The 72,089-nt window shown below is 44.4% G+C and overlaps 1 pseudogene; it reads right to left on the reverse strand.

The window, feature by feature from the left end:
- Positions 1-15,456: 15,456 nt before the first annotated feature.
- Positions 15,457-38,604, reverse strand: LOC123405031 (annotated as a pseudogene).
- Positions 38,605-72,089: the final 33,485 nt, after the last annotated feature.

Raw genomic sequence — 72,089 nt, forward strand, 5'->3', positions numbered from 1 at the left:
GCTGCTGCTGCACCATGTTGTAGGTATCCCGAGGTTTCCAAGAATTCGTAAGGATAGTGCATTAACCTTTTTTACATGTAAAATATGAGAATTGGCATCGTCTATCTATAACCATGTACCTACTAACAGAAAAGAAGTATTTTGCTTTTTTGCAGATACCCCCTTGACTTTTTTGTTATTAAATCTGTGGTCCTATTTTGAAGTAAAAATAGGTTTGAGCCAAGAAGATGTTGATTATGTTGAGGATAAAACCCACAACCTCCACCTTTTTGTCCACAAGGGCGCAATGAGTTGCGCTAGCACTTGCTTTCATTACAATAGAGGTTCACTTTTAATAAAATTACTTCGCTTAAAAAGCCCCTGGGAAGCACATGCCCGAGAAATTATTGCATGCATATTCTAGAAAAACGTTACTTATACTTTTTAGTATTACGGATGGTTGAAACACAGTTGAACTAATCAAACTAGATTTAGTTTTTATGTTGATTCATTGGAGCACATCCGTTTTGACTAATTTTAATTAGCTTACTCGAGTGCCAGCTCATGATTTTTCTGATTGTAGTATTACTCTTGATGTATTCATTTTATCGGGGATGATGCATGCATCCGATGAAGGTGAGACGATGGTAATGCTCATATAATTAAAGATGCGAGTATGTGTATGGAGGGGCCATAGCCGACGAGGAGGATCGACAACTCTGGTGGAAATTGGACTATGGTGCATGGATGTGGGTACTATGTGTGCACAAAGTGTAGATGATAAAAGGGTGACATCTATGTGTATTACAAGTCCACACAATTACATATCGATGCAATAACGGGGTCATGAATCTGATCATCATCCATCAACTCTAACACACCACCTTGCAATTAATTAATCACATCCATCATGAATAGGTTGACAACATGATCATCATCAAGGTGGCAAAGAGAAGTGACAAGAGGATGTGTGTTATGTGTGTGTGATAATTCATTTCTCGAGTTGCAACACACGAGCATTTTTTTTCTACTTATATATTAAAAGTCAGATTTGTTAATTCTCATCAAGCTGAAAATTAGTTATCTCTTATCTAACACCAACACTATCCAGTGAAAGCTTTAAGATTCACATTTTTTGTGTGCATTGGCTCGTACGACACACTTGTTTCTACGCTGGTCGTTTCTCAATAGCCCGTTTTCCTTTGTTGTCGGGTCGTCGTCGTTTTGGGGTATCATTTTCATTTTTTGGCTGCCATTTTTTCGTGCATGTTAGCCTGCAGTGTTAAATTTTGGCAAAGCCTAATCAATGCCCATCACTTCGGAAAAAGGTATGCTCCTACATGGCGCACGCCTATCAATCGCCGGGCTAGTAATGGGCTGGCCCAATGACGTTTGGATTTGTATCAGGTTTTGGGAGAGTTCCTATAGGACATGCGTGTGCCTCAAGATGAGACCTCCTATTTGCCGCCTGTGAGCGGCAAATTGTTGAACCTTTGCCGAAGGCAGCCACAAATTGGCCGACCCATTTGGAGGTATTGAACTGCAGGCGCGCAAAAAAATGAGGAAAATAAATTGGAAAAAGAGCTAGGCGCGTGAATCAAACTCTATAGCTGCTTCTCATTTGTGAGTGGAACTAGCCAACCAAACTAGTGTTCAACTGATAGATTTACACCCCATAGCCTGAAGTGTCCGACTTAATTTGAACATATTCAAAATACACATTGAGCATTTTCTTAATATATAATGAGAATTTTAAATTATACACAATGAAAAAGGATGAAAATTTTCATAATATATGATGAACATTTTAAATTATACACGATGAACATTTTCTAATATACGATAAGAATCTTAGAAAAAAATAAAAAAATTATGCATTGAATAATTTTCCAATATGAATTGAAAATTTGTAATATAAGTTGAATTTTTTTCAAATACACATTGAACATTTATAATATATGTTGATTTTTTAATACACATTGAACACTTGTAATATACGTTGAACAATTTTTGAATACTTACTGAACATTTGTGTAGTATACCACCAAACAAATTTAAACAAACATTGGAAAATATTTTATGTTCATTGAACAATTTCTACTATACGAGGAACATTTCATAATATATGATGAACTTTTGTAAATACCGTGAACATTTCCTAAATATACATTGAACATTTTGGTAACACACAATGAAATTTGTATAATATAAAGAAAAATAAATAGTAAAAAGGAAAAACTATATCATAAAAATTAAAAGTAAAAGAATAGAAATATAATTAAAGAGAAAAGGAAAATGAAAAGGAAAAACATAACCAGAAAATTAAAACCGAAGAAAAAAGACAATAACAAACGAAAGAGTTGAAGCAGCAACCCATAGCATGCGCTTACGTGCACTGGGCGAGCCCACCCGTATAGCATGCGCTGCGGGCGTATCCCCGGTAATTTACCGCTGTGTGCGGAAAATAGGAATTGCCCCAAAAGAAGCCCTGCTTTCACACAAGGGCGACCTACTGGGCCAGCCAATTTGTAGTTCAACTTAAAAAACGAAACATAGAAACAGTGTAGCATCTGGTTTACTGTATCACTCACTTTCTTTAGTTCTGTCTTATTTTCGAATATTTTGGAAATATGAATATATATATGCTGAAAAAAATTAAATATGCATTGAACATTTTGTAGTGTATGTTGAACAATTTTCGAATATGCATTGAAACTTTGTAATGTACATCAAACTATTTTTGAATATGCATTAAGCATTTGTGTAATGTACGTTGAATAATTTTTGAATACACACTGAACATTTGTGTAATATACGCTGAACGAAATTCAAATACATAGTGAACATTTGTAGTATTCCTCGAACAAATACTTTATATACGATGAACATTTCTATAATGCATGATGAACTTTTGATAATATACCATGAACATTTTCTTTATATATGGTGAACATTTTTTTAATACATACCAAGCTTTCATATAATACCCAAAACGAAGAGTGGGAAAAAACAAAGAAAATAAAATATAAAAGAAAAAAGAAAATAAACGGAAACACAAATAGGTAAAAACAAATACAAAAAGGAAGGGAAAAAGAGAGAGAAAAGAGATGAAATTGTGAAACCAAACCGTGGGCTGGCCAAAACTGTGAAACCAAACTTGGGGAGGGGTGCCTTCAGCCGAGGTACATTCATCAAAAAATACTACGCCTACATAACCTTTTACGTGATGTTACATAATCATCACAGTACTTGCCGCACGCGGGTGCAAGTAGGGTTGGCCCGGTTTGGGAAGCTTGTTAAAACTTCCAATCAGTTTTGTGAAGCTTTTATTACTGAAAAGAAAGTTTTGTCAAGCTTTTAGAAGCTTACTGTAGAATATTCTTTGTTTTTTGTTTGCTTTAAAGAAATCACTATATTTTTTTTTCTTCTATCATTGTAGATTTGAATAAAAAAATCCATGAACTTTTTCAAAAATCGCAAAAAATCAAATTTATGAACCATTTTCATTTTTGTGGATTGTTTTTCATTTTTATTCTAATTCTTTAACTTTTCCGAATTTGTGGTTTTTTAACAATATAAACTATTTTTTGAGGTGGTGACATTTTTCAATTCACAAAAAATCAAATTCAGATTTGTTTTTGAATTTGTATAAAATTCATGAACTTTATAAAAATCCATGAATATTTTCTGTGTTTACAAGTTTCTAGAAATTATAACTGACCAAAACTATTTTTTTTTCTAAAACAGTAAACCATGAGTAAAGACGATCGAAAAAAATGCTACTCAATTTTTTTCTATGTGATGTGTCTTGCATCTTTTAGTGAACGCGGGTTATATGTCGGTGTTTAACACGTAATTTGTCCGGCTCAGTTGCACGCCCATTCCTGACATGTAATTTGTCCTGAATTTAGTTGCATGTCCATCCACAACATGTAACTTGCCGCACCATCAATCTAGTTGCATGTCCACCTTTAACGTGTAATTTGTCCCGCTCAATCTCCCTTAAATGGACGACCTTAATGTTTATCAATATTTGGAAAATAGAGGATATCATTAAGAATACAAAACAACCACGTTAAAACATTGACCTTTTTTGCTTTTTTATTTTAAAATCTATTGATTTTCTTGATAACTATAGAAATTTTTGTATATCTATTTTTCCTATATATATATATATATACCTAGTTTCGTGTTGTCTGTGTGCTCCACTTCGTAATGTTGTGCATATATACATGAATTTTATAACGCAACTTGAAGCAAATGACTTATGTTGTTGAATGAAGTGTGATGTCCTATCCCAGTGTGCATGCCTGACTTGCCATTTTGTATACGTGCTTATGCAATGCTATCACGAACAATTACGTTATGTGTTAGTACTTATAATATTGTTTCATATAACATGATAGAGATGCTACAAAACTGGTGTGCATGTGTCTATTACCTCATAACAAGTGGAGATCCAACATGTTATATTTCACTCGATTTGAGGAGATGACATGAAGGTGATAACATTTACTTCCATAGCTTAAAGTAAAATCTATTTGTACCTTTTCTTTTTAACATTCATCACTCTGATTTTCCCTCTCACCTCTAATACAAGATAAGTTACGCTCAACATTCAAAATCACACATACTACCACACTTTTGTAATTACGTCGATGCAGTTTACTCTAACTTGGCAGCAATTTTCCTACATAGTCTAATGTGGCAGCAATTTACCTACACACAACATTGTAAGAGCATAGAAAACAAAGAAATTTAATAAGAAACAAACAATTTTGTGTTTGTAAATAAATAAATATTTAGAAACTTTTGGAAATTAGAGTATAAAAACAACCACGTCGAAACATTGACCTTTTTTGTATTTGCTGTTAAAAATATTCTACCGATTTTCACGATTTCTATAAGATATTTTTTCCTTCGTTCTAGTTTTCTGAATTTGGACATTTTTTATTAAGTTTATTTTGCTTCTCAAACTTCTGCAAAACTAATATTGTTTCTAACTTTTCAAAAATTGTCCTTTTTGGCATGCATATATTAATTTTGCATGGATTTCATATTTTCAGCTCTACCAAAATGAGTCATTACATACTTGACATATCATTTGTTGCTCCCATTGTTAATTTTTGTAGCCAAATATAGCATGTTAACATCAAAGCTTCTATTTTTTTACTCGAATGTTAGACATTGCTAACTACCTCTATGAGAGTCTATTTAAAACAATATTATTTATCATATTTAGTATTAAGATTAACAATAAATCCTCAATATGTTTGTAAACTATACCCACAACAATGATGATAATAAATTTCCTAAATCTACACGATCTGCATCTTTGTAATATATAACCACAATAATTGATGGAAACAAAATTCTGAAATCCACTCGATCTGCATATTTGTAATACATAGCACGGTAACTAGTTGCAATGAAATTCTCGAATTTGCTCGATCTACATATTTTTACTATGTAGCACAATAACTAATAGCAATGAGATTCCAATATCTGTTCCATCTACATTTATGTAGTCCATAGCACAATAAATGACAAAAGATATCTTAACTATGCTCGGTCGATATAGTTGTAAGATATACCCACAATAATTCAAAGGCTAAATCTAGTTTCACAGTTTAGACTCGACGTCAATTGGTGTAGTTGCCTATGAGGCAAAAAATAATATTCACAGTGTAATCTGTGAGGCATCTCGATGTTGGAAGTTGTAGGTTGATTGGTTCATGGAAATCCACAAAAAATATGACAACATTACTTCCATGATTGAAAGGGAAAATAACTATTTTCAATACTTTAACTCACTTGGAGTCTAATTTGGCCTTTCGCCTCTAAAAGTATAAAATTATAACCAATGCCCAAAATCACAAAAATTAATTATAGTCTCATGCCAAAGTGGTTTTTGATGATGTTAGAGTGGTTTTATTACATATGGTAGTCTAACCGGCACATAGGAAAAACTAAACATGTAAGTAGATATTTTCAAATATAAAATATCGAAGACTATGAATTTTGAGGATATCATGCCAAATAAAACCAATAGTGTTGATTTTTATCAATTTATATAATATTTTATATATTTTAATATTTTGATTACTTTTCATCTTACTCACAAATTTATAGTGTCATTTCTAAACTTTTGGATTTTATTTTCTAAATTCCCTAGAATTTACTATTTACTTGTCGACTATGTTTTTTATTTGCGAGATACTTGTTGACTATGTTTCCCAGCCTTACACATCTATGAAAGATGCCATCATGTCACTAAAAGGATAAAACCATGAAGGGGGGTTATTTGCCAGTGTACCATTGAGACGTGTGTTCAATACTTCAACAATAATTCATGGGTGGAAACATATTTAATTCAAACGTAAGCTACTCTATGGTTCGTTTTCAAGTTTATGGATTGTTGTATCCATAACCGATGTATACTCCTCCATGGAAATATCTATGCAAGAAAGAAGAAATTGCCTGTCTAATGTTTGAAAGGCAAACACTGGTTGAAAAGGGTGAATTTTCGTTATCATACTGTGATTTGTGTTGAAGTTATAAAGTGCTTGTAAAAGAGTAGGGGCAGTTGGAGCCGGTATTTTGCGAGATGCAACTTTTCATGTTTTTTATTATTGCTTGTTAGTTCCAATCCTATCGGCGTATTACATCTACGGTTTATCCCTCATACCGTTGGGAAGAGAGGCATTTAATATGTCGCCATATGTTTCGTCCGGGATGGTGTCAAGTGGTCAAAAAAGAGGAGAAGGGCTGAGTAAGCTGTCAGTGTTTGTCACGATGCGCAATAAGAAACCCCGGGTATGTTACATTTGATGTATACATGTGCTTCATGTTTGTCGCTTGTGGTATACCTTGTAGAAACACTCATTGACCAATATCTCTTTAGATATACTATATGTTTGCTTTTCTTCTTTTCTCTTATCAGATCATATAGCACATTATCTGATTGTGGCTGCAACTATTTTCTCTTCCATAGTTTTTTTATTTATTCTATGCAGTTTTGCATATTATGCATATTATACATGTTACATACAGTCGTCCCTTATATTTTTTTTCTTTGAACCAGAAGTAGGAGAGAAGGGAAACGTGCGACATGTGAGCCAAATTAATTCCATCTCAGGTATGAGCATGACAATGAAGGCTAGTAAAACAGAACCAAAGAAGTAACAGTCTTGGCTAAACTTAGCTCAAAAGTTTTGGCTGATTGCTATTTGAGGAGTGAAAAGAAGAAGGAAATAACAAAGGAGTAGGTGAGGGGCACCCCGCCCCTTGTGTTATGTAACTACCAGTACCCACTCACAAACCTCAGTTCGGTTCCATCATAATATATTCCCCATCGCCGCAGATCCGACGGTGCCCGTCTCTGAAACAAAATAAATTTGGCATACTTCAAATTTTATTAAAACATATTTCATGCATCACAACCTATGCTTCATTAATCTCATCACTACACAAAGTGCTTCATTCGTGCGTATGCGATCATTCTGAGCGCATGTTGAAATACATGGCAGGAGAGTCAAGACCGTATGTTTGATTCATCACCTCTAAACTAGGTAAATTACACACAACATTCAAAATCACAAATATTACAACTCTTTCGTGATAATGTGGCAACAATTCTCCTACACATAGCACTCCAATACCATAGGACAAATAAACATAATAAAAAATTGAACAGTTTAGAGTTTGTAGAACATTAAAATATTTAGTTTTTATTGAAAATAGAGGATATCACTAAGAATAAAAAAACAACCACGTTGAAACGTTGAACTTGCATTTTATATTAGAAATATTCTATGGGTTTTCATGATTTATGTAGATTATATTTTCCTTCATTCTAGTTTTCTAAGTTTTTTTCTCGCAAACTTCTACAAAATTAATATGGTTTCAATATTATATTGTTTCTAACTTTACAAAAAGAAAAAAGTTCAGTTTTTTTATTTTGGCATGCACACGTTATTATTGCAATTATTTAAATTTTTTCAGCCGAACTAAAATTATTACATACTTGACATATCTTTTGTTGTCCCCACCATTAATTTATCTAGCAACATATATTCTATTGACATCAATTCTTCGATTCTTCTTACTCGATGGCGAGCTACGTATATGTGAGTCTATTTAAAACATTATCGTTTATCATATCTAGTACTTAAGATTAACAATAAATCCTAAATATGTTTCATCTACATATTTGTAATCTATATGAATGACTCGCCAAAACACGAAAGACAGTTAAAATGGATTCATATTTGAAGAGTACCTAACGAGCACAATAATGATGATATAAAATTTCCTAAATCTACTCAATCTGCATCATTGTAATCTAACCACAATAATTGGTCGCAATAAAATTATGAAATCTGCATGATCTACATATTTGTAATACACAACACAATAACTAACATCAGTAAATTTCGAAATCTGCCCGATTTACATACTTGTAATATGTAGCACAATAATTAATAACAATAATATTCCAATATTTGCTTGATCTATATTTATGTAGTTTATAGCACAATAAATCATGAAAAATTTCCTGAATCTGCTTGATCAATATAGTTGTAATTTATACCCACAATAACTGAAGAAATTAATCTATCGTCGGAGTCTAGACTCAGCATGGTCGATGGATGAAGCTTCCTATGAGGCAAAAAAGCATAGTGTAATCCCAGAGACATCTCGATGTTGAAAGTCGTAGGTTGATTGGTCCAGTAAATATATGACAACATTTACTTCCATGGGTAGAAAGAAAAATAACCATTTTCACTTCTTTAACTTCGATCGGAAACTAATTTGGCATCTCGCCTCTAAAACCAGACTAGTTAAGTACATTATCACGTCAAAGTCGATTTCGGTGATGTTGGAGTGGTTTTCGTACATATGGTAGTCTAACATGCACATACGGAACAAAGAAACATTTAATTTAGATATTTTAAAACGTCAAAATATAAGACTACGAAGTTCGAGGATGTCACGCAAAATAAAAACAATGATGTTGATTTTTATCAACTACTACAATATTTTCATTCCACTGATTATCCTGATTTGTGTAGAATATATTTTCCATTTTTCGTATGTTTACTATTTTGATTACTTTTCATCTTCCTCGCAAATTTATAAACTATCAATATTTTTTCTAAATTTATGAATTTTATTTTCCAAATTCCTTAGAATATACTATTTGTGTGTTGACTATGTTGCCCAGCCATACACGTTTACGAAAGATGTAACCATGTCACTAAAAAGAACAATACTATTTTGGATTAGTACTCTTTGAGATTTTCTAGTATGTATAATTGGGGCATGAAAGGGAGGTTATTTGCCGGTTTATACCACTGAGACATGAGTTCAATACTAAGACAATAATTCAGGGATCAAAACATATTTTTTTATTTCGCGGTTTATGTGTTGCTGTATCCATGTTGATGTATAATCCTTCATGGATATATCCATGCAATAAAGAAGAAATTTCATGTCTAATGTTAAAAAGGCAAACACGGGATGAAAAGGGTGATTTTTCATTGTCATACTATATTTTGTGTTAAATTTATAAAGTGATCGTAAAAGACTGAGAAGCTGGCAATTGGGCAATGCATTGAAGACAACTTTTTGATTTATTGTGGAAGGTACAATTGTTCATATATATTTTTATTGTTTATTAGCTCCAATCCTATTGGCACATTACATCTAAGGTTTCTTCTTCACTATTGATGTGAAGAGAGGCATTGAATGTGCCGTCAGCTGTTTCGTCCGGGATGGTGTGAAGTCGTCAAAAAAGAGAGGAGAAAGGCCGGGTAAGATGTCCATGTTTCTTGCGATGCGCCATAAAAAACCGCACGTATGCTACATTTGACGTATAAGTGGGCTTCATGTTTGTCGCTTGTGTTTGCCATGTAGAAACACTCATTGGCCAATATCTCTTTAGATATGATGTGTTTGGTTTTCCACTTTTCTCTTATTAGATCACATAGCACATTATCTGATTGGCAACCCTTTGATTTAGGATACAGTTTGTCTTTTTTTTGCTGGTTCCAATGCCATAGATGCATTACATACATGGTGTTTTCCATAGTTTTTAATTTATTTTATTACGTAGTTTTGCATATTATACAGTGTTACAAACGTCCCTTACATTTGTTTCCATTTTTTTGTTTCTTTAATGTTATTTTACATATTAGAAATGCATTAGATATACATTCATGATTTTCAATTTTCATGATTTTGCTGGTTCCAATGACATCGTTCCCTTTCTTTCAGTTTCTTTGAAACCTTCCGGATGCTTAAACCGTCATGCAGGAGCTGTTGGCCCAGACCCGACGTAGAATACTTTCCGATGACGGTGACGACTGACGACAAAGACGAACCCGCTGGCTAAACTATTAGCTACGCATGAGCACCCGATTATTTGGATAGCTAGCAGGCTCGTGTCGAGCCTGTGCACGAGCCTATGTTTTTCTTTATTGATTCTCAACTCTTGGTTCAGATTATAAGGGGTATACTCTGTATATATAGCAGCTAGAACCGCATAAGCTATCCTACTTGGATACTAATCCAATCCTAACACTACTAGGTGATGTATACAAACCAGAAGCTCCAACTGTGCGTGTATCAACCGAACTCGCACCGTTGTCGTGGTTATTCCTAACAGGAGCATGCAACAGTCTGTCATAATGATTGCTCACCCTCCAGACATCCACGGCCATCCATATCCATGTAATGTAAAACCAATAGTAGGAGAAGGGAAACGTGCCAACCTGTGTGTGAGCCAAATTAATTCCAGCTCAGGTATGAGCAAGACAATGAAGGCTAGTAAAACGGGACCAAAGCAGCTGCGGTCTCGGCCATCCTTGGCTCAAAAGTTTTGGCTGGTTGCTATTTGAGGAGTGAAATGAAGAAGGAAATAATAAAGGAGTAGGTGAGGGGCACCCAGCCGCTTGTGCTATTTAACTGCCAGCACCCCAGAACCTCAGGCACCCACTCGCAAACCTCAGTTCAGTTCCGTCACAATATGTTCCCGGTCTCTGGCGCTGGCGTCAAGCGGTCGGCGCCTAGCGATCAGCACGAGCGGCCGAGCAGGCGGAGCAAGGGTGCGTCGTCGCATCAGGCGAACAAGAGCACCGGCAAGGCAAAGGTAGTGGCCAACGCTCAAGACCACGGCAGCGACGGCGCTAACGAGCGGAGGCGGCGCAGGCATCTCACCATCGACATCAATAAGGTGCCCCATCACGACGACGGCGACCTCGACAACCCTGTTCCCGCCACGGCCAGCGGTGTTAGGTGCTCGCTGCCGCAGCAGCATCTGCACCGGGCGCTCTCGCTCGACAGCAAGATGCGGGAGCTGGAGATGAAGAAGCGGGAGATCGAGATCGAAGACGCGATTCTGGAGCTGGAGCTGGAGCGCGTGGAGTGGGCCGCCGAGAACCTGAGGGAGGACATGGAGCTGAAGACCATGCGGCTGGAGAACGAGGGGATGCGGCTGGAGAACAACCGGCTCCAGGTGGAGATCAAGCGCAAGGAACTGGAGCTCCGCGTCGTCAGATCCAAGAGGGTCTAGGGCGCGTGCGTGCATGCGTGCATGCATGCATGTGTGCTGGCGATGGGAGATCAGAGGAGGAGATAAACAGATCAGGTCATGTAACGTAGAGCGGGTTTCATCACAAAAGAGAATATATGAATCAATGTGCACCCTATTTTAGTTTTTGACGTTCACTCATGTGTGTCTCTCTATTTTTTTTCTTCCGAAAAGGTGAAGCCCCTCCATACTTTGCGGACATGGACAGAATCATGGCACTCTTGCCATTGTTGGCAAATCCATGCTTCTTCCCCATTTTTCAAACCGTCCTCCATGCTTAATCTCCTCTCTTCATTGCTTGACCATATGAATGAGGCGATTAATGCATCTCCATACTTGCGGTCGCCAAAGGCATAGTCTGATCTTGTCTTGATATGTGTTGTTATGTTACTCATAGTATGAATAACTAGCTAAGTTACTCAATTTTCCATTATGGATAGTCTCATGACATAGGGCATCGTTTGGATTGAAGCCCAATCATTGAAGCCACGCCAAAACATTGGTCCATGCATTTAGTTATGTGTCCACGCATGGGCGGGCGAAACGTTTGCCAAAGGCAAACGCAGCATCAACCTATCCATGGTATGAGGGGCATTGAATGCGACGTCATCCCTTTCATGCGAGATAGTGTGAAGTGGTCTGAGAAGAAGAGGGCAAAGTAACATGTCCGTCGTAAACCGCATGCACGTCACACACCTGACGGATAGGTGCACGTCATGTTTATCCCTTGTGTTCACTATGTATAAACATTCTTCATCCAATATCTATATGGATATTTTGTATTTGTTTCTCCTCTTTCTTGTCGGGTCATAAAGCACGTAACAATTGCATCTCGTTCTTCTTGACCACCTGATTATGCCGGGTGTTTCTATTAGCTCTATATATGCATTACTACGCTAGTGAAGTTCGAAGTGCCCATGTCACCAGAACATTTCTCTTTGGTGGCAAACGGCATAGTAGTTCCATAAAACGGGATTCTGGCCACGCTAGAACTCTTGCCATGCTAGAACGCTTCATTGTGATCTCAAAAAATTCATGGCGGAGTAACATGTTTATACTTGTCGCGATGCACAGTAAAAAAATACACATCTAACGCATATGAACATGTCATGTTTTTCTCTTGTGTTAGAAAGACTCTTTGACCAATATCCGTATAGATATTCAGTTAATGTCATTATTGTGTTTCATGAAGATCTTTTTACATATTATCATAATTAATTGCTCATGATAAAAAAAATCCTTTCATATATATATTAGTAACTCATTTATATCAATTTTTTAATTTTTTTAACTAGATGATACCCGACATCTTGCTACGAGAATTGATTGCAAGATATTTCACGAGAATTGTTTGCAATGTATTTCATGAGAATTGATTGAAATATATTTCACGAGAATGGATTCTATGATGAAAAATGAATTAATAATATATTGTATATATTTGATCGTATCATATGTGCCTTCAGTATTGAAAGGGGGTTACAAAAAATACCTCGAACAGTCAGGGGGAGAAACTGTGTGCGCACGACGCATGTATGCATGAAATTAATTAATTGCTAGAGCTAAATGCGGGTGAGGGGGCAATCATAGTGAGTTGGCGTAACCGCATGTGCTCTAAAGTAACTCAGTGGGTGCTACTTATTTATATATAGAAGATTTTTAGTTCTTTACTATTTTTTAGATGGAACAAATATGCATTGTATTAATACGAATGCCTTTAACAGCTATTTCCTTGAAGGCAAAAGGTTGTGTGGTCCGTTTTTCGTCATCCCATATTCACTAGCCTTCCTCGATGATTACCTTTCTGCATATACCACGATATTCTGTCCGTCCAATTTTTTTCCTAATTTATCTTATATGGTGAAAAAGCATGTTACACAAACATACATTGCCTAATTATCAAGGCATCCCATTCTTCATGGCCTCTCTGTTTACGTCATATGATGTATGATGAGTGCATTTTGCACTCAAAATTTCTCGGAGTTTAATCCTGATGTTCTTGAGTATGGCTCTTAATATCCCAATGATTGTTAAAATTTAGTGTTGATTTCACTTTGTTTTCTTTTGTATGGTTACTAGGTAGATTATTCACTCCCAGGGTGAATGGAGTCAAATAGAGGATATCCTACGGAAGTTATGAGCATAGGATGGAAAGCCAATGAAGCATTTTATAATTGGAGCTCCAACAACACCCTCAAAAAGAATATCCGACACACCGTGGATGTGGGGATCGTCAATACGAATACAACGATCTGGAGATCACGTCAACCAAACTTCAAATGAAGAAATGGTGATCATTCAGCAGAACCATTGATTTGGCCCGAACACGAGCTCACAAGTTGTTCAATCACAATCTTCCATACGAAGTGAGAGTCATGGAAACCGCTGAACTTGACCACTTGAACACTAATTCTACCTAAAAATTGGATTCCTTCTTTTCCTATGAAGATAAGGCTGATTTTGGGTGGGTTTTTACTCACCTATGCGGCATTAGATCAAGTGGAGTGAAGATCCATGGAGAAGAAGAGCCGACCCTAACAAATAAAAGGGGTAGCCTAATTCTCCCCATCAACCATAGTTGGATCTATTCATATATCCAAGACCCATTCCAACCATAGAGGAAGGGCAGAGAGAAGTAGGAACTAGAAGCCACCGCCATTTTGCCCTATTTGTTTTTAAATCATTTGAACATTTCTTCAAAATTATGCATAATTATTAAAAAAGAGAACAATTTTTAAACTACATATTTTTTTTAAAAAGCAAACAATTTATGAATTTCCAATTATGTTTTAAAAATATGAACATTGTTAGGAATAAACAACTTTTTAAATTCTTAAAAATTTGTTTTAAAATCATGAACAAGTTTTTAAAAGGAATAGCAATGTTTGAGGATATAAAATATAGAAAATTTGAACCTTTCTAAAACTTCTAAACAATATTTTAAAAAACATGAAGATTTTTTAAAAATGTGAACAATTTATTAATTTTTGAATATTTTTTGAAATTGTAAACAAATTTTGGGATTCCCATTTTTTGGAAAATGCGGACATGTTTTGAATTATGAATACATTTTGAAATCCCAAACAGTTTTGAAAAAAGGAAATGTATTTTTTCAGATTTTGAACATTTTTTGAAATTTATGACTTTTTGAAAAAAGAAAAAATGGAACATAAGTAAAACACTTTAGAGAAAGTAGAAAAGGAAACCATTCGGGAACCTTATAGAAGGTTTGCAAAACCAGGTTGGAACCTTCTAGAATGTTCTCAATGTTGGAAATATGTCCTAGAGGCAATAATAAATTGGTTATTATTATATTTCCTTGTTCATGATAATTGCCTATTGATCATGCTATAATTGTATTAACCAAAAACCTTAATACATGTGTGAATACATAGACCACACTAGTTGACTAGCTCGTTGATCAATGGATGGTCATGGTTTCCTGACCATGGACACTGGATGTCGTTGATAACGGGATCACATCATTAGGAGAATGATGTGATGGACAAGACCCAATCCTAAGCATAGCACAAGATCGTGTAGTTCGTCTGCTAGAACTTTTCTAATGTCAAGTATCATTTCCAGGGGCGGATCTACGTGCCGGGCAGCCCGGGCTACAGCCCCGGTCGTAGCCCTCCTAGTATACGTATATGTTTTGTATATTTATATGAAATTCCTGCCTATATAGATAAAAGCCCGTGTCATGGGGCCAGATTAACCGGGGCTAATCCTAAAGCCCACCAAGCTAGCGTTGCAATCATGAAAAAACTAAACGGGACTGACTCCTAGCACGTACGATCAACGATCCGTTTCGCCGGGGAGTCAGATCGCTGCTTTCTCGGCAGCGAATTAACCGCCGCCACCGATCTAAATCTCGTCACCGCCTAGCGGCCGCCGGCATGCCGCTCTCTCGAGTTGATCGTGCCGCCGCCGCCGACGGAGACTCGCCTACGCTGCTCGCCCCGTCTTGAACTCGCCTGGTTCCTGACTTGAACTCGCCGATACGCTGTCGCCTGCCAGTACGTACACGCATCCAGGGGGTCAGCACAACTGAACTGAACAAGGTATGAACTGTAAAGAATGGAAGTTCAATTCTGGTATATATTTGATTGCATGATTAGGTAGACTGGTAGAGAACTAATTTTAGCCTGTTCGATTACAGAAAAATGAAGGGGACAAAGAGGGCAAATCCTTTTTCATCAAGACCTGTATCATCTTATTTCTGGTCTGTTTCACAAGTTGCCAATTCGAGTCAATCTTCTCATGCTCAAGAATCCGGTACGAATGTTGGTGGCAGTGGGACGGTTCCTCAACATACAGTCCCTCCCCAACAGCAGCAACTCAGTCCTCACATTGTTGCTAATCCAGAACCAGAAGATGATAACACTAGCACTAGCAGCCAAGAGGAGAGTGATGAGCTTAATCCAGATGACATTATTGTGGATCCTGGGCTTCAGAAACCGATTGAGGAGCTAGATGTAAATGTCAGAGATGCTTCTAGGAGAGAGTATTTGGTAATGGGTCCATGTCAACCAATTGGTCATAAATATCCTGCAAAATTAATTGGAAGCCAGATGCGGAGATTTCAGGATAAATGGTTCAAAAGGTATGATTGGTTGGAATATAGTGTAGCTAAAGACGCTACATTTTGTTTCTATTGTTTTCTCTTTAAGCAACCACGGGCAGACAATTTTGGTACATAATCATTTACAAGGGTTGGTTTTGATTTTTGGAAGAATGGGATTGAAGCTTGTGATCTTCATGTTGGTAAGGATATTAATAGTGTCATAATAAAGCTAGGAAATATTGTCATAGAAAAGATAAACTATTGCAAAGTCAGCATGATGAACTTCTGAACAAACTTGAGACCGGTGATATCTTCACTGGAAGAGGAAAGAACCAGGAAACTAATCTTGCAAGGCCAGGAGATACTCGTTGGGGATCTCACCATAAAACCTTATGTCGTCTTGTTCACATGTGGAAATATGTCCTACATGTGTTAGAGAATTTAAGTGATGATGCCACTAATGCAACACAAAAGACCACAGCTTCAGGTTTGTTGGAAAAAATGGAAAGCTTTGAGTTTGTATTTATTGTGCATCTTATGATCAGAATTCTTGGAAAGACTAATGATCTATCAACATGCTTGCAAAGGAAAGATCAAAATATTGTGCGTGCTGTAGGCCTGATTGGTACTACATTGAAGGAAGTTGAGAAAATAAGGAACTCCGGATGGGATGAGATTTTGGAAGATACAAAGGGCTTTTGTTTTGCGCATAATATTGTTGTGCCAAATATGGAAGATAAAATACCAGCTAGAGGCCATTCAAGGGGTTGTGGCAGCCATATGGTAACTTATTATGACCATTTCCATCATGAAATATTCAGTGTGGTACTTGATCAAATTATTGTTGAGCTCAATAATCGTTTTGCTGAAAGGTCTACTCAGCTATTGAGGTGCATAGCTTGTCTTGATCCAAAGAACTCTTTTCATAATTTTGATATTGATAAGTTAACTGAACTTGCAAGAATGTATGCCGATGACTTCTCTCAATATGAGTGTATAGTCCTTGGGGATTAGCTTGGCACATTTATTGTTGATGTGAGAGATGATCCGGACTTTGCAAATTGTCTTGATCTTGGGAAGCTTGCTGTTAAGATGGTTCAAACAGACAGACACAAGACATTTCCATTGGTATGTTGTCTTATTGAGTTAGCCTTAATTTTGCCGGTTGCAACGGCGACAATAGAAAGAGCATTCTCGGCAATGAAGATTATAAAGACTGATTTGAGGAACAAGATGAATGATGATTGGATGAATCATAGTATGTCATGCCATATCGAGCGAGACATATTCGCAAGCATCGAAGATGATAAGATTTTGGAGTTTTTCCAAAGTATGAGGTCACGCAAGAAACAACTACCACGTGTAGCTACTAGTATGTTAGCTCTTACCAATACAACTATGTATCATATATTTATCTGTATTATTTCTTGATTATTTTTTCTTATCTGTGTAGGTTCTAGTTCTTCTCCTATTATTGATGAAGAAATGGTAGGCTAGGATGGGAGCAAAAGCTTATTTATTTAGGTATCAACACTGCGTATTGATTATGCTATTATGCCACCGCATTTTTTATGCTTTTCTTATTGTCATTTGGTTAAGCATTGAACTAATGTATCACGTCAAAACTCCATATATGCATTAGTGTGTTTTTGCTAATATACTATGTTATTGAGAAGGAATTAGAAGGTAATTTTTTTCATAGTTTTGGGGTGTCGGGACCCCGATCCTAAGTCATAGGAATCCAGCCTGTAACACATGGCATCTCTTTGCGGTCTCACGCACGGTTAACTCCACGGCTGCAGCCTTACCTTAGCCGGGACCGTTTGCGTATTTTGACTCACATATGCAATAGTGTCGCTAGCATTCCAATGTCAAAGAACCCGGATCGACAAGTCTAGTCACAAACCAAAGTGGCAGTACCGCACAAGGACATGCATACATGACCCAACAAAGCAGGTGTCGGTCACCAGCGAGTGTAGACGAGTCGTAGCAAGCTACAAGGACTCCATTACATCGCGTGACATTTCCCCAAAGGGGACAGACACAGCAGCTAAGAAGGACACATGCCGGTCAACCAATGTGTCTGGAGCAGTAGCGAACTACCAAGGCTCGTTGGATCACAAAGGGGCATTTCCTTGTAAGGAGTGCTACTAAAGTTCACGACTAGGTAATCGAACCCCATACATATCAAGTACGACACACGTACGCATGACATACCGATATGTATAGATACATCAATGGCATTGTTGGGGAACGTCGCATGGGAAACAAAAAATTTCCTACGCGCACGAAGACCTATCATGGTGATGTCCATCTACGAGAGGGGATGAGTGATCTACGTACCCTTGTAGACCGTACAGCAGAAGCGTTAGAGAACGCGGTTGATGTAGTGGAACGTCCTCACGTCCCTCGATCCGCCCCGCGAACAATCCCGCGATCAGTCCCGTGACGGTGCTCCAGAGGTTGGTGATGACCTTGTCTCAGCAGGGCTCCGCCCGAGCTCTGCAGAAACGCGATCTAGAGGAAAAACCGTGGAGGTATGTGGTCGGCCTGCCGTGGAAAAGTCGTCTCAAATCAGCCCTAAAACCTCCGTATATATAGGTGGGAGGGAGGGGGCCTAGCCTTGGGGTCCAAGGACCCTCAAGGGGGTCGGCCGAGCCAAGGGGGAGGACTCTCCCCCCCCCCAAACCGAGTTGGACTAGGTTTGGTGGGAGGGAGTCCTCCTCCCTTCCCACCTCCTCCTTTTTTTTCCTTTTCTCTTGATTTTTCTTCTCTTGGCGCATAGACCACTTGTGGGCTGTCCCACCAGACCACTAAGGGCTGGTGTGTCTCCCCCAAGGCCTATGGGCTTCCCCGGGGTGGGTTGCCCCCCCCGGTGAACTTCCGGAACCTATTCGTCATTCCCGGTACATTCCCGGTAACTCCGAAAACCTTCCGGTAATCAAATGAGGTCATCCTATATATCAATCTTCGTTTCCGGACCATTCCGGAAACCCTCGTGACGTCTGTGATCTCATCCGGGACTCCGAACAACATTCGGTAACCAACCATATAACTCAAATACGCACAAAACAACGTCGAACCTTAAGTGTGCAGACCCTGCGGGTTCGAGAACTATGTAGACATGACCCGAGAGACTCCTCGGTCAATATCCAATAGCGGGACCTGGATGCCCATATTGGATCCTACATATTCTACGAAGATCTTATCGTTTGAACCTCAGTGCCAAGGATTCGTATAATCCCGTATGTCATTCCCTTTGTCCTTCGATATGTTACTTGCCCGAGATTCGATCGTCAGTATCCGCATACCTATTTCAATCTCGTTTACCAGCAAGTCTCTTTACTCGTTCCGTAATACAAGATCCCGCAACTTACACTAAGTTACATTGCTTGCAAGGCTTGTGTGTGATGTTGTATTACCGAGTGGGCCCCGAGATACCTCTCCGTCACACGGAGTGACAAATCCTAGTCTTGATCCATACTAACTCAACTAACACCTTCGGAGATACCTGTAGAGCATCTTTATAGTCACCCAGTTACGTTGCGACGTTTGATACACACAAAGCATTCCTCCGGTGTCAGTGAGTTATATGATCTCATGGTCATAGGAATAAATACTTGACACGCAGAAAACAGTAGCAACAAAATGACACGATCAACATGCTACGTCTATTAGTTTGGGTCTAGTCCATCACGTGATTCTCCCAATGACGTGATCCAGTTATCAAGCAACAACACCTTGTTCATAATCAGAAGACACTGACTATCATTGATCAATTGGCTAGCCAACTAGAGGCATGCTAGGGACGGTGTTTTGTCTATGTATCCACACATGTAAATGAGTCTTCATTCAATACAATTATAGCATGGATAATAAACTATCATCTTGATACAGGAATTATAATAATAACTATATTTATTATTGCCTCTAGGGCATAATTCCAACAGTCTCCCACTTGCACTAGAGTCAATAATCTAGCCCTCACATCACCATGTGAATTACATTGTAATAAATCTAACACCCATACAGTTCTGGTGTCGATCATGTTTTGGCCGTGGAAGAGGTTTAGTCAGCGGGTCTGCTATATTCAGATCCGTGTGCACCTTGCATATATTTACGTCCTCTTCCTCGACGTAGTCGCGGATGAGGTTGAAGCGTCATTTGATGTGTCTGGTCTTCTTGTGAAACCGTGGTTCCTTTGCTAAGGCAATGGCACCAGTGTTGTCACAGAACAAGGTTATTGGATCCAGTGCACTTGGCACCACTCCAAGATCCGTCATGAACTGCTTCATCCAGACACTCTCCTTAGCCGCCTCCGAGGCAGCCATGTACTCCGCTTCACATGTAGAATCTGCTACGACGCTTTGCTTGGAACTGCACCAGCTTACTGCACCCCTATTAAGAATAAATACGTATCCGGTTTGCGACTTAGAGTCGTCCGGATCTGTGTCAAAGCTTGCATCGACGTAACCTTTTACGGCGAGCTCTTCGTCACCTCCATACACGAGAAACATCTCCTTAGTCCTTTTCAGGTACTTCAGGATATTCTTGACCGCTGTCCAGTGATCAACTCCTGGATTACTCTGGAACCTACCTGCCATACTTATGGCCAAGCTAACATCCGGTCTAGTGCACAGCATCGCATACATGATAGAACCTATGGCTGAAGCATAGGGGACGGAGCGCATATGCTCTCTATCTTCATCAGTTGCTGGGCACTGAGTCTTACTCAATCTTGTACCTTGTAAAACTGGCAAGAACCCTTTCTTGGACTGTTCCATTTTGAACCTTTTCAAAACTTTATCAAGGTATGTGCTTTGTGAAAGTCCTATCAGGCGTTTTGATCTATCCCTATAGATCTTAATGCCTAGAATGTAAGCAGCTTCTCCTAGGTCCTTCATAGAGAAACTTTTATTCAAGTAACCTTTTATGCTCTCCAAAAGCTCTACGTTGTTTCCAATCAGTAATATGTCATCCACATATAATATTAGAAACGCCACAGAGCTCCCACTCACTTTCTTGTAAATACAAGATTCTCCAACCACTTGTATAAACCCAAATACTTTGATCACCTCATCAAAGCGTTTGTTCCAACTCCGAGATGCTTGCACCAGTCCATAAATGGATCGCTGGAGCTTGCACACCTTGTCAGCATTTTTAGGATCGACAAAACCTTCGGGTTGCATCATATACAACTCTTCCTTAAGGAAACCGTTAAGGAACGCCGTTTTGACATCCATCTGCCAGATTTCATAATCAAAAATGCAGCTATTGCTAACATGATTCTGACGGACTTAAGCATCGCTACGGGTGAGAAAGTCTCATCGTAGTCAACTCCTGGAACTTGTGAAAAACCGTTTGCCACAAGTCGAGCTTTATAAACGGTCACATTACCGTCAGCGTCCGTCTTCTTCTTAAAGATCCATTTGTTCTGAATAGCCTTGCGGCCCTCAGGTAGTATCTCCAAAGTCCACACTTTGTTCTCATACATGGATCCTATCTCGGATTTCATGGCTTCTAGCCATTTGTTGGAATCTGGGCCCACCATTGCTTGTTCATAATTTCCAGGTTCATTGTTGTCTAACAACATGATTGATAAGACGGGATTACCGTACCACTCTGGAGCAGCGCGTGATCTCGTCGACCTGCGTGGTTCAACAGAAACTTGAACTGGAGTTTCATGATCATCATCATTAACTTCCTCCTCAACCGGCGTCGCAACGACAGAGGTTTCCCCTTGCCCTGCGCCACCATCCAGAGGGATGAGAGGTTCGACAACCTCGTCAAGCTCTATCTTCCCCCCACTCAATTCTCTCGAGAGAAACTCCTTCTCGAGAAAAGCTCCGTTTTTAGCAACAAACACCTTGCCCTCGGATTTGAGATAGAAGGTGTACCCAACTGTCTCTTTTGGGTAACCTATGAAGACACACTTTTCCGCTTTGGGTTCCAGCTTTTCAGGCTGAAGCTTTTTGACATAAGCATCACATCCCCAAACTTTAAGAAACGACAACTATGGCCTTTTGCCATACCACAGTTCGTATGGTGTCGTCTCAACGGATTTTGATGGTGCCCTATTTAAAGTGAATGCAGCTGTTTCTAATGCATAACCCCAAAATGATAACGGCAAATCAGTAAGAGACATCATAGATCGCACCATCTCTAACAAAGTACGATTACGATGTTCGGACACACCATTACGCTGTGGTGTTCCAGGCGGTGTTAACTGCGAAACAATTCCACATTGTCTTAAGTGAGCACCAAACTCGAAACTCAGATATTCACCCCCACGATCAGACCGTAGGAACTTGATCTTCTTGTTACGATGATTTTCCACTTCACTCTGAAATTGCTTGAACTTTTCAAATGTTTCAGACTTGTGCTTCATCAAGTAGACATAACCATATCTACTTAAATCGTCAGTGAAGGTGAGAAAATAACGATATCCGCCGCGTGCCTCTACGCTCATTGGACCACACACATCGGTATGTATGATTTCCAACAAGTCACTTGCACGCTCCATTGTTCCGGAGAACGGAGTCTTAGTCATCTTGCCCATGAGGCATGGTTCACACGTGTCAAGTGAATCAAAGTCAAGTGACTCCAAAAGTCCATCAGCATGGAGTTTCTTCATGCGCTTTACACCAATATGACCCAAACGACAGTGCCACAAAAATATGGCGCTATCATTGTTTACTATAACTCTTTTGGTCTCAATGTTATGTATATGCGTATCGCTATCAAGATTCAATATGAACAATCCTCTGACATTCGGTGCATGACCATAAAAGATGTTACTCATAGAAATAGAACAACCATTATTCTCAGACTTAAAAGAGTAACCGTCTCGCAATAAACAAGATCCAGATATAATGTTCATGCTCAACACAGGCACTAAATAACAATGATTTAAGTTCATCACTAATCCCGATGGTAGCTGAAGTGACACTGTGCCGACGGCGATTACATCAACCTTGGAACCATTTCCTACGCGCATCGTCACTTCGTCTTTCGCCAGCCTTCGTCTATTCCGCAGTTCCTGTTTCGAGTTGCAAATGTGAGCAACAGAACCGGTATCGAATACCCAGGCACTACTACGAGATCCGGTTAAGTACACATCAATAACATGTATATCAAATATACCTGATTTTTCTTTGCCCGCCTTCTTATCTGCCAGATACTTGGGGCAATTGCGCTTCCAGTGACCCATACCCTTGCAATAGAAGCACTCTGTTTCAGGCTTAGGTCCAGCCTTGGGTTTCTTCGGCGGATTGGCAACATGCTTGCCGCTCTTCTTCGAATTGCCCTTCTTGCCTTTGCCGTTTCTCTTGAAACTAGTGGTCTTGCTCACCATCAACACTTGATGCTCTTTACGGAGTTCAGACTCTGCGACTTTCAGCATCGCAAACAACTCGCCGGGAGACTTGTTCATCCCTTGCATGTTGTAGTTCAACACAAAGCCTTTATAGCTTGGCGGCAGTGATTGAAGGATTCTGTCAGTGATAGCTTCTTGCGGGAGTTCAATCCCCAGCTCAGCTAGACGGTTTGAGTACCCAGACATTTTGAGCACATGTTCACTGACATACGAGTTTTCCTCCATCTTGCAAGCATAGAATTTATCGGAGGTCTCATACCTCTCGATCCGGGCGTTCTTCTGAAAGATAAACTCCAACTCCTGGAACATCTCAAATGCTCCATGACGCTCAAAGCGACGTTGAAGTCCCGGTTCTAAGCCATACAAGACTGCACATTGAACTATTGAGTAGTCCTCCTTACGTGCTAACCAAGCGTTCTTAACATCCTGATCAGCCGTAGCGGGTGGTTCATCTCCTAGCGCAGCATTAAGGACATAATCCTTCTTCCCAGCTTGTAAGATTAGCTTAAGATTACGAGCCCAGTCTACAAAGTTGCTTCCATCATCTTTCAACTTAGCTTTCTCTAGGAACGTATTAAAATTCAGGATGACTGTCGCGTGAGCCATGATCTACAACACAAATATATTCAAAGTGGACTTAGACTATGTTCAAGATAATTAGAGTTCAACTTAATCAAATTATATGCTAAACTCCCACTCAAAAAGTACATCTCTCTAGTCATTTGAGTGGTTCATGATCCACTTACACTATCCCAAGTCCGATCATCACGTGAGTTGAGTATAGTTTCAGTGGTAAGCATCCCTATGCTAATCATATCAACTATATGATTCATGATCGACCTTTCGGTCTCATGTGTTCTGAGGCCATGTCTGCACATTCTAGGCTCGTCAAGCTTAACCCGAGTGTTCCGCGTGCGCAACTGTTTTGCACCCGTTGTATGTGAACGTTGAGTCTATCACACCCGATCATCACGTGGTGTCTCGAAACGACGAACTGTAGCAACGGTGCACAGTCGGGGAGAACACAATTTCGTCTTGAAATTTTAGTGAGAGATCACCTCATAATGCTACCGTCGTTCTAAGCAAAATAAGGTGCATAAAAGGATTAACATCACATGCAATTCATAAGTGACATGATATGGCCATCATCACGTGCTTCTTGATCTCCATCACCAAAGCACCGGCATGATCTTCTTGTCACCGGCGCCACACCATGATCATCCATCAACGTGTTGCCATCGGGGTTGTCGTGCTACTTATGCTATTACTACTAAAGCTACATCCTAGCAAAATAGTAAACGCATCTGCAAGCACAAACGTTAGTATAAAGACAACCCTATGGCTCCTGCCGGTTGCCGTACCATCGACGTGCAAGTCGATATTTCTATTACAACATGATCATCTCATACATCCAATATATCACATCACATAGTTGGCCATATCACATCACAATCATACCCTGCAAAAACAAGTTAGACGTCCTCTAATTTTGTTGTTGCATGTTTTACGTGGTGACCAAGGGTATCTAGTAGGATCGCATCTTACTTACGCAAACACCACAACGGAGATATATGAGTTGCTATTTAACCTCATCCAAGGACCTCCTCGGTCAAATCCGATTCAACTAAAGTTGGAGAAACCGTCACTTGCCAGTCATCTTTGAGCAAAGGGGGTTACTCGTAACGATGAAACCAGTCTCTCGTAAGCATACGAGTAATGTCGGTCCAAGCCGCTTCAATCCAACAATACCGCGGAATCAAGAAAAGACTAAGGAGGGCAGAAAAACGCACATCACCGCCCACAAAAACTTTTGTGTTCTACTCGAGAAGACATCTACGCATGAACCTAGCTCATGATGCCACCGTTGGGGAACGTCGCATGGGAAACAAAAAATTTCCTACGCGCATGAAGACCTATCATGGTGATGTCCATCTACGAGAGGGGATGAGTGATCTACGTACCCTTGTAGACCGTACAGCAGAAGCATTAGAGAACGCGGTTGATGTAGTGGAACGTCCTCACGTCCCTCGATCCGCCCCGCGAACAATCCCGCGATCAGTCCCACGATCTAGTACCGAACGGACGGCACCTCCGCGTTCAGCACACGTACAACTCGACGATGATCTCGGCCTTCTTGATACAGCAAGAGAGACGGAGAGGTAGAAGAGTTCTCCGGAGGTTGGTGATGACCTTGTCTCAGCAGGGCTCCGCCCGAGCTCCGCAGAAACGCGATCTAGAGGAAAAACCGTGGAGGTATGTGGTCGGGCTGCCGTGGAAAAGTCGTCTCAAATCAGCCCTAAAACCTCCGTATATATAGGTGGGAGGGAGGGGGCCTAGCCTTGGGGTCCAAGGACCCTCAAGGGGGTCGGCCGAGCCAAGGGGGAGGACTCTCCCCCCCCCCCCCAAACCGAGTTGGACTAGGTTTGGTGGGAGGGAGTCCTCCTCCCTTCCCACCTCCTCCTTTTTTTTCCTTTTCTCTTGATTTTTCTTCTCTTGGCGCATAGACCACTTGTGGGCTGTCCCACCAGCCCACTAAGGGCTGGTGTGTCTCCCCCAAGGCCTATGGGCTTCCCCGGGGTGGGTTGCCCCCCCGGTGAACTTCCGGAACCCATTCGTCATTCCCGGTACATTCCCGGTAACTCCGAAAACCTTCCGGTAATCAAATGAGGTCATCCTATATATCAATCTTCATTTCCGGACCATTCCGGAAACCCTCGTGACGTTCGTGATCTCATCCGGGACTCCGAACAACATTCGGTAACCAACCATATAACTCAAATACGCACAAAACAACGTCGAACCTTAAGTGTGCAGACCCTGCGGGTTCGAGAACTATGTAGACATGACCCGAGAGACTCCTCGGTCAATATCCAATAGCGGGACCTGGATGCCCATATTGGATCCTACATATTCTACGAAGATCTTATCGTTTGAACCTCAGTGCCAAGGATTCGTATAATCCCGTATGTCATTCCCTTTGTCCTTCGGTATGTTACTTGCCCGAGATTCGATCGTCAGTATACGCATACCTATTTCAATCTCGTTTACCAGCAAGTCTCTTTACTCGTTCCGTAATACAAGATCCCGCAACTTACACTAAGTTACATTGCTTGCAAGGCTTGTGTGTGATGTTGTATTACCGAGTGGGCCCCGAGATACCTCTCCGTCACACGGAGTGACAAATCCTAGTCTTGATCCATACTCACTCAACTAACACCTTCGGAGATACCTGTAGAGCATCTTTATAGTCACCCAGTTACGTTGCGACGTTTGATACACACAAAGCATTCCTCCGGTGTCAGTGAGTTATATGATCTCATGGTCATAGGAATAAATACTTGACACGCAGAAAACAGTAGCAACAAAATGACACGATCAACATGCTACGTCTATTAGTTTGGGTCTAGTCCATCACGTGATTCTCCCAATGACGTGATCCAGTTATCAAGCAACAACACCTTGTTCATAATCAGAAGACACTGACTATCATTGATCAATTGGCTAGCCAACTAGAGGCATGCTAGGGACGGTGTTTTGTCTATGTATCCACACATGTAAATGAGTCTTCATTCAATACAATTATAGCATGGATAATAAACTATCATCTTGATACAGGAATTATAATAATAACTATATTTATTATTGCCTCTAGGGCATAATTCCAACAGGCATCACAACATAACCATAAACATACAAGCTTTATTTAAGAGGCTCGGAAGAGCCGCACACATAATATTACACATTAAGTGTCTCACGACCCATAATAGGAGTCATTCAGTTACAAGCCAGCGGAAGAGTTTAAAACTGTCTGAGTACAGACAGGTGCAACTAGAAGGCACATGGCCTGACTATACTACAGATCCAACGTAGGGCCAGATCGTAGCTGGGACACCAGCTACTCGTCGTCGTCGATGTCTACGAAGAACCCTCCATTAGGGTCATTAGCAACCTCTGCAACAATTATTAAGCAAACATGAGTACGAAGGTACTCAGCAAGACTTTAGGATAACTATCTACTCATGCAAAGTATCAATAAGGTATTGTGGGGTTTCATGCGGAAAGCCAGCATTTGACTCGTGGCTAGACAACTTGCATTGTTAAATAATTTTGACAACTTGATTTCTCGCACACGAGTCCACTAACACCACAACAATACACCATCGTGGAATCATTCCGTCTCCATACGGAAATGTCGTCCACGACGCTCACGCTTATCTTGACAATTTTATGAGTAGCCATTTAAGTTATCTATGAACAACATATGTCTCCAAGTAGTCCATAACCGCGGACGCGACTATTCGAATAGATCATAACCCTACAGGGGTGTACTTCGTCACACACGCTCTCGCCACTTATCGCCATGTGCACGTCATGCACCTCGGCAACCTTCAAGCGGAAGCCCAGCGAGGGAGTCGGCCACGACCGTTAACCACACTAGTACCTAGTCCAGGTTTATCACCTATTTGAGAGTAACCCGTACGGAAGTCCGACCGAGGTTTCCGCCATGCCCTCAAACGATGTGCGCAGGGTTCCCAAGCCCACCATCCGGGTGCCACTTGGTACACCGTGCCACTGCCTACCGCATCACGGCCCACCTCTCAGGTCACCACCATGCACGGCCTCCAGCATTACTATAAACATCAGAAACTACTTGCAACTCCTGGACCGAGTACTAAGCGATTAATAGGCCGAGCAGGGTCATATTTCAGGGCCCAGCATGTGGTAGTATCTAGTCTTGGATTACATACACGGAACTCAGTTCCTAAGGACGGTTCCAATGAAACAACCCGCCATGTACTCCTACACAGCCTTTCACCGGTACCTTTACCAAATCAGATTCAACACACAACCTTTGCTTACCGAACGCATTCTCACAATTCTGTTCATCTCCCAAATGACAGACCATACACAACTCTAAGCATAGCATGCATAGCAGGATAAGGCACATCATGGCTCAAGCAACTACCAGGTATGCTAGGTTGCAAGGTTCGGCTATTTACTGTGACAAGGATAGGTCATGCAAAGGAAGTGGGTTCAACTAACGTGGCAAAAGAAGTTGAAGCATTTGATCCTAATGCAATAAACAAGTGCAGGAGCAAGAACATGGGATTTATCGGGATGATCAAAATGGTTGCTTGCCTTGTTGCTCAGAGGAGGGACAGTATCCGTCACACGGATATTCGATGGAATCCGGGGGAGCGGAGCCTACCGAAGGAAATGACAACAATCAATATCAAGCATATGCAATCAAGATGATGCATGAGCATGGCATGAGAATGCAAGGTGATATACTATTATAATCAACATGTATTAGGTTTGAAGTTGATTTGATTTAAATTCAAATATCACCTCAAATGAGGTATTATCGGATACCGATTTAATTGATTCGACCTCATGCTCAGATCAACTTGATGTTAACATGCATGGGATGTCATGTTAAGTTGCTGGTTTGTTATTAGAACAATGTTTGATCATGTCAAACAAAAAGAAATTTAAATACTTTCCATATTCCATTTATAAAGTATTTATAAGAATTGACTTATTCATTAATCTACATGTTTGGGTTTTGTAACTTTTTCAAACATGATTGAAAATAGCATATTCAGATTCCTTGAATTTTTCTGATACTTTTTCATATATAAATTATTTTCATTGGAGTTACAGATTAATTTCTATGAATTTTTGAAGTTTTAAACATTTCTGGAATTATTTCTATACTGGAAAATACTTTTACTGCATCAGCATGACATCAGCAGGTCCAACTGGCCGTTGAAAGTCAAACCTGACCACTGGGACCCACTGGTCAGTGTCTCTGGTCAATTTTAGATTAGGATTAATCTTATTTAGTTAATTAAACTCACTGGACCCACATGTCAGTGTCTTATTAATTTATCTGATTTATTTTTATTATCTCTAAACTATCCAGAGGCTGGCCCCACCCGTCAGTGGCTCAGGCCAGCTGAGATCCACCGGCGGAGAGGTCATCCTCGCCGGCGGGGAGCCTCCGGCGAGCACCAGAACGTCGGGGGGGCTCGGAAACGGCGCACACAGGGCCAAACGCTGCGCGGAGAGCACCAGAAGAACGACACTTCTCCGGCGGTTCCATTTCTGCACTTAGCCGGGGCTGATCTAGCCGGAGATGACGCCGGCGACGAGCTTGGCGGCGGCCAAGGTTCGGGCGTCATCGAGGTCATCGATACAGAGGGAGTTGCGCACGGGACTTAGCTCCTACGGCATCTACGCGATGGCCTGAAGCTGCTGGTGCCCTCAGAAGGACGAGCTGATCATCGGAGGGTTACCGGCGACGAGCTGCAGCGGCGGATCTTGTCGGGCTCCGGTGGAACTAGGCCTAGAGGAGGGGATCGACGGGGAGATCTTAGGGGAAAGACGCGCAAGCTCACGAGGAGTGCAGTGGTGGCGCTAGTTTGCTCGGGGACGACCTGGAGAGGAAGAACGCCGGCGACGATCTTCGGTGACCCGAGGAAGAAGACGACTGCTTCTCGCTGTTTCACTGCATTTGGGCGTCGGGCTCGTGGCTAGGGAGCTTCAGGGAGTTGCGGCGGAGCTAATGCGCGGCTCAGAAGGAAGGAGGGGAGGCTAGAACGACGACGAGCTCGAGCTCTGCTCGGGCTCCAATGGCGGCAGAAGGAAACGGGACAGAGGGGGAGAATGGGCACGGGGATGGATAGGGACGAGCTCGGGGAGGTTATCCCCGTGCTTGCCAGCGCGAAGCGGCGGCCAGGCAGGCGCACAGGTGCGTGGCCGCGCCGGAGTACGCGGCGGCCACCTCCTGCTGTCCACTGGCGGGGGAGGAAGACGACAGGATGGAGATGGGCCGGGCCAGGTTAGGCGACTGGTAACTTCTTTCCCATTTCTTTCTGTTTTATTTCTATTTTAATTGCTGACACTGATCTACTATTTATTTCAGCTCCCAAATAAATTGTAAAAACTATGTTAAGCACCCTAGAATATTTGTTGGAATATTTTCAACCATTCCTAAAGTTTTCAACATTTTTGAAAGTTTAAAGTTTCTGATTTCAAATTTAAAACTTGAAACCAATAGCTTTTTGCATTTATTTAAAATGCTTAAAATGTCAAGAAAATGGTTTTCTTCATTGCTCATTTACTTTCATGAATTATCAGAAAGTTTGAACTTTTCTTGAGGCCATTTTGGGTTCATTGATTTTAACTAGTTTGAATTTTCCCTCATTTTGAGAAGTGGCTAGGGTTTTAGCATTTTCCTTCATCATTTGCTTTGTTCTTGTTGAAAAATTCCTAGATGCATTGCAAAGAAAAACATGAGCACAAACTAACTTGCTTAAGGGTTCAGGGATGTGACATGGGGCAATAGAAATTAGCCGCGGTCTTCCCAAATCCTGGGTCCGCCACTCATCATTTCCTTACACCATGAGATTGTACAACTCCCGGATACCGTAGGAATGCTTTGGTGTATCAAACGTCACAACGTAACTGGGTGACTATAAAGGTGCACTACAGGTATCTCGGTAAGTGTCTGTTGGGTTGGTACGAATCAAAACTGGGATTTGTCACTGCGTGTAACGGAGAGGTATCTGTGGGCCCACTCGGTAATACATCATCATAATGAGCTCAATGTGACTAAGGAGTTAGTCACGGGATCATGTGTTACGAAACGAGTAAATAGACTTGCATGTAACGAGATTGAACAAGGTATAGGGATATCGACGATCGAATCTCGGGCAAGTATCATACCGATAGACAAAGGGAATTGTATACGGGATTAATTGAATCCCCGACATCGTGGTTCATCCAATGAGATAATCATGGAACATGTGGGAGCCAATATGGGTATCCAGATCCCGCTATTGGTTATTGGTCGGAGAGGTGTCTCGGTCATGTCTGCATAGTTCCCGAACTCGTATGGTCTATGATACGTCTCAAACGTATCTATAATTTTTGATGGTTTCATGATGTTATCTTGTCAACTTTGGATGTTTTATATACCTTTTATATCTTTTTTGGGACTAACTTATTAATTCAGTGCCAAGTGCCAGTTCCTGTTTTTTCTGTGCTTTTCACTCTTTTCAGATCTGATTTTGGAACGGAGTCCAAACGGAATAAAATCTCCGAAATGAATTTTCCCAGAACAGAAGAAGATCGGGGACTTGAGGGCCAAGGCAGGAGTCCCATAGGGAGCCCACAAGCCCTGTAGCCGCGGCCAGGGGGCCCGCGGCTACCAGGCTTGTGGCCCCCCTGGAGCTCCCCTGCCCTAGCTCTTTGCCCTATATATTCCCTAAAATCCTAGAAAAATAAGGGCGTCCACGAAACCACTTTTCCGCCACGGCAAGCTTCCGTTTCCGCGAGATCTCATCTGGAGACCCTTCCTGATGCCCTGCCGGAGGGGACTTTGGAGCTGGAGGGCTTCTACATCAACATCATTGCCTCTCCAATGACTCGTGAGTAGTCTACTTCAGACCTACGGGTCCGTAGTTAGTAGCTAGATGGCTTCTTCTCTCTCTTGGATCTTCAATACAAATTTCTCCATGATCTTCATGGAGATCTATCCGATGTAATCCTCTTTGGCGGTGTGTTTGTCGAGATCCGATGAATTGTGGATTTGTGATCAGATTATCTATGAATTATATTTGAGTCTTTGCTGATTTCTTATATGCATGATTTGATATCCTTGTAAGTCTCTCCGAGTCTTGGGTTTTGTTTGGCCAACTAGATCTATGATTCTTGCGATGGGCGAAGTGCTTGGTTTTGGGTTCATACCATGCGTGACCTTTCCCAGTGACAGAAGGGGCAGCAAGCCACGCGTCGTGTTGTTGCCATCAAGGGTAACAAGATGGGCTTTCATCATAGATTTGAGATTGTCCATCTACATCATGTCATCTTGCTTAAGGCGTTACTCTATTCTTATGAACTCAATACACTAGATGCATGCTGGATAGCGGTCGACGTGTGGAGTAATAGTAGTAGATGCAGAAAGTATCGGTCTACTTGTTTTGGACGTGATGCCTATATGTATGATCATTGCCATAGATAATATCATGACTTTGTGCGGTTCTATCAATTGCTCGACAGTAATTCGTTCACCCACCGTCTACTTGCTTTCATGAGAGAAGCCACTAGTGAACACTACGGCCCCTGGGTCTACTCACAATTATCATCTCCGCTTTTACTTTTACTTTGCTTTGTTTACTTTTTGCTTTCAATTCTCACTTTGCAAACAATCTATAAGGGATTGACAACCCCTTCATAGCGTTGGGTGCAAGCTCTTTGTGTTTGTGCAGGTACTTGTGACTTGACGCGATCCTCCTACTGGATTGATACCTTGGTTCTCAAACCGAGGGAAATACTTACCATCGTTGTGCTACATCACCCTTTCCTCTTCAAGGGAACACCAACGCAAGGCTCCAAGGCCGTGGGGGAATCCTTTGCATACTTGCCAAGGAAATCCCTATAGGCGTAGCCAGCAGCAGAAGGATTTCTGGCGCCGTTGCCAGGGAGAGATCAAGCCAAGATCTATCCAAGTAAGTGTCACAAACTCATCTCTTGCATTTACCTTTTTTGCCAGTTGCCTCTCGTTTTCCTCTCCCCCACTTCACATTTGCCGTTTTCATTTGCTTTTCTCCTTTGTCATTTTCATTTGCCTTTTTGCAGTTCTCTTTTGCCCGTTTCACTCGCTTACTTCTTGCTTGTTTGTGTGTGGGATAGTCCATCAATGGCTAGACCCACCACTCCAAACGATACCCCTGAGAACGAAGTTCTCAATTTCAAGCAGAATGAGGAAGAAAATTTAGAGGACGCTTGGTACAGGATTTGCAATGCTCAAAGTAGATCTACTCGTAAGCAATCGACTATTGTTCTTCTTCGCAGTTTTTATGTTGGAACCTCTCCTTGGAATAGGTATATTTTTGATACCATCGTAGGCGGGAATTTTTTGGGGAGCCATACTGTTGACTCCTATGGAGCTATCATGAATTTGGTAGGCTCACCCCCGCTCATGGTTAATGGAACTACCTTGACCTTGGAACACGTGATGCAAAGGCTTGACGCCATTGAAAACAAAATTGCCACAATTGAACTTATTGAGGATTTGGATAGAAAGATCCACAATCAAATTACTCAGTACGGATCCAAAGTGGGAATGGTTTTGAAAAAATTAAGGGAGAAGGAACCTATAGTTAATGATTCCTCTAGAATTGGCAAACTAGAAGATGTCATAACCAACTTGGGTTCCGCTTTTGCCGCTGTGCAAAATACTCCAAATCTCACTCTCAAAAAGACCGTCAAGTCTGTTTTTGTTCCTAAAGCTAGTGGTGAGTCATCCAAAAAAGATGAAGATCTTAAGATGATAAATGATCACACTACTTATGGTTTGAGCACCAAAGATGACTATACGTGATTCCATCACCTTATGCCTAGCTAAGGGCGTTAAACAATAGCGCTTGTTGGGAGGCAACCCAACGAATCTATCATTTTTATTTCTGTTTTGTGTTTTCCACACTTTCATAATTCTGTTAGGATTGTGTTTTTTGTGTTTCTTTTGCGTTTGTGCCAAGTGAAACCGTTATGATTAGTCTTGGGGATGATTGTTTGATCATGCTGGAAAAGACAGAAACTTTCTGCTCACGAAAAGAATTTTCATTTTTTTTCTGTGAGAGCTTCTGAGTTGATTCTTTTTGCTACTGATTTCTACACAAATTCTCCAGACTGTCGTAATGTTTCAGAATTTTTGAAGTACCAGAAGTATACGAAGTATACAGATTGCTACAGATTGGTCTGATGTTAACAGATTCTGTTTTTGTTGAGTTGGTTGCTTATTTTGATGAAACTATGGATAGTATCGGGGGGTATTAGCCATGGAAGATTGAAAATACAGTAACCCAAAATCAACATAAGTAGAATTTAAGTTTGCTACAGTACCTAAGGAAGTGGTGATTTGCTTTCTTATACTAATGATATCACGAGTTTCTGTTTAAGTTTCGTGTTGTGGAGTTTTCAAGTTTTAGGTGAAGTTCTTATGGACAAAGAGATAAAGAGTGGAAAGAGACCAAGCTTGGGGATTCCCAAGGCACCCCAAGTTGATTCAAGGATGCCGAAAAAGCCTAAGCTTGGGGATGCCCCGGGAAGGCATCCCCTCTTTCGTCTTCAATCCATCGGTAACGTTACTTGGGGCTATATTTTTATTCACCACATGTTATGTGTTTTGCTTGGAGCGTCTTGTATCGTAGGAGTCTTTATTTTTGTTGTGTCACAATCTTCCTTGCTGCACACCTAGAGAGAGAGACATGCACTCACCGTGATTTTGTCGAGCTTCACTTATATCCTTTGGTTAGGCAATTCAGCTCACATGTGTTTCACTTATATCTTTTGAGCTAGTTGATTTTGCTCCATGTGTTTCACTTCTATCTTTTGGAGCACGGTAGTGCGTGGCATGGTAGTTGATCTATGCTATGAAAGTAGTCTCAAAAGGGGTAGTTATCCAAAGGGATATGAAAACTTCCACCTTCATGTGCATTGAGTAGTTAGAGAAGTTTGATTCATCTCAATTAGTTTTGAGTTGTGGTTGTGGTAATATTGAAGTTATACTAGTAAGGTGTTGTGGATCTAGAAATACCTGTGTTGAAGTTAGTGATTCCCGTAGCATGCACGTATGGTGAACCGCTATGTGATGAAGTCTGAGCATGATTAGTTTATTGATTGTCATCCTTTGTGTAGCGGTCGGGATCGCGCGATGGTTTATACCTACCAACCCTTCCCCTAGGAGTATGCGTTAAATGCTTTGTTTTGATTACTACTAAAACGTTTGCAACAAGTATATGAGTTCTTCATGACTAATGTTGAGTCCATGGTTTAGATGCACTTTCACCTTCCACCATCACTATCTTCTTTAGTGCCGTGCAACTTTCGCCGGTGCATAAAACCACCATTAGCCTCCCTCAAAACAGCCACCATACCTACCTACTATGGCATTTTCAAAGTCATTCCGAGATATATTTCCATGCAACTACCACCATGACATGTGCCACCACTTCTACATTGCCATTGCATGATCATAAGATAGCTACCATGATGTTTCCATTGATGTCTAGCCATGCTAGATCATTGTCACGGTACACTACCGAAGGCATTTCTTGTAGAGTCATTATTGCTCTAAGTTTTGAGTTGTAAGTGTGATGATCATCATTGATGGAGCATTGTCCCATGTGAGGAAATAAAAGAGGCCAGCGAAGCCCATTTACAAAAAGAGGCCAAAGATGCCCACAAAAATAAAAAAATAAAAAAAGGCCAAAGATCCCACCAAAAAAATGAGAGAGAAGGGACAATGCTACTATCTTTCCACACTTGTGCTTATTAAGCACCATGATCTTCATGATTGAGAGTCTCTCATTTTGTCACCACCATATAGCTAGTGGGAAATTTTCATTATATAACTTGGCTTGTATACTCCAATGATAGACTTCCGCAAAATTGTCTTAGGTCTTCGTGAGCAAGCAAGTTGGATGCACACCCACCAGTTTTCTTTAAGAGCTTTCACATACTCTTAGATCTAGTGCATCATTTGTATGGCAATCCCTACTCATTCACATTTATATCTATTGATGAGCATCTCCATAGCTCGTTGATATGCCTAGTCAATGTGACCATCTTCTCCTTGTTTGCCTTGCAACCTCCACCACACTCCATTCCACTTATAGTGCTAAAACCATGGCTCACGCTCATGTATTGCGTGAGAGTTGAAAAAGTTTGACAAAGTAAAGGTGTGAAAACAATTACTTGGCCAATACTGAGGTTGTGCATGATTTAAATTCGTTGTGCAAAGATGATAGAGCATAGCCAGACTATATGATTTTGTTGGGTAACTTTCTTTTGGCCTTGCTATTTTGAAAGTTCATGATTACCTTGCTAGTTTGCTTGAAGTATTACTGTCTCCGCGTCAATAGCAAACTATTGTTTTGAATCTAACGGATCTGAACATTCATGTCACATAAGAGGAGTTACAACGGACATCTATGCTAGGTAGCATGAAAGCATCAAAAAATCATTCTTTATCACTTCCCTACTCGAGGACGAGCAGGAGTTAAGCTTGGGGATGCTTGATACGTCTCAAACGTATCTATAATTTTTGATGGTTTCATGCTGTTATCTTGTCAACTTTGGATGTTTTATATATATTTTATATCTTTTTTGGGACTAACTTATTAATTCAGTGCCAAGTGCCAGTTCCTGTTTTTTCTGTGTTTTTGACTCTTTTCAGATCTGATTTTGGAACAGAGTCCAAACGGAATAAAATATTCGAAATGAATTTTTCCAAAACAGAAGAAGACCGGGGGACTTGAGGGCCAAAACAGGAGACCCACAGGGAGCCCACAAGCCCTGTAGCCGCGGCCAGGGGGACCCGCGGCTACCAGGCTTGTGGCCTCCGTGGAGCTCCCCTACCCTAGCTCTTTGGACTATATATTCCCTAAAATCCCAGAAAAAATAAGGGCGTCCACGAAACCACTTTTCCTCCACCGCAAGCTTCCGTTTCCGCGAGATCTCATCTGGAGACCCTTCCCGGAGGGGACTTTGGAGCTGGAGGGCTTCTACATCAACATCATTGCCTCTCTAATGACTCGTGAGTAGTCTACTTCAGACCTACGGGTCCGTAGTTAGTAGCTAGATGGCTTCTTCTCTCTCTTGGATCTTCAATACAAAGTTCTCCATGATCTTCATGGAGATCTATCCGATGTAATCCTCTTTGGCGGTGTGTTTGTCGAGATCCTATTAATTGTGTATTTGTGATCAGATTATCTATGAATTATACTCCCTCCGTCCGAAAATACTTGTCCTAGAAATGCATGTATCTAGACTTATTTTAGTTATAGATACATCCATTTTATTCATTTCTAGGACAAGTATTTCCGGACGGAGGGAGTATTTGAGTCTTTGCTGATTTCTTATATGCACTAGTTAGTATGCACGTGCAACGCACGACTAACCGAATAATTTGCAGATTGCTTTTTATATTAAAATTTTAGTATATATATATATATATGCCAAAATATTGAAACACACACAATATACACATTACTTGCACTCCATTGAAAAATTAAAAACAAATGTATCCATTGGAATAATGGAAAAAATGTTTGAAGTAACATAAGACAAGGAAAAACATTGGGCTCACTTGAAGGTTGCAGCAAGCTGGAATGAATCCTAACTTCTTCACTTGATGCATCATATCTAACTTCGATGTCTGAAAAATTAGCAAGCATATTGTCAGCAGATGCCAAATATAATTGAAGCATAAACAGTAACACTCTAAGTGCACTGTAAAAATTTACCTGTCCTGTTGACACAATGACAGGATCTCTCATCAGGTCAAGAGATATTGGGCAACGGAAATCTTCAAGCATAGCTACAGTGTCAGACTTCTTAACTTTGTCAGGTGAGTCTTTTGCTTCATCACTTGTTTGGCCATCACCATTGGTCGGTTTTGCAAAAAACAGAAAGTGTAGTGTTTTCAAGTTCTTCAATTAGCTCAGATGTTTTTTTTAATGTCAGATTTAGATATCCCGCTTATTTCTGAAATTAGTAAAGCAACATGTTGCAACTCCAGGTGATCACTGCTGACGTTTTCCAACGGCAATGTCTCTGGCTGGCTGTTTGGTTCTTCAGATTGTGACCCAACATTATCAACATGATGAGCTAAGATATCATGAATTTTTGAAAACATATTTAGATCAAGGGCTCCCTTCTTCTCCATTTCTCTTTTAAGGTGACCCCGCACTAAATCAACCTACAGATTAATCAAATTCAAGCCGGTATGATTAATTAACAAAGGATCAATCTTAGTAATGTACCAATCAATCGGGTTAACTATACCTCCTCTTGAACTTCATCAGATATTTGAAAGCAATTATGTGGTAGATTTGTTAGAGCTGCTTGCAACTGCCAAGTCACATACTTGAACTGAAGAGCAATATTCTTGTCGTTGACATCCTACAATGAAAACAATGAAGCATAAGAATTAAAGATACTACCATGTTATTACATGCAAAAGGACTATATAAAAGGGCATGAAGCATGTCAAACTGTACAGATTCGATACAAATGCATCTGTGGTCATATCAAAAGGTTGTTTTCAACTGAGCCAACAGACTTGCACATACCAAGCCATTAGAAATTGTATCTAAGTTGCCGATAACACATAAAATGTCAATGTGATAAGAATACAATATTGGAAAGAATAGTGAGCTAGATTTCATATTCACATGTTGTATGACAATTTAATTATTTAGACATGACAATTTTACATTATCATGAACTAACGCGAGAACAGGGTTTTTCCTACATCCAATCTTGTCAGTTAGTATAATCATTGCTAGATTTCTAGGAGATATCGGATAAAAAGAAACACGTGCTACTTATATCCTTCAAACAAGATCAGTTTGGCCCCACCCATATAACCAGCATGTGGAGAGAACAATCCTGCAGGCAAGACAAGCTAAAAGTATGATACTATTGTGCCTCCTAAAAGTTAAAAAAAAGAATGATAACATCAGTTTCATCTATCACTCCACATCGTTATCCATTTGTCTAACGCGGACACGCGATGGAGTCGTCAATGGCTTACAGCCGAAGGAAACGACGTACTGAATGACCATAATGCTTCTTCCGCGAAATTCCACGCATTATTTAGACATTTGGGTCGGAGTCAAGCACGACGAACGTGACATCCACGGCGATAATTAACACTGCTAGAACTATTTCCCTTCCGCACGAAGCATCTGCCTCGTTTTATGCCGCCGCTGCCCCCGTGCTAACTGGCCAGTATCAATTTTCACAGCATCCTGTAGTTGCAGTTTCAGAGATGGAAGGCCCTGACCAGGTAATCAAATGGATCATTTCTCCGTTTCATTTTGCTATGGATAGGCACTCTTCATCGTCGATTTGATTGATATTTCGCTCCTGGATCACTGTTGGGTAACGTAGCATAAATTCAAAATTTTCCTACGCTTATTCAGATCTTCCTATGGAGAGACCAACAACGAGAGAGGGGTAAGAGCATCTTCGTACCTTTGAAGATCGCTAAGCGGAAGCGTTGCTAGAACGCGGTTGATGGAGTCGTACTCGCAGCGATTCCGATCTAGTGCCGAACAACGTCACCTCCGCGTTCAACACACGTGCAGCCCGGTGACGTCTCCCGCACCTTGATCCAGCAAGGAGGAGGGAGAGGTTGGGTAAGAAGACCAGCAACACGACGGCGTGGTGTTGGTGGAGAGACGAGGTCTTCCGGCACGGCTTCGCCAAGCGCCGGCAAAGAGGAGGAGGAAGAAGGGCAGGGCTGCGCCGAGGGAGAGGGAAAACCGTGTGCTCCAAAGGCCAAAAGTGCCCACTATATATAGGGGAAGGGGAGAGGGGGTGCCACCCCTAGGGTTCCCACCCTAGGGGGTGCGGCAGCCCTCCCAGATGGGGGGAGTGGCGGCCAGGGCAAGGAGGAGGGGTGGCGCACCCCTCTGGTGGGCCTAAGGCCCACCTTAGTTAAGGTTCCCCCCCTTCCCCTTTTTTCTGGTGCACATGGGCTGGGTGGGGGCGCACCAGCCCACTTAGGGGCTGGTTCCCTTCCCCACTTAGCCCATCTAGCATCCCGGGGTCGTCACCCCCCTTCGGTGGTCCCGGTGGTCCCGGTACGTTACCGGTGATGCCCGAAACACTTCCGGTGTCCGAAACCATCCGTCCTATATATCAATCTTTACCTCCAGACCATTCCAGAGCTCCTCGTGACGTCCGGGATCTCATCCGGGACTCCGAACAACTATCGGTAACCTCATACAACAATTCCCTATAACCCTAGTGTGACATCCTCGACTTTTGCTACAGTAGTAATTGTAATTAAGCTAGAGTAATCAACCGTTAACGATGCCACGTCATCGAATTCCCATCTCAGACCCGCGTTGATTCGCGTCTGTCCGGATTAAAAGATTTGGAAACAAAAGAAAAGTACCTTATAAGTTCATTACGAATATTAAAAGAATAGGTATATGAAAGATAGGATTAAAAGTACGTATAATAATTTGTAAAAGAAAATATAATAAGAGAAAGTGTTTCAAAAGAAAAATTCAAATAGTAAATATAATGATAAAAGAAAGAAAGAAAACTGAAAGAAAGAAATAATAAAAAGAAAAGGGAAAAGAGAAAACAAAATAAAACAAATCAAAAAAAAAAAAAAAGAGAAAGCCCCCCCTCCCAGCCGGCCCAAACTGGGCCAAGTGGCCCAGCCGGCCCCCCCCAAACCCTAACGCCCTCCTGGGCGCCACCCACCCCTCGCTGCTCCCTCCCCTCCCCCCAGTGCGCCGCCGCCAGCCCCTCCCCCTCGTGCGGGGGCCCCACCCCACCCCCACCACGAGAGGACCCCCACCTCCCTCTCGTGACCCTCTCCTCCCCACGATCCCTCTCCTCCCCACGACCTCCTCCCAGTCCCGTAACTCCCTCCCCTCCTGTCGCCCTTCTCCCCCATCTCGCCTCCCTCCACCTCGCCCCTCTCCCTGCCCAGCCGGCGGCCACCCTCCTCCCGCCGGCAGCCCCCCAGCGGCCACCCTCCTCCCGCCGGCGGCCTCCTTTCCCCCCCCCCCCCCACGACCACCTCCTCCACCGAGCCGCCCCACCCCACGGCCTCCTCCCTCCCCCGGCGGCCCCTCCCCTCGCCCCGCCGGCCGAGCCCCTCCTTCCCGCCGGCGAGCCACCCCCTCCACCCCGCCGGCAGGGGGCCCCGGTTGCCTCGGCCTCCACCTCGCCGGCCTACCGTCCCGGCCCCCCGTCGGCCTTCTCCCGCTCGGTCCGGGAGGGACCGGGCAGGGAGACGCCTCTTCCTCGCCGGATCCGGCCGGCTCCCCCTCGTCGGCACGTCACCACCACCGTCACCGTCACCGCCTCCACGCCGTCTCCTCCGCCCCGTCCCGCGAACTCCGGCTTCATCGGGCCGTCGCGTCACCGTCGGTGAGCCCCTCCTCGGGCTCCTCCCACCTTGTCGTTCTCCTCGACGTCACGGTTCCGTTCCGGCAAACGGGGCCTCGATCCGTCGACGGTGGACTCCGGTAGGAGGATTTGAGTATTTGGTTCTTCTAGGTGGTGTTAGAGAAAGTTGTTCTCTGTCTCTGTTAACACACAGAGAGAGATGAGTGTTATGAGAAAAAAGAAATAAAAACAAAGGTTGTATTCCGTATGTATGTATGAGATGGGATGTATGTATTTGTGTATTTGGATATTTAGAGAAATACGGTATTTGCACGGATAGGTATCTAATAAAAATAAATGAGGAAATAACCTTAGGCCACTTACCGGTGGGGCCAATGCACCGCTGTCAATGACAGGGAGGCCCCACGCGATGATTAAAAATAATGTTTTTCTTAAATAAATAAATAAATAGATATATTAGTTAAAATAATTAATTAACATAATTAGAGTATGACATGTGGGTCCCTCGTTGAATTAATCTGATTAATAAATAATTAATCTTAAATAAAACTTGTGCCTATGACGTTCGGGACCCGCTGGTCAGTTGACCGGTCAAATGTGATGTCAGCCTGACATCGCGATGATGTCATAATAGGATTTTACTAAATCTTTTAAATCTGTTTTTAATTCCTAAATAATTAATAAAACTTCGAAAATTAATATTAAATAATCCGTAAGTCAGATCAAAATAATTTCAACATGAAAGTTGATCAGCAGAGCGAGACGAACCCGGATACACGGTCCGTTCGTCTGTCACGCGTCCCTAGCATAACAAACATGGGACTTTTCCATCGTTTCCAGTATAACCGGTAGTAGCCCGAGACCCGGAAAATATCGTCAGATATTCTTCCGACCCGTCTATGACGGATGTTCCTGCGTTAACTCATGTCTAGCCCGCATATTTCCATGTCATGCTTTGTGTTGCATCGGTGCTATTATTTATTGTTTCTTCCCCCTCTTCTTACCGGTAGACCCCGAGACTGACGCTGCTGCCGGGTACATCTACGACCCTGCCGATCAGTCCTTTGCCGCAGAGCAGCAAGGCAAGCAAATTCCCCTTGATCATTCCTATATCGCCTATGTCTTTCTTCCTACTGCTTGCATTAGTATTTTGCTACTGTTGTAGTTAGCTCCTATATCTGATGCATAGCCTGTTTTTGATAAACTGCTACTTTCAGTCCTGTACCTTTAACCTGCTTAGTATAGGTGGAGCAGTCATCCCCTCTGACCCCGTAGTTCAGTTGCCCCGCTTGCTTTTCAATCTCGATCTCCGATCGACGAGCCAGACCCAACACAGCACGTTCACCCCCCCCTTCGTTGTACGACGCTACAGGGATACTATCGGGTACCGAGGGTGACACCTCGCTAAGTACTCCTGATGATATCTCTGTAGTATAGCTAGTCGGTCGTGGTTATCGAGGGTGATTCCTCTTTCACCATTCCCGATGACGTCTCTGTCGTGCCACCCCGCGAGTGTGGGACCTCCGAGGGTGATTCCTCTAAGCCCACCTTGACGGGTACATCGTTCGGAATCCAACGAGGGTGATACCTCGGATTCCCCCGATGTTACAACCACACAGTTACTCGACCATGTTACTGGGATCTTCGGTGATTAGTTGTAAGACGGGTGGATTCCCGCGAGACTGTGTTGTTGGCCTAATTAAAATGCTAATGGATTTGGGTATTTGATCTGGGTTGGTCGGAGACCTTTTCGCACTAACCGGCTACGCGGGAAGAATTATGGGTACTCGGCGTCGCGGTATCAGCCGAAGCTTTTCAGATGCCAGCAGTGTAGCGGCGCGCGCCCGAGTGGTCCCGAGATGCATCGCGCTTGTGATTAAGGGATGCTAGGACTGACGTCGGCCGCCCACGCCACGTGCAGGAGCGTGAAGGGGAACTGGGCCCATGAACCCTTTGTGCTTAGGATTTAGACCGGCGGGCTGGCCTCTCTGATTTGTCTTAGGTGGGGCTGCGACGTGTCGATATTCCGAGGCCGGGCAGGACCCAGAAAAGTATGTCCGGCCAGAGTGTTATCGAGCGTGACGGGACATGTGGTGCACCCCTGCAGGGATGAAAATTAACTATTCGGATAGCCGTGTCCACGGTTACAGGACGACTTGGAGTTGTGCCCCGATCTTATACAACTATAATTGTTACTTAACTGGAATTAGTTTGCCTCGGGATTGCTTCCTCGCAGGGAGTCGAGGGAGGATCTTTAGGCGTGACCTCACTTTAATATTGCTGCAACAATATGACTATTAATGTGATACCCCCCTGTTCTACTCTCGTCTATTGCTGCAAGACCCTGAAGATGCTAGTCTTCGATAGGACTAGGCTTTCTCTCTCTTTTCTCGCATTGCTGCAGTCAGTCCACATATAACCCCCTTCTTTGATACTGATGCATTATTAGAATAGTTCTGATGTAAGACTTGCGAGTACTTTGGATGAGTACTCACCGCTGCTTTGCTCCCCCCTTGTTCCCTTGGTCCGTTTGCTGCGACCAGATGATGAAGCCCAGGAGATGGAGGTCCCCGCCACCGACGACTGCTACCCCGACGGTGCCTACTACTACGTGGAGGCCGCTGATGATCAGGAGTAGTTAGGAGGTTCCCAGGCAGGAGGCCTCGCCTCGTTCGATCGTTGTATCTTTTGTGCTAGCCTTCTCTAAGGCACCCCATGTTTTATGTCTGTACTCAGATATTTGTTGCTTCCGCTGACTCGTGTGCTTATCGAGCTTTCATATTCTAGCCCTCGAGGCCCCTGGCTTGTAATATGAAGCTGATGTTATTTTATTTGTGTCTAGAGTTGTGTTGTGATATCTCCCCGTGAGTCCTTGGGTTTGATCGTACGCATTTGCGTGTATGATTAGCGTACGATTAAGCCGAGGGCGTCACAAGTTGGTATCAGAGCCAACTGCCTGTAGGTAGCCCCCTTGCCAACTCCTTGGCCGAAGTTGAGTCTAGTGTTTGAAAAACTTTACTAACACTGATGTTGTGGGTTATGGGCCCACATCTCAATTGGGTGGTATTAGTATCTTTTACTCCTTTTCTATACTCTGGGCTCTACTTTCTCTTCTCTTTCGGGTCAAAGATTTTACTAACTCTAACATTAGGTTCTCGAATCACATCAATCCGGAGCGCTGGACTATCTACTCTTTTTCTCCTGAATATGTATTACACACACTGTCATTGACATTCGTCAATCTTATTTTCAGATGCGTCCCGCAAGACAGCACGTGCGCCTGACACAGGCCACCGAGACGACTGGGTTCCCGGCCATTTTGGTCGACCTCCTGACCAGGCTGGGATATCGCTGGTACCCCGAGTACACCGTGTTCGAGGATTTCCGCGAGTACAACTAGTGCCAGTACCAGGCTGAGGTTCGCATCTTCGACCAGAGGGGCGGCGAGACCCTCGAGCGCCACGTGTTCTGTGGTATTGGAGTGTCGGTCGAGATGGTCGTCCATGATGCGGCCTACATCGCCATCACCCGTCTCCGTGGAGCGTACCCTCACCTGGAGGAGAGCCCTTTCAGATACATCCCGCATGCTCCCGCTGGGGATGAGACTGGGTCTGATCTCACTGCCTACGCTTCTGACGTTCGGGAGCGCAGCGACCGTTCCTACGTCGCTGTCTGCGCCCCCTACGTGACGCGTCGCTACGACGCGCGGATTCTGGTGCAGTACACTGAGGCAATGGATCGTGCTTTCCGAGCTCTGACTGTGGAGTTGTATGCTACGCGCGCTCGTCTTTACGACGCGTTGACAGAGTTGCAGCCATCACACTGTCCGAGGGTTCCCCCTTTGCGCATCCGCGAGCCGAGCAGGACAGAGCTACCATCAGCTCTCGAGTGGACAGATGTTGGGGGTAGAACCCCTGCACTTGGACCTCAGCTCCTCGACTGGATGCGGTACCGTCACCAGAGTCACAACGGGACACAGGGTCCTGTCCCTACCTTCTATCACCGCCAGCTACCAGGATTCGTTCGTCCTCTCCGACGTTGATGTAGCCTTATCGCTACATCTCGTTGTGGTACTCTTCCACCGCGTGCCTGCGCGCCGCCTAGTGAGTCCAGGGTATTGTCAAATGCGTCCGGGCTATCGCCAAATTTCGAGTTTTTAATCGTTAGTCTGTAATCGAACTTATGTATGGGTCTGTATGTCGAACTCAACTACTATGGAGTATCTATCGCATTTCCCTTTCATTATGCTTGATTACTTCATGAATGCGTGCGATGCCTTTCAATTACTTTAAGCTAAACTACCCCTGCTAAATATTTAACAGGATGGTTAGACCAGCCGGCCGCCCGCGTGGCCGTGCCAACGATGCACCACCCCCGCCTCCTGAGTATATGGCGGGGATGATCCAACAGTTTGAGCTGAACCGCCAGTTTATGCAAGGGCTCATGGATCAGTTCCAAAGGCCGAACATGAACCAACCACAAGGCGTGACACTGCAAGACTTCTGCCGCCTCAACCCTGCGATCTACCGCAGCTCAACTCAGCCTCTAGATGCTGATGACTGGCTCCGTGACATTTCTTATGAGCTAGAGTCTGCCAATGTGCCCCTGGCGAGCTATGTCAACTTTGCTGCCTACTTTCTGAAGGGTCCCGCTGCTCAATGGTGGGACAGCCACAGGCGCTCTCAGCCCGATGGAACTATCATCACTTGGGCAGAGTTCAAGGCTGCTTTCCGTGCTCGATACATTCCCCAGGGAATCATGGACCGGAAGAAGCGTGAGTTCCGCAACTTGGTCCAGGGCAACAAGACTGTGGATGCTTATCAGCGGGAATTTCTGGAATTATCTCGCTATGCTGAAGAAGACATTGCGACTGATGCACGCAGGCAGGAGAAGTTCCGTGAAGGCCTCCACCCTGATATCAAGCTGACACTCCTCGTTCAGGACTATGCTGATTTCGCCACCCTCGTGAACAAGGCTATTCAGGTTGAGACTGGTCTGCAGGAATACAAAGATAGCAGCAAGCGCAACCGTGACATGGGCTCATCTTCGGGCTCATCTGCACAGAAGCGGAAGATCTGGATTCCCAACAACATGTACCATGCACCTGCTCCTACTCCGAGGCCGTCCTATGCTGCACCTCGCCTGCCTCCTCCACCACCTAGGCAGCCGAGGCTTCCAGCTCCACCGCCTCGAGTTCCTCCTTCCCGTCCCGAGGACGGGCTGTGCTTCAAGTGTGGCCGTCCAGGTCATCGTGCTAGAGACTGCAGGTAGAATCAGAATCAGCTGGCACTTCCCGCAACTGGCCGTGGAAACAACCAGAACCGCAACTTCAACACTAAGCCTGCTTATGTTCGTGGTCAGGCCAACAACATTGATATGGGTCAAGCTCAAGACCAGCCTGCTACCGTGATGGGTACACTTCTCGTTAACTCAGTACCTGCTTCTGTATTGTTTGATACAGGAGCATCGCATTCCTTTATGTCGGAAAATTTTGCATACATGCATGACATTAGGAGCGAAGAGATGAACCTCCCGATAGTGGTAAACACCCCTGGGGGCGAATGCCGAACCTCTGTGGTTTGCCCCCATGTTCCAGTTGAAATTGAAGGATTAGAATTCCTTGCCAACCCCATCCTACTAAAGTCATCCAACATTGATCTCATATTGGAGATGGACTGGTTGAAAGCTCATACGGCATCGATCGTTTGTGCCACCAAAACCGTCCACCTCCTACACCCTTCAGATGAACTAGTAAGCTACCAGGCTCATCTCGTCCGTAATGCTGAGGCACGGCTGTATGCCTTGAATGCATTAAATGCGTCGCCTCTTGAAGGGATTGAAAACATTCCAGTGGTCCGAGAGTTCCAAGATGTCTTTCCAGAAGAACTTCCGGGGATTCCCCCTGCTCGAGCTGTCGAGTTTGTCATTGACTTGGCACCCGGTACCACTCCTATTGCCAAGCGCCCTTATAAAATGCCACCACATGAACTCCTTGAACTTAAGCAAGAAATTGACAACTCGCTCCGTCTGGGTTTCATCCGTCCGAGTTCCTCTGCTTGGGGAGCACCTTCTCTCTTTGTTAAGAAGAAGGATGGGACAAATCGATTGGTTCAAGACTATCGTCCTATCAACCAGGCCACTATTCAGAACAAATATCCTCTCCCGCGGATAAATGATTTGTATGATCAACTTGCTGGTTCCACCGTTTTCTCTAAGCTCGACTTGAGATTGGGATACCACCAGATCCGTGTTCGCAAGGAGGATATTCCAAAGACCGCCTTTGTTACTCGATATGGATCATACGAGTACACCGTCATGTCCTTCGGCTTAACCAATGCACCGGCAACTTTCTCTCGATTGATGAATTATATATTCATGGACTACCTCGACAAATTTGTCGTGGTATATCTGGATGATATTCTGGTGTTTTCAAAGAACAAAGAAGAGCATGCTGAACATCTTCGTCTTGTACTGGATAAGCTTCGGGAGCATAAACTCTATGCGAAGTATTCCAAATGTGAGTTCTGGCTAGACGAAGTGACTTACCTTGGTCATGTGATTTCCAAGGATGGTATTGCGGTCAACCCCGAACGAATTCAAGCTATTCTTGATTGGACTCCCCCGAAGAATGTCAAGCAAGTCAGAAGTTTTCTCGGACTCGCCAGCTATTGCCGTCGATTCGTCGAGAACTTCTCCAAGATTGCGAAGCCCTTAACCAACCTGCTTCACAAAGGTGTTAAGTATGAATGGGCTGATAAATGTCAGGAAAGTTTCCAAGCGCTCAAGGACAAACTGACGTCCGCTCCAGTACTTGCTCCTCCAGATACGAAAAGGGATTTCGTCATATACTGTGATGCTTCTCGTCAAGGAATAGGTTGTGTCCTAATGCAGGATCGCAAGGTGATCGCTTATGCTTCACGTCAACTACGTGCTCATGAAGAGAACTACCCAGTTCATGATCTCGAGCTTGCCGCAGTCATTCATGCATTGAAGGAATGGCGACAATACCTTGTCGGTAATCGCTGTGAAATCTACACCGACCATCAAAGTTTGAAGTACTTGTTCACTCAACCGGAGCTGAACCTGCGTCAACAAAGATGGATGGAGCGTATAGCAGATTTTGACTGTAGTATATCATATACCCCTGGCAAGGCTAATGTAATGGCTGATGCCTTAAGTCGCAAGTCATACTGCAACCACCTCCAGGTTCATCAGGTTCACGATCGTCTGCAAGAGGAATTCCGTAAGCTGAACCTACACATTGTTCCTCAGGGTTACCTTGTTCCGCCTCCTGAAGAGTATCAAAAGATGAACCTCCGTGTTGTTAATCAGGGTTCCCTCAGTAACCTAGTGGTTGAACCAGATCTTGTGAGCTCCATAAAGAATATACAAGACTTTGACGATGATGTCGACAGGATTAAGAGCTATATTGCGAAGGGCAGACCCTCCTTTTTCACTGTTGATGAAGGTGGCGCCTTGTATTTCAAGGGTCGCCTATTCGTTCCAAATAAGAAGGAAAATCTCAGGATGACTGGGAAGGTGATGGAAGAAGCTCATGACACACCATTGTCTATTCACCCGGGTAGTACCAAGATGTACCAAGACATCCGGCAAAGATTCTGGTGGCCCAATATGAAACAAGACATTGCACGCTATGTGGCAGAATGTGATATATGTCGGCGTATCAAAGCAGAACACCAAAAGCCTGCTGGAACTCTGCAACCTATCTCTATTCCCGAGTGGAAATGGGATCACGTTGAAATGGACTTCGTCACTGGTTTTCCCAGGTCTCAGAAAGGTAATGATGCTATTCTTGTCGTCATTGATCGACTGTCCAAAGTTGCACATTTCCTGGCCGTCAAAGAAACGATTAATGCTAGTCAGCTGGCAGATCTTTATATGTCAAGAGTTGTTTCACTTCACGGTATTCCGTTGGTAATCAGTTCGGACCGTGGCAGCTTGTTTACTTCAAAATTCTGGGAAAGTTTTCAGAAGGCTATGGGGACTCATCTGTCCTTCAGCACTGCATTTCATCCTCAATCCCAGGGACAAGTTGAACGAGTCAATCAAATTCTCGAGGACATGCTTCGAGCTTGTGTCATTTCTTTCGGTAAGAAATGGGAGGAATCTCTCCCGTATGCCGAGTTCTCGTACAACAATAGCTATCAAGCTAGTCTGAAGATGGCCCCTTTCGAAGTATTGTATGGGCGAAGGTGTCGGACTCCTCTGAATTGGTCAGAAACTGGGGAAAGATCACTCTTCGGTCCGGATATTATTCAACATGCCGAAGATCAAGTCCGCATTATTCATGAGAATCTGAAGGCTGCTCAGTCTCGTCAGAAGAGTCAGTATGACCGTCATCATCAAGATATGGTCTATCAACCTGGCGAAAAGGCTTATCTTCGTGTCACACCAATGAGAGGTGCACACCGTTTCGGAATCAAGGGCAAGTTAGCTCCTCGTTATATTGGTCCTTTCACTGTTCTCGAAAGGCGTGGAAGAGTGGCTTATCAATTGGAACTGCCGGCGAACCTTTCTCAGGTTCACGATGTCTTCCATGTTTCTCAACTCCGTCGCTGCTTCAAGGATCCTATTCGAGCAGTGGATCACGATATGCTTGAGCTACAACAAGACCTCTCTTATAAAGAGCATCCGGTCCGCATTCTCGACCAAGCTGAACGTAAAACTCGTCGCAAGGTCACCAAGTTCCTTAAGGTGCAGTGGTCAAATCACTCTGAAGATGAAGCCACTTGGGAACGCGAGGATCATCTTCGTGATGAATACCCCGGGCTCTTTCCATCTACCTCTTAATTCTCGGGACGAGAATTCTTGTTAGTAGGGGAGAATTGTGACATCCTCGACTTTTGCTACAGTAGTAATTGTAATTAAGCTAGAGTGATCAACCGTTAACGATGCCACGTCATCGAATTCCCATCTCAGACCCGCGTTGATTCGCGTCTGTCCGGATTAAAAGATTTGGAAACAAAAGAAAAGTACCTTATAAGTTCATTACGAATATTAAAAGAATAGGTATATGAAAGATAGGATTAAAAGTACGTATAATAATTTGTAAAAGAAAATATAATAAGAGAAAGTGTTTCAAAAGAAAAATTCAAATAGTAAATATAATGATAAAAGAAAGAAAGAAAACTGAAAGAAAGAAATAATAAAAAGAAAAGGGAAAAGAGAAAACAAAATAAAACAAATCAAAAAAAAAAAGAGAAAGCCCCCCCTCCCAGCCGCCCCCCCCCCCAAACCCTAACGCCCTCCTGGGCGCCACCCACCCCTCACTGCTCCCTCCCCTCCCCCCAGTGCGCCGCCGCCAGCCCCTCCCCCTCGTGCGGGGGCCCCACCCCACCCCCACCACGAGAGGACCCCCACCTCCCTCTCGTGACCCTCTCCTCCCCACGATCCCTCTCCTCCCCACGACCTCCTCCCAGTCCCGTAACTCCCTCCCCTCCTGTCGCCCCTCTCCCCCATCTCGCCTCCCTCCACCTCGCCCCTCTCCCTGCCCAGCCAGCGGCCACCCTCCTCCCGCCGGCAGCCCCCCGGCGGCTACCCTCCTCCCGCCGGCGGCCTCCTTTCCCCCCCCCCCCCATGGCCACCTCCTCCACCGAGCCGCCCCACCCCACGGCCTCCTCCCTCCCCCCGCGGCCCCTCCCCTCGCCCCGCCGGCCGAGCCCCTCCTTCCCGCCGGCGAGCCACCCCCTCCACCCCGCCGGCAGGGGGCCCCGGTTGCCTCGGCCTCCACCTCGCCGGCCTACCGTCCCGGCCCCCCCGTCGGCCTTCTCCCGCTCGGTCCGGGAGGGACCGGGCAGGGAGACGCCTCTTCCTCGCCGGATCCGGCCGGCTCCCCCTCGTCGGCACGTCACCACCACCGTCACCGTCACCGCCTCCACGCCGTCTCCTCCGCCCCGTCCCGCGAACTCCGGCTTCATCGGGCCGTCGCGTCACCGTCGGTGAGCCCCTCCTCGGGCTCCTCCCACCTTGTCGTTCTCCTCGACGTCACGGTTCCGTTCCGGCAAACGGGGCCTCGATCCGTCGACGGTGGACTCCGGTAGGAGGATTTGAGTATTTGGTTCTTCTAGGTGGTGTTAGAGAAAGTTGTTCTCTGTCTCTGTTAACACACAGAGAGAGATGAGTGTTATGAGAAAAAAGAAATAAAAACAAAGGTTGTATTCCGTATGTATGTATGAGATGGGATGTATGTATTTGTGTATTTGGATATTTAGAGAAATACGGTATTTGCACGGATAGGTATCTAATAAAAATAAATGAGGAAATAACCTTAGGCCACTTACCGGTGGGGCCAATGCACCGCTGTCAATGACAGGGAGGCCCCACGCGATGATTAAAAATAATGTTTTTCTTAAATAAATAAATAAATAGATATATTAGTTAAAATAATTAATTAACATAATTAGAGTATGACATGTGGGTCCCTCGTTGAATTAATCTGATTAATAAATAATTAATCTTAAATAAAACTTGTGCCTATGACGTTCGGGACCCGCTGGTCAGTTGACCGGTCAAATGTGATGTCAGCCTGACATCGCGATGATGTCATAATAGGATTTTACTAAATCTTTTAAATCTGTTTTTAATTCCTAAATAATTAATAAAACTTCGAAAATTAATATTAAATAATCCGTAAGTCAGATCAAAATAATTTCAACATGAAAGTTGATCAGCAGAGCGAGACGAACCCGGATACACGGTCCGTTCGTCTGTCACGCGTCCCTAGCATAACAAACATGGGACTTTTCCATCGTTTCCAGTATAACCGGTAGTAGCCCGAGACCCGGAAAATATCGTCAGATATTCTTCCGACCCGTCTATGACGGATGTTCCTGCGTTAACTCATGTCTAGCCCGCATATTTCCATGTCATGCTTTGTGTTGCATCGGTGCTATTATTTATTGTTTCTTCCCCCTCTTCTTACCGGTAGACCCCGAGACTGACGCTGCTGCCGGGTACATCTACGACCCTGCCGATCAGTCCTTTGCCGCAGAGCAGCAAGGCAAGCAAATTCCCCTTGATCATTCCTATATCGCCTATGTCTTTCTTCCTACTGCTTGCATTAGTATTTTGCTACTGTTGTAGTTAGCTCCTATATCTGATGCATAGCCTGTTTTTGATAAACTGCTACTTTCAGTCCTGTACCTTTAACCTGCTTAGTATAGGTGGAGCAGTCATCCCCTCTGACCCCGTAGTTCAGTTGCCCCGCTTGCTTTTCAATCTCGATCTCCGATCGACGAGCCAGACCCGACACAGCACGTTCACCCCCCCCCCCTTCGTTGTACGACGCTACAGGGATACTATCGGGTACCGAGGGTGACACCTCGCTAAGTACTCCTGATGATATCTCTGTAGTATAGCTAGTCGGTCGTGGTTATCGAGGGTGATTCCTCTTTCACCATTCCCGATGACGTCTCTGTCGTGCCACCCCGCGAGTGTGGGACCTCCGAGGGTGATTCCTCTAAGCCCACCTTGACGGGTACATCGTTCGGAATCCAACGAGGGTGATACCTCGGATTCCCCCGATGTTACAACCACACAGTTACTCGACCATGTTACTGGGATCTTCGGTGATTAGTTGTAAGACGGGTGGATTCCCGCGAGACTGTGTTGTTGGCCTAATTAAAATGCTAATGGATTTGGGTATTTGATCTGGGTTGGTCGGAGACCTTTTCGCACTAACCGGCTACGCGGGAAGAATTATGGGTACTCGGCGTCGCGGTATCAGCCGAAGCTTTTCAGATGCCAGCAGTGTAGCGGCGCGCGCCCGAGTGGTCCCGAGATGCATCGCGCTTGTGATTAAGGGATGCTAGGACTGACGTCGGCCGCCCACGCCACGTGCAGGAGCGTGAAGGGGAACTGGGCCCATGAACCCTTTGTGCTTAGGATTTAGACCGGCGGGCTGGCCTCTCTGATTTGTCTTAGGTGGGGCTGCGACGTGTCGATATTCCGAGGCCGGGCAGGACCCAGAAAAGTATGTCCGGCCAGAGTGTTATCGAGCGTGACGGGACATGTGGTGCACCCCTGCAGGGATGAAAATTAACTATTCGGATAGCCGTGTCCACGGTTACAGGACGACTTGGAGTTGTGCCCCGATCTTATACAACTATAATTGTTACTTAACTGGAATTAGTTTGCCTCGGGATTGCTTCCTCGCAGGGAGTCGAGGGAGGATCTTTAGGCGTGACCTCACTTTAATATTGCTGCAACAATATGACTATTAATGTGATACCCCCCTGTTCTACTCTCGTCTATTGCTGCAAGACCCTGAAGATGCTAGTCTTCGATAGGACTAGGCTTTCTCTCTCTTTTCTCGCATTGCTGCAGTCAGTCCACATATAACCCCCTTCTTTGATACTGATGCATTATTAGAATAGTTCTGATGTAAGACTTGCGAGTACTTTGGATGAGTACTCACCGCTGCTTTGCTCCCCCCTTGTTCCCTTGGTCCGTTTGCTGCGACCAGATGATGAAGCCCAGGAGATGGAGGTCCCCGCCACCGACGACTGCTACCCCGACGGTGCCTACTACTACGTGGAGGCCGCTGATGATCAGGAGTAGTTAGGAGGTTCCCAGGCAGGAGGCCTCGCCTCGTTCGATCGTTGTATCTTTTGTGCTAGCCTTCTCTAAGGCACCCCATGTTTTATGTCTGTACTCAGATATTTGTTGCTTCCGCTGACTCGTGTGCTTATCAAGCTTTCATATTCTAGCCCTCGAGGCCCCTGGCTTGTAATATGAAGCTGATGTTATTTTATTTGTGTCTAGAGTTGTGTTGTGATATCTCCCCGTGAGTCCTTGGGTTTGATCGTACGCATTTGCGTGTATGATTAGCGTACGATTAAGCCGAGGGCGTCACACCTAGCGTCATCGAACCTTAAGTGTGTAGACCCTACGGGTTCGGGAGACAGGTAGACATGACCGAGACACCTCTCTGGCCAATAACCATCAGCGGGGTCTGGATACCCATGGTGTCTCCCACTAGCTCCACGATGATCTCATCGGATGAACCACGATGTCAAGGATTCAATCAATCCCGTATACGATTCCCTTTGTTTGTCGGTATAGAACTTGCCCGAGATTCGATCGTCGGTATACCTATACCTTGTTCAATCTCGTTACCGGTAAGTCTCTTTACTCGTTCCGTAGCACGTCATCGTGTGACTAACTCCTTAGTCACATTGAGCTCATGATGATGTTCTACCGAGTGGGCCCAGAGATACCTCTCCGTCACACGGAGTGACAAATCCCGATCTCGATTCGTGCCAACCCAACAGACACTTTCGGAGGTACCCGTAGTGCACCTTTATAGTCACCCAGTTACGTTGTGACGTTTGATACACCCAAAGCACTCCTACGGTATCCGGGAGTTGCACAATCTCACGGTCGAAGGAAAAGATACTTGACATTAGAAAAGCATTAGCATACGAACAATACGATCTAGTGCTATGCTTAGGATTGGGTCTTGTCCACCACATCATTCTCCCAATGATGTGATCCCGTTATCAATGACATCCAATGTCCATGATCAGGAAACCATGATCATCTATTGACTAACGAGCTAGCCAACTAGAGGCTTGCTAGGGACACATTGGGATCTATTCATTCACACATGTATTACTGTTTCCTGTTAATACAATTATAGCATGAACGATAGACGATTATCATGAACAAGGAAATATGATAACATCCATTTTATTATTGCCTCTAGGGCATATTTCCAACAGTCTCCCACTTGCACTAGAGTCAATAATCTAGTTACATTGTGATGTATCGAACACCCATAGCATTATGGTGCTGATCATGTTTTGCTCGTGGAAGAGGTTTAGTCAACGGGTCTGCAATATTCAGATCCGTGTGTACTTTACAAATATCTATCACTCCACTCTGGACATGGTCCTGGATGGAGTTGTAGCGGCGCTTGATGTGCTTCGTCTTCCGGTGAAACCTGGGCTCCTTGGCTATGCCAATGGCTCCAGTGTTATCACAGAAGAGTGTCATAGGACCCGACGCGCTTGGAACCACTCCAAGGTCGGTGATGAGCTCCTTCATCCAAATTCCTTCATGAGCCGCTTCTGAAGCAGCTATGTACTCCGCTTCACATGTAGATGCTGCCACGACTTCTTGCTTGCTGCTGCACCAGCTCACTGCCCCACCATTCAACACATATACGTATCCGGTTTGTGACTTAGAGTCATCCGGATTTGTGTCGAAGCTAGCGTCGATGTAACCCTTTACGACGAGCTCTTCGTCACCTCCATAAACGAGAAACATTTCCTTAGTCCTTTTCAGGTACTTAAGGATATTCTTGACCGCTGTCCAGTGTTCCGCACCAGGATTACTTTGGTACCTCCCTACCAAGCTTATCGCAAGGTTTATGTCAGGTCTGGTACACAGCATGGCATACATTAGAGAGCCCACGGCTGAAGCGTAGGGGACAGAACTCATCTTCTCTCTATCTACTACCGTGGTCGGCGACTGAGTCTTACTCAATCTCATACCTTGCAAAACTGGCAAGAACCCTTTCTTTGAGTTTTCCATATTGAACTTCTTCAGTATCTTGTCAAGGTATGTACTTTGCGAAAGACCTATGAGGCGTCTCGATCTATCTCTATAGATCTTGATGCCTAATATGTATGCAGCTTCTCCAAGGTCCTTCATTGAAAAACTCTTGTTCAAATAGGCCTTTATGCTCTCCAACATCTCTATATCATTCCCCATCAATAATATGTCATCCACATATAGTACGAGGAAAGCTACAGAGCTCCCACTCACTTTCTTGTACAAACAGGCTTCTCCGTAAACCTGTATGAACCCAAACGCTTTGATCACCTCATTAAAGCGAATGTTCCAACTCCGAGATGCTTGCACCAGCCCATAGATGGAGCGCTGGAGCTTGCATACTTTGTTAGCACCTTTAGGATCGACAAAACCTTCTGGTTGCATCATATACAACTCTTCGTTAAGATTCCCGTTAAGGAACGTTGTTTTGACGTCCATTTGCCAAATTTCATAATCATAAAAGGCGGCAATTGCTAACATGATTCGGACTGATTTCAGCATCGCTACGGGAGAGAAAGTCTCTTCGTAGTCAATTCCTTGAATTTGTCGAAAACCCTTTGCGACAAGTCGAGCTTTGTAAACGGTTACATTACCGTTTGCATCAGTCTTCTTCTTGAAGATCCATTTATTTTCTATGGCTCGCCGGTCATGGGGCAAGTCCACCAAAGTCCATACTTTGTTCTCATACATGGATCCTATCTCGGATTTCATGGCTTCAAGCCATTTGTTGGAATCTGGGCCCGCCATTGCTTCTTCATAGTTCGAAGGTTCACCGTTGTCTAACAACATGATTTCCATCACAGGGTTGTCGTACCACTCTGGTGCGGAGCATACCCTTGTGGACCTTCGCGGTTCAGTAGTAACTTGATCCGAAGCTTCATGATCATCATCATTAACTTCCTCTTCAGTCGGTGTAGGCACCACAGGAACAACTTCTTGCATTGCGCTACTTTCCTGTTCGAGAGGGGGTGTAATTACCTCATCAAGTTCTACCTTCCTCCCACTTACTTCTTTCGAGAGAAACTCTTTCTCTAGAAAGGATCCGTTCTTGGCAACAAAGGTTTTACCTTCGGATCTAAGATAGAAGGTATACCCAATAGTTTCCTTAGGGTATCCTATGAATACGCATTTTTCCGCTTTGGGTTCGAGCTTTTCTGGTTGAAGTTTCTTCACATAAGCATCGCAGCCCCAAACTTTAAGAAACGACAACTTAGGTTTCTTGCCAAACCACAGTTCATACGGTGTCGTCTCAACGGATTTAGACGGTGCCCTATTTAAAGTGAATGCTGCAGTTTCTAATGCGTATCCCCAAAATGATAGCGGTAAGTCGGTGAGAGACATCATAGATCTTACCATATCTAATAAAGTGCGATTACGACGTTCAGACACTCTGTTGTGCTGCGGTGTGCCAGGCGGCGTCAGTTGTGAAACGATTCCACACTTCCTTAGGTGTGTGCCAAACTCGTCACTCAAATATTCTCCTCCACGATCGGATCGTAGACATTTAATTTTTCTGTCACGTTGATTCTCAACCTCACTCTGAAATTCCTTGAACTTTTCAAACGTCTCAGATTTGTGCTTCATCAAGTAGATATACCCATACCTACTCAAATCATCGGTGAGAGTGAGAACATAACGATAACCACCGCGAGCTTCAACGTTCATTGGACCACACACATCAGTATGTATTATTTCCAATAAGTCGGTTGCTCTCTCCATTATTCCTGAGAATGGAGTCTTAGTCATCTTGCCCATGAGGCACGGTTCGCATGTGTCAAATGATTCAAAGTCAAGAGACTCTAATAGTCCATCAGTATGGAGCTTCTTCATGCGTTTAACGCCGATATGACCAAGGCGGCAGTGCCACAAGTATGTGGGACTATCATTATCAACTTTGCATCTTTTGGTACTCACACTATGAATATGTGTAACGTCACGATCGAGATTCATCAAGAATAAACCATTCACCAGCGGAGCATGACCATAAAACATATCACTCATATAAATAGAACAACCATTATTCTCTGACTTAAATGAGTAGCCGTCTCGCATTAAGCAAGACCCTGATACAATGTTCATGCTTAAAGCTGGTACTAAATAACAATTATTAAGGTTTAAAACCAATCCCGACGGTAGATGTAGAGGTAGCGTGCCGACGGCGATCACATCGACCTTTGAACCATTCCCGACGCGCATCGTCACCTCATCCTTGGCCAGTCTCCGCTTATTCCGCAGTTCCTGCTTTGAGTTGCAAATGTGAGCAACAGCACCGGTATCAAATACCCAGGAGCTACTACGAGCGCTGGTAAGGTAGACATCAATAACATGTATATCACATATACCTTTAACGTTGCCGGCCTTCTTGTCCGCTAAGTATTTGGGGCAGTTCCGCTTCCAGTGACCTTTTCCCTTGCAGTAGAAGCACTCAGTCTCAGGCTTGGGTCCGTTCTTTTTCTTCTTCCCGGCATCTGGCTTACCGGGCGTGGCAACAGCTTTGCCGTCTTTCTTGAAGTTCTTCTTACCCCTGCCTTTCTTGAAACTAGTGGTCTGTTGACCATCAACACTTGATGCTCCTTCTTGATTTCTACTTCTGCAGACTTGAGCATCGAGTACAACTCGGGAATGGTTTTCTCCATCCCTTGCATGTTGTAGTTAAGCACAAAGCCTTTGTAGCTTGGTGGGAGAGACTGGAGGATTCTGTCAATGATAGCATCATCCGGAAGTTTGACTCCAAGTGAAGTCACACGACCGTGTAACCCAGACATTTTGAGTATGTGCTCACTGACAGAACTGTTCTCCTCCATCTTACAGCTGAAGAACTTGTCGGAGACTTCATATCTCTCGACACGGGCATGAGCTTGAAAAACTAGCTTCAGCTCTTGGAACATCTCATATGCCCCGTGTTGCTCAAAACGTCTTTGGAGCCCCGTTTCTAAACTGTATAACATGCCACACCTGACCAGAGAGTAGTCATCACTCCGCACTTGCCAGACGTTTAGAATGTCCTGGGCTGCTGCGGGAGCGGGAGGGTCACCTAGCGGCGCACTAAGTACATAAGCCTTTTTACTTGCTTCAAGGATGAGCTTCAGGTTGCGAACCCAGTCCGCATAGTTGCTACCATCATCTTTCAGCTTGTTTTTCTCTAGGAATGCGTTGAAGTTGAGGTTGACGTTGGACATCTACAATATTTATAAAGACAACTTTTAGACTAAGTTCATGAAAATTAAGTTCATTTAATCAAATTAAGTATGAACTCCCACTTAAATCGACATCCCTCTAGTCATCTAAGTGATACATGATCCATGTTGACTAACCCGTGTCCGATCATCACGTGAGACGGACTAGTCACCATGGTGAGCAACTTCATGCTGATCGTATTCAACCATACGACTCATGTTTGACCTTTCGGTCTCTTGTATTCGAGGTCATGTCTGTACATGCTAAGCTCATCGAGTCAACCTAGGTGTTTCGCGTGTGTAAATCTGGCTTACACCCGTTGTATGCGAACGTTAGAATCTATCACACCCGATCATCACGTGGTGCTTCGAGACAACGAACCTTCGCAATGGTGCACACTTAGGGGAATACGTTCTCGAAATTTTAAGAGGGATCATCTTATTATGCTACCGTCGTTTTAAGCAATAAGATGTAAAACATGATAAACATCACAATGCAATCATATAGTGACATGATATGGCCATTATCATCTTTGCTCTTTCGATCTCCATCTTCAGGCATCGCATAATCATCATTGTCACCGGCGTGACACCATGATCTCCATCATCATGATCTCCATCATCGTGTCTCCGTGAAGTCGTCACGCCAACTACTACTATCACTACTACTATGGCTAACCGTTAGCAATGAAGTAAAATAGTAAGCACATGGCGTTGCATCTCATACAATAAATTAAGACAACTCCTATGGCTCCTGCCGGTTGTCACTCATCGACATGCAAGTCGTGAAACCTATTACAATAACATGATCATCTCATACATCATACATGCAACATCACAACTTTGGCCATATCACATCACATGTCAAACCCTGCAAAAACAAGTTAGACGTCCTCTAATTGTTGTTGCAAGTTTTACGTGGCTGATTTGGGTTTCTAGCAAGAACGCCTTCTTACCTACGTGACAGCCACAACGATGATATGCCAAAGCTATTTACCCTTCATAGGGACCCTTTTCATCAAATCCAATCTGACTAGATTAGGAGAGACAGACACCCGCTAGCCACCTTTATGCACGATGTGCATGTATGTCGGTGGAACCAGTCTCACGTAAGCGTACGTGTAAGGTCGGTCCGGGCCGCTTCATCCCATAATACCGCCGGAAAAGAATAAGACTAGTAACGGCAAGCAAATTGACAAACCATCGCCCACAACTTTTGTGTTCTACTCGTGCATAGAATCTACGCATAGAAAACCTCGCTCGGATGCCACTGTTGGGTAACATAGCATAAATTCAAAATTTTCCTACGCTTATTCAGATCTTCCTATGGAGAGACGAGCAACGAGAGAGGGGTAAGAGCATCTTCGTACCTTTGAAGATCACTAAGCGGAAGCGTTGCTAGAACGCGGTTGATGGAGTCGTACTCGCAGCGATTCCGATCTAGTGCCGAACAACGGCACCTCCGCGTTCAACACACGTGCAGCCCGGTGACGTCTCCCGCACCTTGATCCAGCAAGGAGGAGGGAGAGGTTGGGGAAGAAGACCAGCAACACGACGGCATGGTGTTGGTGGAGAGACGAGGTCTCCCGGCAGGGCTTCGCCAAGCGCCGACAGAGAGGAGGAGGAAGAAGTGCAGGGCTGCGCCGAGGGAGAGGGAAAACCGTGTGCTCCAAAGGCCAAAAGTGCCCACTATATATAGGGGAAGGGGAGAGGGGGTGCCACCCCTAGGGTTCCCACCCTAGGGGGTACGGCAGCCCTCCCAGATGGGGGGAGTGGCGGCCAGGGCAAGGAGGAGGGGTGGCGCACCCCTCTGGTGGGCCTAAGGCCCACCTTAGTTAGGGTTCCCCCCTTCCCCTTTTTCTGGTGCACATGGGCTGGGTGGGGGCGCACCAGCCCACTTAGGGGCTGGTTCCCTTCCCCACTTAGCCCATCTAGCCTCCCGGGGTCGTAACCCCCCTTCGGTGGTCCCCCGGGACCACCTCCGGTGGTCCCGATGGTCCCGGTACGTTACCGGTGATGCCCGAAACACTTCCGGTGTCCGAAACCATCCGTCCTATATATCAATCTTTACCTCCGGACCATTCCGGAGCTCCTCGTGACGTTCGGGATCTCATCCGGGACTCCGAACAACTATCGGTAACCTCGTACAACAATTCCCTATAACCCTAGCGTCATCGAACCTTAAGTGTGTAGACCCTACGGGTTCGGGAGACAGGTAGACATGACCGAGACACCTCTCTGGCCAATAACCATCAGCGGGGTCTGGATACCCATGGTGTCTCCCACTAGCTCCACGATGATCTCATCGGATGAACCACGATGTCAAGGATTCAATCAATCCCGTATACGATTCCCTTTGTTTGTCGGTATAGAACTTGCCCGAGATTCGATCGTCGGTATACCTATACCTTGTTCAATCTCGTTACCGGTAAGTCTCTTTACTCGTTCCGTAGCACGTCATCGTGTGACTAACTCCTTAGTCACATTGAGCTCATGATGATGTTCTACCGAGTGGGCCCAGAGATACCTCTCCGTCACACGGAGTGACAAATCCCGATCTCGATTCGTGCCAACCCAACAGACACTTTCGGAGGTACCCGTAGTGCACCTTTATAGTCACCCAGTTACGTTGTGACGTTTGATACACCCAAAGCACTCCTACGGTATCCGGGAGTTGCACAATCTCACGGTCGAAGGAAAAGATACTTGACATTAGAAAAGCATTAGCATACGAACAATACGATCTAGTGCTATGCTTAGGATTGGGTCTTGTCCACCACATCATTCTCCCAATGATGTGATCCCGTTATCAATGACATCCAATGTCCATGATCAGGAAACCATGATCATCTATTGACTAACAAGCTAGCCAACTAGAGGCTTGCTAGGGACACATTGCGATCTATTCATTCACACATGTATTACTGTTTCCTGTTAATACAATTATAGCATGAACGATAGACGATTATCATGAACAAGGAAATATGATAACAACCATTTTATTATTGCCTCTAGGGCATATTTCCAACAATCACAACATCTTAATGATGTGTTTTTTTTGCGCATGCGTAGGAGAATCCTTGCGCCATATGCCTCGGCGGCATGGCCGCCGGCGGTGGGCAGCCCACCTTCACGGAGGAGTGCTCCCACACCTTCCACTTCAACTGCATCTCCGCCAGCATCGCGCACGGCCACCTTGTCTGCCCGCTCTGCAACGCGCGCTGGCGTGAGATGCCGTTCCTGCGGCCCACCGCATCGGTGCCCATGCATGCCGTGCAGTCTCCCAATGAGCCGATAGCATCGCCACCCATGCATTCCCGGATGCCTCCATTCCTAGCGCAGGTTCCGCCGCCAACGAACGTGTTGTTGGGGAACGTCGCATGGGAAACAAAAAAGTTCCTACGCGCACGAAGACCTATCATGGTGATGTCCATCTACGAGAGGGGATGAGTGATCTACGTACCCTTGTAGATCGTACAGCAGAAGCGTTAGTGAACGCGGTTGATGTAGTGGAACGTCCTCACGCCCCTCGATCCGCCCCGCGAACAATCCCGCGATCAGTCCCACGATCTAGTACCGAACGGACGACACCTCCGCGTTCAGCACACGTACAGCTCGACGATGATCTCGGCCTTCTTGATCCAGCAAGAGAGACGGAGAGGTAGAAGAGTTCTCCGGCAGCATGACGGCGCTCCGGAGGTTGGTGATGACCTTGTCTCAGCAGGGCTCCGCCCGAGCTCCGCAGAAACGCGATCTAGAGGGAAAACCGTGGAGGTATGTGGTCGGGCTGCCGTGGGAAAGTCGTCTCAAATCAGACCCAATACCTCCGTATATATAGGTGGGAGGGAGGGGACCTTGCCTTGGGGCTCAAGGAGCCCCAAGGGGGTCGGCCGAGCCAAGGGGGGAAGGCTCCCCCCCCCAAACCGAGTTGGACTTGGTTTGGTGGGTGGGAGTCCTTCCCTTCCTTCCCACCTCCCTTTTTTTTTCTTTCTCTTTGATTTTTATCTCTATGGCGCGTAGGGCCCTTTGGGCTGTCCCACCAGCCCACTAAGGGCTGGTGCGCCACCCTTATGGCCTATGGGCTTCCCCGGGGTGGGTTGCCCCCCCCGGTGAACTTCCGGAACCCATTCGTCATTCCCGGTAACTCCGAAAACCTTCCGGTAATCAAATGAGGTCATCCTATATATCAATCTTCGTTTCCGGACCATTCCGGAAACCCTCGTGACGTCCGTGATCTCATCCGAGACTCCAAACAACAATCGGTAACCAACCATACAACTCAAATACGCATAAAACAACGTCGAACCTTAAGTGTGCAGACCCTGCGGGTTCGAGAACTATGTAGACATGATCCGAGAGACTCCTCGGTCAATATCCAATAGCGGGACCTGGATGCCCATATTGGATCCTACATATTCTACGAAGATCTTATCGTTTGAACCTCAGTGCCAAGGATTCATATAATCCCGTATGTCATTCCCTTTGTCCTTCGGTATGTTACTTGCCCGAGATTCGATCGTCAGTATCCGTATACCTATTTCAATCCCGTTTACCGGCAAGCCTCTTTACTCGTTCCGTAATACAAGATCCCGCAACTTACACTAAGTTACTTTGCTTGCAAGGCTTGTGTGTGATGTTGTATTACCGAGTGGGCCCCGAGATACCTCTCCGTCACACGGAGTGACAAATCCCAGTCTTGATCCATATTAACTCAACTAACACCTTCGGAGATACATGTAGAGCATCTTTACAGTCACCCAGTTACGTTGCGACGTTTGATACACACAAAGCATTCCTCCGGTGTCAGTGAGTTATATGATCTCATGGTCATAGGAATAAATACTTGACACGCAGAAAACAGTAGCAACAAAATGACACGATCAACATGCTACGTCTATTAGTTTGGGTCTAGTCCATCACGTGATTCTCCTAATGACGTGATCCAGTTATCAAGCAACAACACCTTGTTCATAATCAGAAGACACCAACTATCTTTGATCAACTGGCTAGCCAACTAGAGGCTTGCTAGGGACGGTGTTTTGTCTATGTATCCACACATGTAAATGAGTCTTCATTCAATACAATTATAGCATGGATAATAAACGATTATCTTGATACAGGAATTATAATAATAACTATATTTATTATTGCCTCTAGGGCATAATTCCAACAGTCTCCCACTTGCACTAGAGTCAATAATCTAGCCCTCACATCATCATGTGAATTACATTGTAATAAATCTAACACCCATAGAGTTCTAGTGTTGATCATGCTTTGGCCGTGGAAGAGGTTTAGTCAGCGGGTCTGCTACATTCAGATCCGTGTGCACTTTGCATATATTTACGTCCTCTCCCTCGACGTAGTCGCGGATGAGGTTGAAGCGTCGTTTGATGTGTCTGGTCTTCTTGTGAAACCGTGGTTCCTTTGCTAAGGCAATGGCACCCGTGTTATCACAGAACAAGGTTATTGGATTCAGTGCGCTTGGCACCACTCCAAGATCCGTCATGAACTGCTTCATCCAGACACCCTCCTTAGCCGCCTCCGAGGCAGCCATGTACTCCGCTTCACATGTAGAATCTGCTACGACGCTTTGCTTGGAACTGCACCAGCTTACCGCACCCCCATTAAGAATAAATACGTATCCGGTTTGCGACTTAGAGTCTTCCGGATCTGTGTCAAAGCTTGCATCGACGTAACCTTTTACGGCGAGCTCTTCGTCACCTCCATACACGAGAAACATCTCCTTAGTCCTTTTCAGGTACTTCAGGATATTCTTGACCGATGTCCAGTGATCCACTCCTGGATTACTCTGGAACCTACCTGCCATACTTATGGCCAGGCTAACATCCGGTCTAGTGCACAGCATCGCATACATGATAGAACCTATGGCTGAAGCATAGGGGACGGAGCGCATATGCTCTCTATCTTCATCAGTTGCTGGGCACTGAGTCTTACTCAATCTCGTACCTTGTAGAACTGGCAAGAACCCTTTCTTGGACTGTTCCATTTTGAACCTCTTCAAAACTTTATCAAGGTATGTGCTTTGTGAAAGTCCTATCAGGCGTTTTGATCTATCCCTATAGATCTTAATGCCTAGAATGTAAGCAGCTTCTCCTAGGTCCTTCATAGAGAAACTTTTATTCAAGTAACTTTTTATGCTCTCCAAAAACTCTACGTTGTTTCCAATCAGTAATATGTCATCCACATATAATATTAGAAACGCCACAGAGCTTCCACTTACTTTCTTGTAAATACAAGATTCTCCAACCACTTGTATAAACCCAAATGCTTTGATCACCTCATCAAAGCATTTGTTCCAACTCCGAGATGCTTGCACCAGTCCATAAATGGATCGCTGGAGTTTGCACACCTTGTTAGCATTCTTAGGATCGACAAAACCTTCAGGTTGCATCATATACAACTCTTCCTTAAGGAAACCGTTAAGGAACGCCGTTTTGACATCCATTTGCCAGATTTCATAATCGAAAAATGCAGCTATTGCTAACATGATTCTGACGGACTTAAGCATCGCTACGGGTGAGAATGTCTCATCGTAGTCAACTCCTTGAACTTGTGAAAAACCCTTTGCCACAAGTCGAGCTTTATAAACGGTCACATTGCCGTCAGCGTCCGTCTTCCTCTTAAAGATCCATTTGTTCTGAATAGCCTTGCGGCCCTCAGGTAGTACTTCCAAAGTCCACACTTTGTTCTCATACATGGATCCTATCTCGGATTTCATGGCCTCTAGCCATTTGTTGGAATCTGGGCCCACCATTGCTTCTACATAATTCGCAGGTTCATTGTTGTCTAACAACATGATTGATAAGACGGGATTACCGTACCACTCTCGAGCAGCACGTGGTCTCGTCGACCTGCGTGGTTCGACAGAAACTTGAACTGGAGTTTCATGATCAACATCATTAACTTCCTCCTCAACCGGCGTCGCAATGACAGAGGTTTCCCCTTGCCCTGCGCCACCATCCAGAGGGATGAGAGGTTCAACAACCTCGTCAAGTTCTATCTTCCTCCCACTCAATTCTCTCGAGAGAAACTCCTTCTCGAGAAAAGCTCCGTTTTTAGCAACAAACACTTTGCCCTCGGACTTGAGATAGAAGGTGTACCCAACTGTCTCTTTTGGGTAACCTATGAAGACGCACTTTTCCGCTTTGGGTTCCAGCTTTTCAGGCTGAAGCTTTTTGACATAAGCATCACATCCCCAAACTTTAAGAAACGACAATTTTGGCCTTTTGCCATACCGCAGTTCGTATGGTGTCGTCTCAACGGATTTTGATGGTGCCCTATTTAAAGTGAATGCAGTTGTTTCTAATGCATAACCCCAAAATGATAACGGCAAATCAGTAAGAGACAGCATAGATCGCACCATCTCTAATAGAGTACGATTACGACGTTCGGACACACCATTACGCTGTGGTGTTCCAGGCGGTGTTAACTGTGAAACAATTCCACATTGTCTTAAGTGAGTACCAAACTCGAAACTCAGATATTCACCCCCACGATCAGACCGTAGGAACTTGATCTTCTTGTTACGATGATTTTCCACTTCACTCTGAAATTGCTTGAACTTTCCAAATGTTTTAGACTTGTGCTTCATCAAGTAGACATAACCATATCTACTTAAATCGTCAGTGAAGGTGAGAAAATAACGATATCCGCCACGTGCCTCCACGCTCATCGGACCACACACATCGGTATGTATGATTTCCAACAAGTCACTTGCACGCTCCATTGTTCCGGAGAACGGAGTCTTAGTCATCTTGCCCATGAGGCATGGTTCGCACGTGTCAAGTGAATCAAAGTCAAGTGACTCCAAAAGTCCATCAGCATGGAGTTTCTTCCTGCGCTTTACACCAATATGACCTAAGCTGCAGTGCCACAAAAATATGGCACTATCATTGTTAACTCTAACTCTTTTGGTCTCAATGTTATGTATATGCGTATCGCTATCAAGATTCAATATGAACAATCCTCTCACATTCGGTGCATGACCATAAAAGATGTTACTCATAGAAATAGAACAACCATTATTCTCTGACTTAAAAGAGTAACCGTCTTGCAATAGACAAGATCCAGATATAATGTTCATGCTCAACGCAGGCACTAAATAACAATGATTTAAGTTCATCACTAATCCTGACGGTAACTGAAGTGACACTGTGCCGACGGCGATTGCATCAACCTTGGAACCATTTCCTACGCGCATCGTCACTTCATCTTTCGCCGGCCTTCGTCTATTCCGCAGTTCCTGTTTCGAGTTGCAAATATGAGCAACAGAACCGGTATCGAATACCCAGGCACTACTACGAGAGCCGGTTAAGTACACATCAATAACATGTATATCAAATATACATGATTTTTCTTTGCCCGCCTTCTTATCTGCCAGATACTTGGGGCAATTGCGCTTCCAGTGACCCATACCCTTGCAATAGTAACACTCCGTTTCAGGCTTAGGTCCAGCTTTGGGTTTCTTCGTCGGATTGGCAACAGGCTTGCCGCTCTTCTTCGAATTGCCCTTCTTGCCTTTGCCGTTTCTCTTGAAACTAGTGGTCTTATTCACCATCAACACTTGATGCTCTTTACGGAGTTCAGACTCTGCGACTTTCAGCATCGCAAACAACTCGCCGGGAGACTTGTTCATCCCTTGCATCTTGTAGTGCAACACAAAGCCTTTATAGCTTGGCGGCAGTGATTGAAGGATTCTGTCAGTGATAGCTTCTTGCGGGAGTTCAATCCCCAGCTCAGCTAGACGGTTTGAGTACCCAGACATTTTGAGCACATGTTCACTGACAGATGAGTTTTCCTCCATCTTGCAAGCATAGAATTTATCGGAGGTCTGATACCTCTCGATCTGGGCGTTCTTCTGAAAGATAAACTTCAACTCCTGGAACATCTCAAATGCTCCATGACACTCAAAGCAACGTTGAAGTCCCAGTTCTAAGCCATACAAGACTGCACATTGAACTATTGAGTAGTCCTCCTTACGTGCTAACCAAGCGTTCTTAACATCCTGATCAGCCGTAGCGGGTGGTTCATCTCCTAACGCAGCATTAAGGACATAATCCTTCTTCCCAGCTTGTAAGATTAGCTTAAGATTACGAGCCCAGTCTACAAAGTTGCTTCCATCATCTTTCAACTTAGCTTTCTCTAGGAACGTATTAAAATTCAGGATGACTGTCGCGTGAGCCATGATCTACAACACAAATATATTCAAAGTGGACTTAGACTATGTTCAAGATAATTAGAGTTTAACTTAATCAAATTATTCGCTAAACTCCCACTCAAAAAGTACATCTCTCTAGTCATTTGAGTGGTTCATGATCCACTTACACTAGCTCAAGTCCGATCATCACGTGAGTTGAGTATAGTTTCAGTGGTAAGCATCCCTATGCTAATCATATCATCTATATGATTCATGATCGACCTTTCGGTCTCATGTGTTCCGAGGTCATGTCTGCACATGCTAGGCTCGTCAAGCTTAACCCGAGTGTTCCGCGTGCGCAACTGTTTTGCACCCGTTGTATGTGAACGTTGAGTCTATCACACCCGATCATCACGTGGTGTCTCGAAACGACGAACTGTAGCAACGGTGCACAGTCGGGGAGAACACAATTTCGTCTTGAAATTTTAGTGAGAGATCACCTCATAATGCTACCGTCGTTCTAAGCAAAATAAGGTGCATAAAAGGATTAACATCACATGCAATTCATAAGTGACATGATATGGCCATCATCACGTGCTTCTTGATCTCCATCGCCAAAGCACCGGCACGATCTTCTTGTCACCGGCGCCACACCATGATCTCCATCAACGTGTTGCCATCAAGGTTGTCGTGCTACTCATGCTATTACTACTAAAGCTACATCCTAGCAAAATAGTAAACGCATCTGCAAGCACACACGTTAGTATAAAGACAACCCTATGGCTCCTGCCGGTTGCCGTACCATCGACGTGCAAGTCGATATTTCTATTACAACATGATCGTCTCATACATCCAATATATCACATCACATCATTGGCCATATCACATCACAACCATACCCTGCAAAAACAAGTTAGACGTCCTCTAATTATGTTGTTGCATGTTTTACGTGGTGACCATGGGTATCTAGTAGGATCGCATCTTACTTACGCAAACACCACAACGGAGATATATGAGTTGCTATTTAACCTCATCCAAGGACCTCCTCGGTCAAATCCGATTCAACTAAAGTTGGAGAAACCGACACTTGCCAGTCATCTTTGAGCAACGGGGTTACTCGTAACGATGAAACCAGTCTCTCGTAAGCGTACGAGTAATGTCGGTCCAAGCCGCTTCAATCCAACAATACCGCGGAATCAAGAAAAGACTAAGGAGGGCAGCAAAACGCACATCACCGCCCACAAAAACTTTTGTGTTCTACTCGAGAAGGCATCTACGCATGAACCTAGCTCATGATGCCACTGTTGGGGAACATCGCATGGGAAACAAAAATTTTCCTACGCGCACGAAGACCTATCATGGTGATGTCCATCTACGAGAGGGGATGAGTGATCTACGTACCCTTGTAGATCGTACAGCAGAAGCGTTAGTGAACGCGGTTGATGTAGTGGAACGTCCTCACGTCCCTCGATCCGCCCCGCGAACAATCCCGCGATCAGTCCCGCGATCTAGTACTGAACGGACGGCACCTCCGCGTTCAGCACACGTACAGCTCGACGATGATCTCGGCCTTCTTGATCCAGCAAGAGAGACGGAGAGGTAGAAGAGTTCTCCGGCAGCGTGACGGCGCTCCGGAGGTTGGTGATGACCTTGTCTCAGCAGGGCTCCGCCCGAGCTCCGTAGAAATGCGATCTAGAGGAAAAACCGTGGAGGTATGTGGTCGGGCTGCCGTGGGAAAGTCGTCTCAAATCAGCCCCAATACCTCCGTATATATAGGTGGGAGGGAGGGGACCTTGCCTTGGGGCTCAAGGAGCCCCGAGGGGGTCGGCCGAGTCCAAGGGGGGAAGGCTCCCCCCCCCCAAACCGAGTTGGACTTGGTTTGATGGGTGGGAGTCCTTCCCTTCCTCCCCACCTCCCCTTTTTTTTTCTCTTTGATTTTCTTCTCTAGGCGCATAGGGCCCTCTTGGTCTGTCCCACCAGCCCACTAAGGGCTGGTGTGCCACCCTCAAGGCCTATGGGCTTCCCCGTGGTGGGTTGCCCCCCCCCCCCCGGTGAACTCCCGGAACCCATTCGTCATTCCCGGTACATTCCCGGTAACTCCGAAAACCTTCCCGTAATCAAATGAGGTCATCCTATATATCAATCTTCGTTTCTGGACCATTCCGGAAACCCTCGTGACGTCCGTGATCTCATCCGGGACTCCGAACAACATTCGGTAACCAACCATATAACTCAAATACGCATAAAACAACGTCGAACCTTAAGTGTGCAGACCCTGCGGGTTCGAGAACTATGTAGACATGACCCGAGAGACTCCTCGGTCAATATCCAATAGTGGGACCTGGATGCCCATATTGGATCCTACATATTCTACGAAGATCTTATCGTTTGAACCTCAGTGCCAAGGATTCATATAATCCCGTATGTCATTCCCTTTGTCCTTCGGTATGTTACTTGCCCGAGATTCGATCGTCAGTATCCGTATACCTATTTCAATCTCGTTTACCGGCAAGTCTCTTTACTCGTTCCGTAATACAAGATCCCGCAACTTACACTAAGTTACTTTGCTTGCAAGGCTTGTGTGTGATGTTGTATTACCGAGTGGGCCCCGAGATACCTCTCCGTCACACGGAGTGACAAATCCCAGTCTTGATCCATACTAACTCAACTAACACCTTCGGAGATACCTGTAGAGCATCTTTATAGTCACCCAGTTACGTTGCGACGTTTGATACACACAAAGCATTCCTCCGGTGTCAGTGAGTTATATGATCTCATGGTCATAGGAATAAATACTTGACACGCAGAAAACAGTAGCAACAAAATGACACGATCAACATGCTACGTCTATTAGTTTGGGTCTAGTCCATCACGTGATTCTCCTAATGACGTGATCCAGTTATCAAGCAACAACACCTTGTTCATAATCAGAAGACACCGACTATCTTTGATCAACTGGCTAGCCAACTAGAGGCTTGCTAGGGACGGTGTTTTGTCTATGTATCCACACATGTAAATGAGTCTTCATTCAATACAATTATAGCATGGATAATAAACGATTATCTTGATACAGGAATTATAATAATAACTATATTTATTATTGCCTCTAGGGCATAATTCCAACACGTGCATATCTTGCAACATCATCAACCACCGCCGCCCGTGCATACCATGCAGCATCATCAGACGCCGCCTGTACCTACGGTCACCTTCGACGACGACGAGCAGGTGGAGCCGGCCTCCGGGGAGCGACCTAGCAGCACACCGGCGGCTGCGTCAACTGGAGCAGTGGTCGTCAATACGCACGCCGAGTACCCGGCCATCGCCAGGGCCTCGTCTAGCGACAGATTCGTCGTGCTCGTGCACGTCAAGGTTCCTGGGATGGCCGACACCGTGGCGGCCGGCAGCGACAAGCCGCAGCCGCATGCGCCGCTGGACCTCATTACGGTGCTCGACGTCAGCGGCAACATGAGCAGGGACACCTTGCGCGCGAGGCGGAGGCAGTCGGCCCGCAGCGGCGCCCGGAGCAGGTCGGCCACCCAGGCCGTCGCCTCGGGCCCGGCCGTGCCGTCCTCCCCCGCCGCCTCGGTGACCTCGGCAACGAGGTGCGTGAGCAAGGACACCTTGCGCGCGAGGTGGAGGCAGTCGGTCCGCAGCAGCTCCACGACGGCGGCCAGGTCGGCGGCGCCCACGGGCACGATCTCCCGCACGATCTC

The sequence above is a fragment of the Hordeum vulgare genome, chromosome 6H, assembly GCF_904849725.1.
Source record: "Hordeum vulgare subsp. vulgare chromosome 6H, MorexV3_pseudomolecules_assembly, whole genome shotgun sequence".
Lineage (NCBI taxonomy): Eukaryota > Viridiplantae > Streptophyta > Magnoliopsida > Poales > Poaceae > Hordeum > Hordeum vulgare.